A 72,089-nucleotide genomic window follows, 5' to 3' on the forward strand; every position below is an offset into this window, starting at 1 on the left:
GTTATTTTATGACTTACCGGGTTAGTTGGTTCGGATCCGGAAGGAATTCGGAATGAAATGAGACACTTAGTCTCATAATTAGAAATTTAAGTTAGAAAAATAATCCGGATATGGACCTATATTTAAACGACCTCAGATTTGAATTTTGATAATTTCAATAGCTCCGTATGGTGATTTTGGGCTTAGGAGAGTGTCCGGAATATTATTTGGAGGTCTGTAGTCGAATTAGGCTTGAAATACCGAAAGTTGAATTTTTGGGAAGTTTGACCGGGGGGTTGACTTTTTGATATCGGGGTCAAAATCTGATTCTGAAAATTTGAGAACCTCCGTTATATTATTTATAACTTATGTGCAAAATTTGTGGTCAATCAGACGTGATTTGATAGGTTCCGGAGTCATTTGTAGAAATTAGAAATTTTAAAGTTCATTAGGCTTGAATCTATGTGTGATTCGTGTTTTAATGTTGTTGGATGTTATTTGAAGGCTCGACTAAATTCGTATGATGTTTTAGGACTTGTTGGTACATTTGGTTGAGGTCCCGGGCGCCTCGGGTGAGTTTCGGATGGTTAACGGATCAAATTCAGACTTAGAAGAAATAGCTGAAGTTTCTGCCCTCTACTGCAATCGCAGCTGCGGAAATTCTATCGCAGGTGCGAGCTCGCAGAAGGGAGCCTGGCAAGCGCAGATGCGCAAATGGACTATGGGGCAGTGGTCGCAGGTGCAAGGGAAATTCCGCACCTGCGTGAGCGCAGATGCGGAGGGACGCGCGCAGAAGCGACCTGCGCATGAGCGCAAACAGGCGCACAGATACAGACAAAGGCGCAGATGCGGGACTTTTTCCGCACATGCGGTTGGCGCATAAGCGGCCAAGTTGCCGCAGATGCGAAAATCACTAAACAGTACAAAAACAGAGGGGTTCCGAGCTTTTGCCATTTTTGGGCATTTCATGCTCGGGATTGGGCGATTTTGACCAAGGTTTTCACGGGAAAACTTGAGGTAAGTCCCTTGTGATCATTTCTACTCCATAATATTGAATTATCATCGAATAATCCGACTAGATTGCATGTTTTTGAGGTATAAATCGGGGGTTGGAACTTAAGGATTTGAAAATAAGATTTGAAGCTTTGGGGATCGAGTTGAGGTCGGATTTTGGTAAAATTTATATGGTTAGACTCGTGGTTGAATAGGCTTTTGGATTTTGTAACTTTTGTTGGGTTCCGTGATGTGGGCCCCACGGGAAATTTTTGAGCTAAATTTCGGATATTTATAAAAACTTAGTATTTTCTTATGGAATTAATTCCAATAAATTTTATTGTCTGGAACGAATTATTTGTGACTAGATTCGAGGCATTTAGAGGCTGATTTGCGAGGCAAAGGCATAGCAGAGTAAAGAATTTCACGCTCTGAGGTAAGTAACAGTTTTAAATCTGGTCCTGAGGGTATTAAACCTCGGATTTTGGTCTCATGTGATTATTTTGGAGGTGACGCACTTGCTAGGTGACGGGCGTGTGGGCGTGCACCGAGAAAATTGTGACTTGGTCCATCCCGGAAAACTGTAAAGTTGAATAATTTGTTGTTAGGTATATGCTCTCTATGTGTTGATAAAATTTGACTGTAAATCATGTTAGAAATCATGCTTAGGCTATGTGATAGTACTGTTGGGACTGCTTAGATTTGTTAGCTATATGCTCGCGTACTTGTTGAATTGCCTGCTAAATGCTATATGTATTCAGTCTCAGCTTTTACTTGCACATTTTATCTTAGTATATGTTATTATTATTGATACATCATATCATTGTTGTTTGGGCTGATTTCATGATTATTAAGAGCCCGAGAGACTGGAGAGATTTATGACTGAGTGAGGTCAAGGGCCTGATTGTGAGATATTGATACTATAGCACGTGAGTTGGCCGTGCAGATTCTTATATTATACTATAGCACGTGAGTTGACCATGCGGATTTTTATATTATACTATAGCACGTGAGTTGGCCGTGCAAATCCAGATATTTATATTTTGTCACGTGAGTTGTCCGTACAGTTTATAGCGCTTGGGCTGTAGGAGCCCCTCCGGAGTATGTACACCCCCAGTGAGCGCGGGTACCCATTGAGAGTGAATGATGAGGGCTGGGAGCCCAGGGAGTGATGAGGGCTGGGAGCCCAGGGAGTGATGAGGGCTAGGAGCCCAGTGAGTGATTGTTGTCCTAATAGGTTGTACTTGATTTTCATTTGTTGTTGCACTTAGTTGCTATATGTAATTATTGTGAAATCTCTGAAAGATTGTTGATATACGGATTACATGAACATGAACTGTATAAAAATTGATTTGACATTACACTGCCAGATTTGATAGCATGTCTATTCTTTGCTGGAATTACTGGAAATGAACCATAACTGTGTAGCTCGTTACTATCTTCAGTTCCTTATTTATTATTGTTACTTGCTGAGTTGGTTGTACTCATACTACACCCTGCACTTCGTATGCATATCCAGGTGTTCCCGGACATAGCGGGTGTTGATCCTTTCGCGTGGTTGATTTTCAGGAGATTTGAGGTAGCTGCCATGCTTCGCATACCTTGTCTCTCCTTCTCTATCTCTTTGTTTACTGTATTTGGTCTCAGACTATTATAGACCATATTTTTCTAGACTTGTAGTTATATTAGATGCTCATGTACTCAGTGACACCAAGTTTTGGGAGTGGTTGTATTGATAATTGTAAGATTTGTGAATTTAATTGAAATATTATATTTTCAAACTTAAGAGAAATTGTGGTTTATTGAGATTTTCGATTTGCCTAGTACTGAGATAGGCGCCATCACGACGGGTGAGATTTTGGGTCGTGATAAGTTGGTATCAGAGCATAGGTTACGTAGGTCTCACGAGTCATGAGCAGGTTTAGTAGAGTCTTGCGGATCGGTACAGAGACGTCTGTACTTATCTTCGAGAGGTTGTAGACGTCTGGAATAGCACCTGTAGTACCACCAGTTTTTCCAGCTCAGGAGCAGATTCCAGATATAGTTGAGCCAATAGGATCAGCTCAGGTACCAGTTGTGCCCATTGAGATTGCATGCATTCAGGAGACTTTGGCCCAAATATTGGCAGCCTGCACTGATCTTGCTCAGGTGGTTTTGGCTCAGGCCGCACCTGCCACTTCTCAGTCTGGGGGAGGTACTCATACCCTTGTTGCCCATACTCCAGACCAAGTAGTACAGGGACTTCAGATACCGGGGGCACCACCAGCCCAACCGATTGCAGCTGGTCAGGCCCCGGTAGTTCCTGTTATGGCAGATGATGAGCATAGAGGACTTGAGAGATTTGAGAGGCTCCAACCTCCACCATTTAGCGGTACTGAGTCAGAGGATGCTCAGGATTTTCTGGATAGGTGTCAACGGATGCTTCGGACAACGGGTATTATGGAGACCAGTGGGGTCTCATTCACTACTTTTCAGTTTTTTGGGTCTGCACTCAGATGGTGGGAGACTTAAGAGAGACGTAGGCCTGTTGGCGCAACACCCCTTACTTGGCATCATTTCTCCATGGTATTTTTGGAGAAGTTCGTACCTCAGTCCCACAGAGAAGAGCTGCGCATACAGTTTGAGCAGCTTTGCCAGGGTGATATGTCTGTGACGCGGTACCAGATGAGATTTTCTAAGTTGGCTCGTCACGCAGTCTGGTTGGTTCCCACTGATAGGGAAAGGATTAGGAGGTTCATTGATGGCCTCACATATCAGCTGCGGTTACTTATGACTAGGGAGAGAGTATCTGGTGCTACTTTTGATGAGGTAGTGGACATTGCTCGGCAAATAGAGATGGTTCGTAGCCAGGAACATGGAGAGAGAGAGAGGCTAAGAGGCCTCGTGGTCCGGGCGATTACGATGGTGTTCCTTTAAGGGGTCAATTTTACCGTGGTAGGGGCCGTTCTTACAGACACACTCAAATGGGTCATCTAGTTCATCGTTGTGCATCAGCTAGCCATGGTTCTTACAGTGCTCACTCAGGCCAGTCTTCATTCAGTGCACTACCAGCATAGAGTTCTCATCATGCCTCCTCCGCATAGGCTTCTGCAGGTCATTCCTCGGGTTATCAGGAGCAACAGTTCTGTCAGAGGAGGGGTTGTTTTGAGTGCGGAGAATTTGGTCATTTTAAGAGAGAGTGTCCTAGGCTATTGAGTCGGGTTTCACAGTAGAGTTCTCGACCGACGGCACCAAAACCAGCAGTTACACCACCCGCCCTGCCATCTCGGGGTGGGGGTCAGGCAGCTAGGGGTCGCCCAAGAGGGGGAGGCCGATCAGGAGGCGGGCATGCTCGATTCTATGCTTTTCCTACCAGGCCAGATGCTGTTGCCTCAAACGCAGTGATCACATGTATTGTTTCAGTGTGCCACATGGAGGCTTCTATATTATTTAACCCTAGTTCCACTTATTCATATGTATCATCATATTTTGTTCATTATCTGGGTATGCTCTGTGAGTCCTTAGTTTTACATGTTTGTGTATCTACACCGGTGGGCGATATTATTACTGTGGATCGTGTGTATTGGTCATGTGTGGTAACTATTGGGGAACTGGAGATTATAGTTGATCTCTTATTACTCGGTATGGTTGATTTTGATGTAATCCTGGGTATGAATTGGTTATCTCCATGTCATACTATTCTGGACTGTCACACAAAAATTGTGACGTTGACAATGCCGGGGTTGCCAAAGGTTGAATGGAGGGGTTCTCTAGATCTTGTTCCTAGCAGGGTAATTTCTTATTTGAAGGCCCAACGTATGGTTGGAAAGGGATGCTTGTCATATTTGGCCTTTGTGAGAGATGTTGATGCAGATGCTCCTATTATTGATTCAGTACCGGTCGTGCGAGAATTTCCGAATATATTTCCTGCAGACGTGCCGGGTATGCCTCTCGATAGGGATATTGATTTCGGTATTGACTTGGTGCAGGGCACTCAGCCCATTTCTATTCCTCCGTATTGTATGGCACCAGTTGAGTTAAAAGAATTGAAAGAGCAACTTCAGGAACTCCTTGAAAAGGGATTTATTAGGCCTAGTGTGTCACCTTGGGGTGCACCAGTTCTGTTTGTGAAAAAGAAAGATGGTACTATGCGGATGTGCATTGATTATAGGCAATTGAACAAAGTTACAATAAAGAATAAATATCCATTGCCGCGTATTGATGATTTATTTGACCAGCTTCAGGGAGCGAGGGTGTTCTCTAAAATTGATTTGAGGTCTGGGTATCACCAATTAAAAATTCGGGATTCGGATATTCTAAAGACGGCATTCAGGACTCGTTATGGCCACTATGAATTTCCTGTGATATCTTTTGGGCTAACCAATTCCCCAACAACATTTATGCATTTGATGAATATTGTATTTTAGCCATATCTTGATTTATTTGTCATGGTATTCATTGATGATATTCTGGTGTACTCACGTAACCAGGAGGAACATGCACAATACTTGGGTATTGTATTACAGAGGCTGAGAGAAGAGGAACTTTATGCCAACTTCTCTAAGTGTGAGTTCTGGTTTAGTTCGGTGGCATTCTTGGGACATATAGAGTCCAGTTGAGGTATTAAGGTGGATCCGAAGAAAATAGAGGCAGTTCAGAATTGGCCCAGACCATCCTCAGTTACTGAGATTCAGAGTTTTCTCGGCTTGGCCAGTTGTTATTGTCGTTTCGTGGAGGGTTTCTCGTCTATTGCATCGCCTATGACCAAATTGACCCAGAAAGGTGCTCCGTTCAGGTGGTCGGATGAATGTAAAGAGAGTTTTGAGAAGCTCAAGAAAACTTTGACTACAGCTCCAGTATTGGTGTTGCCTACAGGTTCAGAGTCTTATACTGTGTATTATAACGCGTCGCGGATTGGTCTCGGCGCAGTACTTATGCAAGACGGTAGGGTGATTGCCTATGCATCCAGACAATTAAAGGTACATGAGAAGAATTATCCAGTCCATGATATTGAGTTAGCAGCTATTGTTCATGCCTTGAAAATTTGGCGGCATTACTTGTACGGTGTCTAGTGTGAGGTATATACCGATCATCGGAGTTTACAACATTTGTTTAAACAGAAGGATCTTAACTTGCCACAGCGAAGGTTGTTGGAGTTGCTTAAGGATTATGATATCACCATTCTCTATCATCCCGGAAAGGCCAATGTGGTGTCCAATGCCTTGTGTCGTAAGGCAGAGAGTTTGGGCAGCTTAGCATACTTACCAATAGAAGAGAGGCCTTTAGCCTTGGAGGTTCAGGCCTTGGCTAATCAGTTTGTTAGATTGGATATTTTCGAGCCGTGTGTGGTTTCTCGGTCTTCTTTATATGATCGCATTAGAGAGCACCAGTATGATGATCCACATTTGCTTGTCCTTAAGGAAACGGTTCAGCACAGTGATGCCAAGGAAGTCACTATTGTAGATGACGGTGTATTACGGATGTAGGGCAGGCTATGTGTACCTAATGTAGATGGTTTGCGTGAGCTGATTCTCCAAGAAGCTCACAGTTCGCGGTATTCTATTCATCCAGGCGCCGCGAAGATGTATCAGGATTTGAGACAACACTATTGGCGGAGGCGGATGAAGAAAGATATAGTTGGGTTTGTATCTTGGTGTTTTTTTTTTCAACAGGTAAAGTACGAGCATCAGAGACCGAGCGGATTGCTACAGAGACTTAAAATTCCGGAGCGGAAGTGGGAGCGTATTACCATGGACTTCGTAGTGGGACTCCCACGGACTTTGAGAAAGTTTGATGCTTTTAGGTGATAATAGATCGGTTGACCAAATCTGCGCATTTTATTCCAGTCGGTACTAATTATTCTTCGGAGCGGTTGGCTGGGACTTATATTCGCGAGATTATTCGCCTACACGGTGTGCCGGTGTCCATTATTTCAGATCGGGGTACGCAATTTACCTCACAGTTTTGGAGGGTAGTGCAGCGAGAATTGGGCACACAGGTTCAGTTGAGTACAACATTTCACCCTCAGACAGACAGACAGTCTGAGCGCACTATTCAGATATTGGAGGATATGCTACGCGCTTGTGTCATTGATTTTGGGGGTTCTTGGGATCAATTTCTGCCACTCGTAGAGTTTGCTTACAATAATAGCTACCAGTCAAGCATTTAGATGGCTCCGTATGAAGCTTTATATGGGAGACGGTGTCGGTCTCCGGTGGATTGGTTTGAGCCTGGTGAGGTTAGACTATTGGGTACTGACTTAGTTCAGGATGCTTTAGAGAAGGTCAAAGTAATTCAGGAACGGCTTCGCATGGCACAGTCTAGACAGAAGAGTTATGCCGACAGGAAGGTTCGTGATGTTGTTTATATGGTTGGGAAGAAGGTTCTGCTCAAGATTTCACCCATGAAGGGTGTGTTGAGGTTCAGGAAAAAGGGCAAGTTGAGCCCTCGGTATATTGGGCCTTTTGAGATACTTAAGAAAATTGGGGAGGTGGCTTATGAACTTGCTTTGCCACCTAGTCTATCAGATGTTCATCCAGTGTTTCATGTATCCATGCTCCGAAAGTATGTCGGGGATCCGTCTCACATTCTGAATTTCAGTACAGTATAGTTGGACGGTAATTTGACTTATGATGTGGAGCTAGTGGCTATTTTAGACCGGCAGGTTCGAAAGCTGAGATCAAAGAACATAGCTTCGGTGAAGGTGCAGTGGAGCGGCCAGCTAGTCGGACAAGCTACTTGGGAGATTGAGCAGGAGATGCAGAGCAAATGTCCACACTTATTTGAGACTCCAGGTATTGTTCTAAACCCGTTCGAGGATGAATGTTTGTTTAAGAGGGGAGAATGTAACGACCCAGCCGGTCGTTTTGAGTGTTATAACCCTGTTTCCCTATTTACTTCTCAATTTATGCTACATAGTTATTTTATAACTTACCGGGTTAGTTGGTTCGGGTCCGGAAGGAATTCAGAATGAAATGGGACACTTAGTCTCATAATTGATAATTTAAGTTAGAAAAATGGACCGGATATGGACCTATGTGTAAACGACCTCAGATTTGAATTTTGATAATTCCAATAGCTCCGTATGGTAATTTTGGGCTTAAAAAAGTGTCAGGAATATTATTTAGAGGTCCGTAGTAGAATTAGTCTTGAAATGCCGAAAGTTGAATTTTTGGAAAGTTTGACCGGGGGGTTGACTTTTTGATATCGGGGTCGAAATTCGATTCTGAAAATTTGAGTACCTCCGTTATCTCACTTATGACTTGTGTGCAAAATTTGTGGTCAATCGGACGTGATTTGATAGGTTCTGGAGTCATTTGTAGAAATTAGAAATTTCAAAGTTCATTAGGCTTGAATTTATGTGTGATTCGTGTTTTAGTGTTGTTGGATATGATTTGAAGGCTCGACTAAGTTCCTATTATGTTTTAGGACTTGTTGGTACATTTGGTTGAGGTCCCGGGGGACTCAGGTGAGTTTCGGATGGTTAACAGAACAAAGTTAGACTTAGAAGAAATAGCTGAAGTTTCTGCCCTCTGCTGCAATCGCACCTACGGAAATTCTATCGCAGGTGCGAGCTCGCAGAAGCGAGCCTGACAAGCGCAGATGCACAAATGGACTATGGGGCAGTTGTTGCAGGTGCGAGGGAAATTCTGCACCTGCGTTAGCGCAGATGCGGAGGGACGCGCGCAGAAGTGGCCTGCACAGGAGCGTAAACAAGCGCACATATGCAGGCAAAGGCGCAGATGCGGGACTTTTTCCGCACATGCGGTTGGCGCAGAAACGGCCAAGTTGCCGCAGATGAAAAAATCCCTGGATAGTACAAAAACAGAGGGGTTCCGAGCTTTTACCATTTTTGAGCATTTCAAGCTCGGAATTGGGCGATTTTGAGAAGGGTTTTCACGGGAAAACTTGAGGTAAGTCCCTTGTGATCATTTCTACTCCATAATATTGAATTATTATCGAATAATCCGACTAGATTACATGTTTTTGAGGTGTAAATCGGGGGTTGGAACTTAGGGATTTGAAAATAAGATTTGAAGCTTTGGGGGTCGAGTTGAGGTCAAATTTTGGTAAACTTTGTCTGGTTAGACTCGTGGTTGAATAGGCTTTCGGATTTTATAACTTTTGTCGGGTTCCGAGACGTAGGCCCCACGGGCAATTTTTGAGCTAAATTTCGGATATTTATGAAAATTTAATATTTTCTTATGGAATTAATTCCAATGAATTTTATTGTCTGAAACGAATTATTTGTGACTAGATTCAAGGTATTCGGAGGTCGATTTGCAAGACAAAGGCATAGCAGAGTAAAGAATTTCATGCTCTGAGGTAAGTAACAGTTTTAAATCTGGTCCTGAGGGTATTAAATCCCGAATTTTGGTATTATGTGATTATTTTGGAGGTGACGCACATGCTAGGTGATGGGCGTGTGGGCGTGCACCGAGGGGATTGTGACTTGGTCCATCCCGGGAAACTGTAAAGTTGAATAATTTGTTGTTAGCTATATGCTCTCAATGTGTTGATAAAATGTGACTGTAAATCATGTTAGAAATCATGCTTAGGCTATGTGATAGTACTGTTGGGACCCACAGAGGTCGCGTACTTGTTGAATTACCTACTAAATATTATATGTACTCAATCTCAGCTTTTACTTGCACATTTTATCTCAGTCCCTGTTATTATTATTGATACATCATATCATTATTGGGCTGATTTCATGATTATTAAGAGCCCGAGAGACTGGAGAGATTTATGACCGAGTGAGGTCGAGGGCCTAATTGTGAGATATTGATACTATAGCACGTGAGTTGGCCATGCAGATCCTTATATAATACTATAGCACGCGAGTTGGCCGTACAACATGTGTGTTGGCCGTGCGAATCCTTATATTATACTATAGCATGTGAGTTGGCCGTGCAACACGTGAATTGACCGTACAGATCTGGATATTTATATTATGGCACGTGAGTTGTCCGTGCAGTTTATAGCGCTTGTGCTGTAGGAGCCCCTTCGGAGTCTGTACACTCCCAGTGAGCGCGGGTACCTATTGAGAGTGAATGATGAGGGCTGGGAGCCCAGTGAGTGATTGTTGTCCTATGAGGTTATACTTGATTTCCATTTGTTGTTGCACTTAGTTGCTATCTGTCATTATTGTGAAATCTCTGAAAGATTGTTGATATACAGATTACATGAACATGAACTGTATAAAAATTGATTTGATATTAAACTGCCAGATTTGATAGCATGTCTATTCTTTGCTGGAATTACTGAAAATGAACCATAACTGTGTAGCTCGTTACTATCTTCAATTCCTTATTTAGTATTGTTACTTGCTAAGTTGGTTGTACTCATACTACACCCTGTACTTTGTGTGCAGATCCAGGTGTTCCCAGACATAGCGGGTATTGATCCTTTCGCGTGGTTGATTTTCAGGAGATTTGAGGTAGCTTTCGTGCTCCGCAGACCTTGTCTCTCCTTCTCCATCTCTTTGTTTACTGTATTTGGTCTCAGACTATTATAGACCATATTTTTCCAAACTTGTAGTTATATTAGATGCTCATGTACTCATTGACACCAGGTTTTGAGAGTGGTTGTATCGATAATTATAAGATTTGTGGATTTTAATTAAATATTATATTTTCAAACTTAAGAGAAATTATGGTTTATTGAGATTTTTGGCTTGCCTAGTATTGGGATAGGCGCGATCACGACGGGTGAGATTTTGGGTCGTGACAATTTTCTAACAATCCCCCACATATCTCAAAAGGAATAGAAGGATAGAATATTTTGCTGGATTTGTTTTAACATATGAGTACAATGCATAGAAAATGGTGTCTCGTAGACTATGAACCAGACCTAGAAAAAGATAAGATTAAGCTTATAGAACAATTGGTGAAGTTTAGAACTTCTATGAACCAAAAATTCTTTTGTAAGCCTAGAGTCTTATCTATCAAATTATACTCACACAATCTTTGTCATTATCGCGGTTTTGCGCTAAATGTCCATGCGCGCGCCTGGTTTTCATGAATGCTCTTGAAATCTTGCCACAAATTTCATAGGAGTGGCCCCACTCCACACTCATATAGGTCCATCCATCAAGTGTATTCTGCAACATAATTGTAACGAACCGGCCGATCGTTTTAAGAGTATTAGCCCTGAACCCCTATTTATTGCTTCATCTATTTCATTCTATGGTTACGTGACTCACCGGGAGATTCAGTTTTTGGTTTCAGAGTGAAATGGGACACATAGTCCCTAAAATGGAAGTTTAAGTAGTAGAAATTAAATGTAGTTTAATTTGTGTAGAGATGACTCTGGAATGGAGTTTTGACAATTCCTATAGCTCCGTAGGGTGATTTTGTTCTTGGAGCGTGTTCGGATGTTGAATTGGAGGTGCGTAGGTCATTTTAGTGTCAATTGGCGAAAGTTGGAAAATTGGATGATTTTTGGGAAGTTTATCCGGAAGTGGACTTTTTGATATCGGAGTCGGATTCCGATTATGGAAGTTGGAGTAGGTCCGTAATGTCAATTAGGACTTGTGTGCAAAATTTGAGGTCAATCGGATTTGATTTGATAGGTTTCGGCATCGGATGTAGAAGGTTGAAGTTTTAAAGTTCATTAGGCTTGAATCGATGCACAATTTGTGGTTTTAGCATTGTTTGATGTGATTTAAAGGCTCGACTAAGTTTGTATGATGTTTTAGGACTTGTTGGTATGTTTGGTTGAGGTCTCGGGGGCCTCGGGTTGATTTCAGATGGTTAACGGATAAAAAATGGGACTTAGTGCATTGCAGAGGCTGAGACTCTTTTGGTGTGATCGCACCTGAAAGGGGTTGGCCGCAGGTGCGAAGGGAAATCCGCATCTGCAAGCCCGTAGGCGCAGAACCTGAAGCGCAGGTGCAGGCCCTGGAGGACTTAAGTGATTCTGCAGAAGCGGTGGGTTTTACCGCAAAAGTGATTCCGAAAGTGCGGTGAACTGGCCGCAGGTGCGAAAAGCCTGGGCAGATTATATTAAATCGAGAATTTTCCATTTTCTTCATATTTTGAGATAGAACTTGGATTGAGGCAAAATTTCGAGGGTTTTTCAGAGGCAACATTTGGGTAAGGAGTCTTGACTTTTTTTTGATTAATCTCCACTAAGATATCATTTATTCTTCATTTAATTAAGGATTTGGGTCGAGAAATTTGTGAAAAAGGTGGAAAAATCCTTAGGCCGAATTTTGAGGTTTTGATCGAGAATTTTTTATCGGATTTGAGTAATTTTGGCATGGGTGAACTCGATATCGAATGGGTGTTCATATTTTGTGACTTTTAATTGATTCCGAGACGTGGGTCCAGGTTGACTTTTTAGGGCAATTTTCTAAATTCTTGCTATAGTCGTAGTTTCATTATTTAAATTAATTTCTTGTAGTTGTATTTATAGTATGTAATTACTTTTGGCTAGATTTAGGCCATTCCGAGTCAGAAAGTCGCGGGAAAGGCATTCTTATCGACTGATAGAGCGAGATTTGAGGTAAGTAATTTCTCTAACCTTGTGTGGGGAAAATCCCCTTAGGATTTGATACTGTTGTAGCAATTTGTGATAGGTGAGTGCCGTGTACGCGAGGTGACGAGTGCGTACACGGGTTAATTATGGAAATTCCGGTTCTTGCTGAGTAGTCTTCTTCTAAATTCCTTAACCGAGTTGCCTTAGCATGTGTAGCTGTCATGTTTAGCCTAGTATCACATGTCTATGTGCCTTAACCTTTACTTGAAATTCTTGTAACATGCTTAGTTGAATTACCCATTTTCTTGATTATTGTATTCGGTCTTTAATTGTAGGATTCCTTGCCGTAAACTCGTTGTTCCATAATTTATGAGGTCCGTATTTACTTTTGGGACTACGAGAAGATGCCTTGGGAGAACCCTTGTTGCATATTTACTTTTGGGACTATGAGGCGGTACCTCGGAAGATCCCCTTGTTGCATATTTACTTTTGAGACTATGAGACGGTACCTTGGAAGATCCCATGTTGTATTTTTACTTTTGGGAGTACGAGGCGGTACCTCGGGAGATCCCCCTGTTGTGTATTTACATTTGGGACTACAAGGCGGTACCTCAGGAGCGCTCCTGTTATTTGCCTCTATTTGCTGTGTTGATAATCTTTTTTTGTAACTTCTCATTGTTTATATTCTCAGCCATTTCAAAATATTATTATATCTTCTGTCTTATTTTTTTTCTTTTAAACCAGTAGGGCCTTAACCGAACCTCGTCACTACTCTACTAAGGTTAGGCTTGGCACTTACTGGGTACCGTTGTGGTGTACTCATACTACACTTCTGCACATTCTTTTTGTGCAGATCCAGGTTCGTCCTACCAGACCATATACAAGTGAGCTGGATCGCACGTAGAGATTTCAAGGTATATCTGCCAGCGCCCGCAGACCTCAGAGTCCCCCTCTATACTATTATGTTGTTTTTTCTTATTCTCTTTAGACTCTGATGTATAGAGATACTTAGTATTTTTTCTTTGAAGGTTGTGACTTATTTCTACCAAATTTTGGGAATTGTAATTATTTAAATCGTAGTTCTTATTTATATTTCATATGTTGAGAATTTGAGTTCAGTTGTATATTTAGTTATTCAGTAAATTGTTAGGCTTACCTAGTCTTAAAGCCTAGGTGCCATCACGATACCCTACGAAGGGAAATTGTGGTCGTGACTAGTTGGTATTAGAGTTCTAGGTTCATAGGTGTTATGAGTCACAAGCAGGTTTAGTAGAGTCTCGCGGGTCAGTACGGAGACGTCTGTACTTATCTTCGGGAGGCTATGGAACTGTTAGGAAAAGCTTTACTTCTTTGATTCTTTATCGTGCGAGATTTTGGTTTCGGATGCTAAATTTCTGTCTTCTATTCTCTCACAGATGGTGAGGACACGTACATCTGGATTAGACGACCAGACACCCGCGCCCCCTGCTAGAGCCGCAAGAGGCCGAGGCCGGGGTAGAGCCGAGGACGTCCATGTGGTGCAGCCAGAGCACCTGCACCTGAGACGCCTATTACTACACCAACCCTCAAGGAGACTCTGGCCCAGTTTCTGAGCATGTTCAACACCATGGCTCATGCAGGATTTATACCACTTGCTCCAGCCACATCTCAGGTCGGGGGAGAAGCACAGACGCCTGTCGCCCGAACGCAGAGCCACGGATTCAAGTCGACCAGGTTCCAGAGATCATACTGATGCAGCCGGTAGCTCCAGTTTAGCCCAAGGTTAGGGTGGCAGTTTCTGAGGCGGAGCAGCTCAGGCTCGAGAGGTACAAAAAGTACCACCCTCCTACTTTCAGTGGCTTGGCATCAAAGGATGCCCAGGGTTTTCTTGAGGGGTGCCATCGTATCCTCTGTACTATGGGTGTTGCGGAGACTAGTGAGGTTTTTTTCACTACGTTCCAGCTTAGAGGAGCAACCTATCAGTGGTGGCGTGTATACGAGTTGGGTAGTCCAGTAGAGGTAGCTTCACTCACTTGGAATCAGTTCTCAGACATGTTCTTGAGGGAGTATGTTCCCAGAGTCTCAGAGATGCATGGCACGCAGAGTTTGAGCAGTTGCGCCAGAGTTCTATGATCGTGTCAGAGTATGCGGTCCGATTCAGTGATTTGGCTAGGCATGAACCGGACTTGGTTGCTATTGTTCGAGAGCGGGTTCGTCGTTTTATTGAGGGGCTCAACCCCAGTATCAGATTAAGCATGGCCAGAGAGTTGGAGATGGATATTGTGAACCAGCAGGTAGTGGGGATTGCTAGGAGGTTGGAGGGTATGATGACTCGGGATAGAGAGGAGAGAGAGGCCAAGAGGTCTTGAGAGTCTTGCACTTATAGTGGTACTCGTTCCCCAGCTGCAACTCGTCGGGGTAGGGGTTATATGGGTCACCCTATTCATTTAGCACTTCCAGCCGCCAACGGTGCTCCGGCCACTCCTAGGCCCTAGGATCCCTATTATGTACCGCCAATGTCTAGTGTACCTTCTGTACGGGGTGCTTTCAGCAGTCAGTCTAGTCGATCAGGCCCGAGCCAGTCGCAACAGCCATGTCCTCCAAGATCCTGTTTTAAGTGTGGTGTCACTCGTCATATAGTAAGGGATTGCCCTGGACATAATAGGGGTACACCTCCACAGATTTCTGAGGCACCGCATGCTCCACCGGGTCCTCAGGCTATGGTTACACCGCCAGCTACCACTCGACCTACACAACTAGCTTGAGATGGAGGTCAAACAAGTAGAGGTCGCCCTAGAGGGGGAGGCTAGGCCAGATATTATGCCCTTCCTGCTAGGACGAAGGCAGTTGCATCCGATTATGTCATCACAGGTATTATTCCGGTCTGTCATAGAGATGCATTAGTCTTATTTGATCCAGGATCCACTTATTCCTATGCGTCATCTTATTTTGCTCGGTATTTAGGTGTATTCCGTGATTCTCTGAGTTCACCAGTCTATATGTCTACACCCGTAGGTTATTCTATTGTTGTTGACCGTGTGTATCAGTCATGTTTGATTGTTCTTAGTGGTTTTGAGACCAGAGCCGATTTATTGCTGCTCAGTATGGTGGATTTCGATGTTATTTTGGGCATGGACTGGTTGTTTCCCTATCACGCTATCCTTGATTGTCACTCCAATACGGTGACATTGGCTATGCTAGGTCTATCGCAGCTAGAGTGGAGAGGTACCTTAGACCATATTCCTAGCAGGGTTGTCTCATTTATTAAGGCTCATCGAATGGTTGAGAAGGGATGTGATGCGTATCTGGCCTATGTGATTGATGTTAGTTTTGATACTCCTACCGTAGAGTTTGTTCCGGTAGTGAGGGACTATTCAGATGTATTCCCAGCGGATCTTTTGGGCATGCTGCCCGACAGGGATATTGACTTTGGCATTGATTTGTTACCGGGCACTCAGCCCATTTCTATTCCACCTTATCGTGTGGCCCCAGCAGAGTTGAAAGAATTAAAGAAAAAGTTGCAAGAGTTGCTCGATAAGGGCTTCATTCCGCCCAGTATATCGCCTTGGGGTGATCCTGTCTTGTTTGTAAAGAAGAAGGATGGTTCTATGCGAATGTGTATTGATTATCGTCAGTTGAACAAGGTTACAGTGAAGAACATGTATCCATTGCCACATATTGATGACCTATTTGATCAGCTTTAAGGTGCTAGAGTGTTCTCTAAGATCAACTTGCGTTCAACCTATCATCAGTTGAAGATTCGGGAGCCAGATATCCCGAAGACTGCTTTCAGGACTCGGTATGGTCATTACGAGTTCCTTGTGATGTCTTTTAGGCTGACCAACGCCCCAACAACAATCTTCCACTTGATGAATAATGTATTTCAGCCCTATCTTGACTCCTTCGTCATTGTGTTTATTGATGACATTCTGGTGTACTCCCGGAGTCAGGAGGATCATGAGCAGCACTTGAGGATTGTGCTTCAGACCTTGAGAGAAAAGAAGTTATATGCAAAAATTTTGAAGTGTGAGTTTTGGGTAGATTTAGTAGCATTTTTGGGTCATGTGGTATCGAGTGAAGGGGTCAAGGTAGACCGTAAAAAGATTGAAGCAATGTAGAGTTAGCCTAGACCGTCCTCAGCTACAGAGATTCAGAGTTTTCTTGGTTTGGCGGGGTATTACCGTCGATTTGTAGAGGGTTTCTCGTCTATTATTGCACCTATAACTATATTGACCCAGAAGGGTGCTCCGTTCAGGTGGATAGAGGATTGTGAGGAGAACTTTCAAAAGCTTAAGAATTCTTTGACTACAACCCCAATGTTAGTGTTGCCTACCATTCGGGGTCCTATACTATATATTGTGATGCGTCGCGCATTGGTCTCAGCGCGATGTTGATGCAGGACGGTAGGGTGATTGCCTACGCGTCTAGACAACTGAAGGTGCATAAGAAGAACTATCATGTCCATGACCTCGAGTTAGCAGCTATTGTTCATGCCTTGAAGATCTGGCAGCACTATTTTTATGGTGTTCCTTGTGAGGTTTTCACGATCACCAGAGTCTACAAAATCTGTTTAAATAGAAGGATCTTAACTTGCGGTAACGGAGATGGTTAGAGATGCTTAAGGATTATGACATAACCATTCTCTATCATCTCGGGAAGGCCAATGTAGTGGCCGATGCCTTGAGTCGTAAGGCGGAGAGTTTGGGCAGTTTAGCATATCTACCAGTACTAGAGAGGCCTTTAGCCTTGGATGTTCAGTCCTTGGCCATCTAGTTTTTCAGATTGGATGTTTCCGATCCGATCAGAGTTTTGGCTTGTGTGGTTTCTTAGTCTTCTCTTTATGATCGTATTAGAGAGCGTCAGTATGATGACCCCCATCTGCTTGTCCTTAAGGACACGGTTCAGCACGGCGATACCAAGGAGGTCACTATTGGAGATGATGGTGTATTACGGATGCATGACAAGCTATGTGTGCCCAATGTAGATGGTTTGCGTGAGTTGATTCTCCAGGAGGGTCACAGTTTGCGGTACTCCATTCATCCAGGTGCCGCGAAGATGTATCAGGAGTTGAGGCATTACTATTGGTGGAGGCGGATGAAGAAGGACATAGTGGAATATGTAGCTCGTTGCCTAAATTGTCAGCAGGTGAAGTATGAGCATCAACGACCAGGTGGATTGCTTTAGAAGTTAGAGATTCCAGAGTGGAAATGGGAGCGGATCATTATGGATTTCGTTGTTGGGCTCCCACATACTCAGAGGAAGTTTGATTCAGTTTGGGTGATTATGGATAGATTGACCATGTCAGCTCATTTCATTCCTGTGGTTACTACGTACTCTTCGAAGCAGCTGGCTCAGGTTTACATTCGCGAGATTGTCAGGCTTCATGGCGTACCAGTGTCAATCATCTCTGAATGAGGTGTGCAGTTATCATCAATGTTTTGGAGAGCTGTACAACATGAGTTGGGTACTCGGGTGGAGTTGAGTACATCATTTCACCCTCAGACGGACGGGTAGTCCGAGCACAGTATTAAGATATTGGAGGATATACTTCGTGCATGTGTGAGGGATTTTGGGGGGGGGGGGTGCTTGGGATCAGTTCTTGCCTCTCGTGGAGTTTGCCTACAACAACAATTACCATGCGACCATTCAGATGGCCCCGTATGAGGCTTTTTATAGTAGACGATGCCAGTCTCTAGTGGGTTGGTTTGAGAAGGGCAAGGCTAGGCTATTGGGTACAGACTTGGTTCAGGATGCCTTGGAAAAGGTTAAATTGATTCAGGATCAACTTCGTACAACCCAGTCTAAGCAGAATAGTTATGCGGATCGGAAGGTTCGCGACGTTGTATTCATGGTTCGGGAGCGAGTCTTGCTCCCATGAAGGGTGTTATGAGGTTCGGAAAGAAAGGCAAGCTGAGCCCTATATATATTGGGCCTTTTAAGATTCTTGAGAGGGTTGGAGAGGTGGCTTACAGACTTGCACTGCCACCTAGTCTCTCTGCAGTTCATCTAGTGTTCCATGTTTCCATGATCTGGAAGTATCACATCGATCCGTCTCATGTGTTAGACTTCAGCTCAGTCCAATTGAACAATGATCTATCTTATGTTGAGGAGCCGGTGTCCATTTTGGACATGCAGGTTCGAAAGTTGAGGTCAAAGAACATCGCTTCAGTGAAGGTTTAATGGAGGGGTCATTCGATCGAGGAGGCGACTTGGGAGACCGAACATGATATGCGCAGCCGTTATCCTCATCTTTTCACCACTTCAGGTATGTCTCTATACTCGTTCGAGGACGAATGTATGTTTTAAGAGGGGGAGGATATAACGACCCGGGCGGTCGTTTTGGGAGTATTACCCCCGAACCCCTATTTATTGCTCCCTCTAATTCATTCTATGGTTACGTGACTCGTCAGGAGATTTGATTTTTGGTTACGGAGTGAAATGGGACACATAGTTCCTAAAATAGAAGTTTAAGTCATAGGAAATGACTGTAGTTTAATTTATGTGGAGACGACTCCAAAATATAGTTTTGACGGTTCCTATAGATCCATAGGGTGATTTTGGTCTTAGGAGTGTGTTCGAAAGTTGAATTGGAGGTCCGTAGGTCATTTTAGCGTCAATTGGCGAAAGTTAAAAATTGGATGATTTTTGAGAAGCTTGACCGGAAGTGAAATTTTTGATATTGGGGTCGGATTCCAATTCCGAAAGTTGGAGTAGGTCTGTAATGTCAATTATGAGTTGTGTGTAAAATTTGAGGTCAATCGGACTTGATTTTATAGGTTTTGGCATCAGATGTAGAAGGTTGAAGTTTTAAAGTTCATTAGGCTTGAATCGATGCGCAATTCGTGTTTTTATCATTATTTGATGTGATTTAAAGGCTCGACTAAGTTTGTATAATATTTTAGGAATTGTTGGTATGTTTGGTTGACGTCTCGGGGGCCTCGGGTTGATTTCAGATGGTTAACAGATAAAAAATGAGACTTAGTGCATTGCTGAGGCTCAGACTCTTCTAGTGTGATCGTACCTGCGAGAGGTTGGCCGCAGGAGCAATGCTGCATGTGCGGCTGGGATTACGCAGATGCGGAGCTGGAGCTGGCCTAGGGTGGACGCAGGTGCAAAGGGAAATCCGCATCTGCGAGCCCGCAGATGCGGAGTAGTGAGGCGAAGGTTGTTTCCGCAGGAGCGGATCAAGGCCGCAGAAGCGCGTCCGCAGGTGAGGAACCTAGAGCACAGGTGCGGGACCTGGGGGACTTAGGTGATTCCACAGAAGCGGAGGTTTTTACCGCAAAAGCTGTTCCACAGGTGCGGTGAACTGGCCGCAGGTGCGAAAAGCCTGGGCAGATTATATTAAATCGAGGGTTTGCCATTTTCTTCATATTTTGAGATATAGAGCTCGGACTGATGCGAAATTTCGAGGGTTTTTCAGAGGAAACATTTAGGTAAGGATTCTTGACTTGTTTTTGATTAATCTCCACTAAGATATTATTTATTCTTCATTTAACTAAGGATTTGGGTTGAAATATTTGTGAAAAAGGTGGAAAATTCTTAGGCCGAATTTTGAGATTTTGATAGAGAATTTTGTATCGTATTTGAGTAATTTTGGTATGGGTGAACTCGATATCGAATGGATTTTTGTATTTTGTGACTTTTACCCGATTTTCTAAATTTTGTCCGCAGGCGAGGAACCCGATTTTCTAAATTTTTGCTAAAGGCGTAATTTCATTATTTAAATTAATTTCTTGTAGTTGTATTTATAGTATGTAATTACTTTTGGCTATATTTGGTCCATTCAGAGTCAAAAAGTTGAGGGAAAGGCATTCTTATTGGCTGATTGAGCGAGATTTGAGGTAAGTGACTTGTCTAACCTTGTGTGGAGAAAATCCCCTTAGGATTTGGTACTTTGTAGCAATTTGTGATAGGTGAGCGCCGTGTACGCGAGGTGACCAGTGCGTACACAAGCTAATTGTGGAAATTTTGGTTCTTGTTGAGTAGTCTTCTTCTAAATTCCTTAACTGAATTGCCTTAGCATGTGTAACTGTTATGTTTAGCCTAGTATCGCATGTCTACATGTCTTAACCTTTACTTGAAATTCTTGCAACATGCTTAGTTGAATTACCTTCTTCCTTGATTATTTTATTCGTGATTAACTAAAGGATTCCTTGCCGTAAACTTGTTGTTGCATAATTTATGAGTTGCGTATTTACTTTTGGGACTACGAGATGATGCCTCGGGAGATCCCCTGTTGTATATTTACTTTTGGGACTACGAGGCGGTACCTGGGGAGATCCCCCTGTGGCATATTTACTTTTGGGACTACGAGGCGGTACCTCGGGAGATTTCCCAGTTATGTATTTACATTTGGGACTACAAGGCGGTACCTCAGAAGCGCCCCTGTTATTAGCCTCTATTTGTCGTGTTGATTATCTTTTTTTGTAACTTCTCATTATTTAAATTCTCATCCATTTTAAAATATTATTATATTTTCTGTCTTATTGTTTTTTCTTTTAAACTAGTAGGGCCCTGACCGAACCTCGTCACTACTCTACCAATGTTAGGCTTGACACTTACTAGGTACCGTTGTGGTGTACTCATACTATACTTCTGCATATTTATTTTGTGCAGATCCAGGTTTGTCCTACCAGACCAGATACAAGTGAGTTGGATCCTACGTGGAGATTTCAAGGTATATCTGCCAGCGTCCGCATACCTCAGAGTCCCCCTCTATTCTATTATGTTATTTTTCCTTATTCTCTTTAGACTCTGATGTATAGAGACACTTAGTATTTTCTCTTAGAAGTTTGTGACTTATTTCTACTGGGTTTTGGGAGTTGTAATTATTTAAATCGCAGTTCTTGTTTATATTTCATATGTTGAGAATTTGATTTCAGTTGTATATTTAGTTATTACGTAAATTGTTAGGCTTACCTAGTCTTAAAGACTAGGTGCCATCACGATAAACTACGGAGAAAAATTGGGGTCGTGACAGCAATACACCCACCAACTATAAAAGGCTATGGATTATTGGATTAAGAGTTTAATAACTCAACCTCACATTCCTTGCAGTCTTGCACTATATACACACAACATAGGAAGAGACATAATTTAATAGTTTATTTTTTATCAATTAATGACTTGTTATTACCCATATGAACCTATTTCACGGGATCTCCAATCACATAGGTTGGGTTACCATCATTGTTGATATATCTCAAATTAGCAAAAGTCTCAACCCCTTGATGTTTCACTTATAAGTCAAAGGATCGGCCAAATCCTCTTTTGACTTCACATTATATGTATGAAAAAATTCTCATCTCTAAACAATTGCTTTATCACATTATATCTTAAGAAAATGTGTATGCTCTTCCCATTCAAAGATTTATTTTTCTTACAATGGTTATTGCGCCTTGACAATCACAATTCATCGATATAATTATTTTTGGTTTAACTCACCAAGAAGTTGCTTAATCAACCTCACTTTCAGCCAATTTTAATACCACAACACCCACCAAAAGGTGATCACACAATCACTATTGAGCTTTTCTCATATGAATCAGAGATTCAATATCATCATTGTATTCTTCTAATACAGTGAAAAATCCACATACATAATACTATCTCATAGTACTTCTCAAGTAAGGCATAAAATCATCTCAAGTGCCTTTTAAAATATTCAACACATAATATTCAAATACCAAAGTAAAATTTTTTGAACATAGAAGCAACTTTAACTTCTACCGAAATATTTTAATAGGAAACGGGTTATAATTCAACAATTGTCTCACCCAAATATTTAAGAAATCCAAAGTAAAATACTGATACCCCCACATTTTCAAAACTTTTAAGGTAGGGAATAATGTTTTTCATATTTTATAAGAAGTATTACCAAAATAAATAAATTATTTTTCTTGTTCTTCAACTTGGGTGTAGGACATGAAATCAACTTTGTTAGCACAAATACGCTTAGTAGCACACGAGTCTAACACCCAATCTCTTGCATTAGCCATAGGATTCGCTTGAGAAATGTCCACAATAATTATATTATCCACTTAGTCAAATTTATTTTTGACTTTACAGGATTATCATTTCTCTCGAATCCTCTTCTACATTGAAAAATTTATAATGGCTTAGTGTGCCCCAATAAATAATTATTATTTCCAATAAAGTTTGATCTCAAACAAATAACTCATAGTTATATGAAGAAAAATCAGTCATTATTCAATATTCACCCGAATGATCAAGAGATAAGCAAAGATTATTTTTAGAACATAAAGTACTTATACCAAAATACAATATACTTTGGTTCTCCAATATATAATATCAAGAATCAAAAATTTCATAAGGTTGTACCATATTGACATTAAAAAATTATTCTCAGCGATATAAGGGCGAACAAAAGCGATTGACAAAAAAATACATACATGAGTTCTTTTAGATATATGTATAATAACCATTTTGATAAAGTCATATTTAGCAGCACTCAATTATTCATTCACGATCTCTAGGAACATAAGTAAACTGTAAAATATTGATGCATTAAGAAATTAAGTTTTACCACTGCTCAAAACAAATAACATATTGCCTCTTTAAAATGTTAAGAGAGAAAATTTAAAACACTCAGGATAAAGAGAACTACAAAAGCGTCTCTTATAAAACTAAAAAAATAACGTGCATTTTCTTTTACAATACATAATGCACATACATAATAACACGCTACAAATCCACTACAACAATTAACGCATAGCCTGAAACACTAATAAAATTAGAGGAGATTATATTTATCATCTTAAGCCAAAGTTTATGTGCCTATTATATTTTTACGAGAATAAGCATAAAAGAATAAATATTGAAAAGGTATATATTAGTTCAATTATGCATACCTGATACTTAGATATAATGTTACGCAAAAACATATCAAGTGGAAGATATTACCGTATGTCTTTAAAGTCCATCACAATTCCATAAGTAGTATTCTCCAGAAGAACAAAGTGAAATATCCTTAAGATTGTTGTAAATCTTACGGAAAATACTTGATCACGAAACTTGTAGGGAATTCTTCAAAGCTTGAGGCGTGTTAAAGATACTGTCCTTAGGATATTTTACTCGATTTGGGTGTATCCCCCAGGATTTAACAAGCTCTTCTAGTGTGAAACTAGGAGCATAAACTGACAAAGATTTATTATTGGTAGAAATCCAGCAAAAGGAAGGAGAGTATTTTCTGTATACTTAGTCTCACTCAATAAAAGGAATAATCTTGTCCATCTTCACAAGAAGAAAGGAAATGTATATATGGTTAAGGAAAGATAAGAATACTATAATGACTAATTACTGGTCATAATGGGCTAACGGCTAAAATAAAAATAATTATCCATTATGTGAAAATTAAAGACATACTAAATGCCAATAGAAATGAATCTAGACATTTTAAAGCAAGAATTTGAATACTCCCTTTTGAGATACTAACTAATTTTCTAACAGTTGGTGTGTGTCAGAGCGTTCAAATGCATGCAAACTCGAAGATTCTTAATGTAATCTTCAAACAAAGAGTGATTATTTAATTATACCTACAATTACTACTAAAGTTCAACAACAAACACGTAAAGTGCAAATAAGATAATGTGTTTTCTAATAAAGAGAATGGCCGAGGTTGCAACCTCAATAAGGCATAATTAGTTCATGGGTATTTTTAATCTTGCCTAAATACTTTGGACTAGTGATTATGATCCAATTGATATCTATCAACTAGAATTTTCCAACTCTAGCAAGCCTTTTCTCAAGAAGTTTTTCCAAACCCCAAGGACTTCAATAAAATCCATTGATAATGACACACGTAGAAATCTCCATATTCCTAGTTCAATTTCATTATTCAAGCTTTATTAATTCCTTAATAAGCTCAAATCCTTCCTACTTGTTAATTACCCAATACAATTACCAGTTTTCCAAGCAAGAAATAGATAATAAAGGGCTCAATCTAGTGTTTGCAACCATCAAATGAACATTAAAGCATGTAAATAGGTAGATAATTACAACCCAAGTAATAATAAGCAAGATAATCAAACACCCATTAACATTAATTCCATAAGAGTTTACAACGAAATTAGCTACTTATACTAGAAATAGAAAACAAGAGATTAAATTAGAACATAAGCATAGTTAAAGAGTAAAGTTGCAAGAAAATTCAAACAAAAGTGTTGTTGATCTCCCAATCCTTCCCAAAATAGCTCCAAGGCTGCTATAGAGCACAAGAGAGTGAAAGATGCCCCTCAAAACGACCTAAACTTCTATTTATAGTCTTCTAGGACTCTTGACAAAATTTCCCCTGCAGTGCTAAATCGTGGAGCCGAAATAAAATCGTCTCCACATTTTTACTCCGCTTCGGTCAAAGTCTTACTTCAGGTATTTTTCGTGAATTGAAATCATGGAACCCAAAATATTTTATGGATTATGATGACCCAAAATGTCATTTTATATTTTAGAACTCGAATTTGCGCTCTTAAGCCTTTAAAATCTCATTTTTACCCTCCTCGATTTGCATGCGCAGTCCGGAAAAGTTTCCGAAAAGCTTTTATGTTGAAAACTAATGAAAATAAGAATTTTTGCCTTAAAAGTTGATTTTAGTTGATTTCGGTCAACATTTTTGGTAAATGGGTCCGAATCCATATTTTGACGGTCCCAGTGGGTTCGTATCGAATTATGGGACCTGAGCGTATGCCCGAAATCGAATTCGGAGGTCCCTAGCTTGAGTTATGAATTTTTGATAAAAATTAAAAGTCTGAAAATTAATTATTTTTAAGAATTGATTGATGTTTGACATTGTTAGTGTCGGGTCCATATTCTGGTTTCAGAGCCCGATATAGGTTCATTATTATATTTAAGACTTGTCTGTGAATTTTGGTGAGAAACGGAGTTGGTTTGACGTGATTCGGACGTTCAATTGAGAAAATGGAAATTTTAAAGTGTTCTTGAGAATTTCATTCGATTTGGTGCTAAATTCGGAGTTCTAGGTGTTATTTTGGGGATTTGATCGCGCGAGCAAGTTCGTATGATGTTTTTAGACTTGTGTGCATATTTGGTTTGGAGCCCCGAGGGCTCGGGTGAGTTTCGGATAGGCCGCAGGATGTTTTAGACTTTGGAAATCTGGCTTTTACTGCAGAGTCTGTGTTCTGATATGTCCTTCTTCGCGTTCGCGAAGGTACTCTCGCGAACGCGAAGAGTAAACTGGGCAGCTGAGGATTTCTTCTTCGCGAACGCGAAGGCTTGGTCGCGAACGCGAAGCGATGGGGGCGTTACCCTTCGCGAACGCATAGCGTTAGGCACTGGGGAGAGGCAGATAGCTTTTTCTTCATCGCGAACGCGAACAATGACTCACGAACGCGAAGACCAGAGAAGGGTAGCCTACGCGAACACGATCACTGTTTCGCTAACGCGAAGGGTTGACAGCCCATACACTTTGCGAATGCGATAGTGCTCTCGCGAACGCGATGAACATTGTCGCCCAGCACTTAACAGAACCCAAAGACGGGATTTTAGCCAAAAATTTAATTTTCTCAAAAACCAAACGGTGAGGGGCGATTTTTCAAGAGTCATTTCTTCCCCAAGTGTTGTTGGTAAGTGATTCTAAACCATTTTCTTTCAATTACCCATTACATTTCTTGAATTTTCAACCTAAAATCTAGAGTTTTTATGGTAGAATTAGGGGTTAGGTTAGAAACTAAGGATTTCGGGAATTAAGAACCCTGACTTGAGGGAATTAGGAACCTTAGATTACTTGCTAAGTAAAATCCATGTGAGCGGCGTATATGTGAGGTGACGAGTACTTATGCGCCGCCAAATTTACCTGTTTTTCCATGTTTCTCTATTTTTTTTACATTGTCTTTTCCTATGTCAAATTGCTACGTGTTATGCTAGTATTGTTCAATTTATCGTTCTTATCATGTTTACGGATTTTCTAGTGATAATTGATTTTTTATTTCAAAGTTGAGATTGATATTATGGAACCAAATATTGAAGTAAGGTTTGTACTTGTTATTCTATCTCCCTGTTGTTATTTATGCATTGCATTATGGTAAGGGAGAGTGTTAATGCACGAAGGGTGATGTCGTGCCATATTGTGAGTGTTAATGCACGAAGGGTGATGCCGTGCCATATTGTGAGTGTTAATGCACGAAGGGTGATGCCGTGCCATATTGTGAGTGTTAATGCACGAAGGGTGATGTCGTGCCATGATATAAGAGTAAATGCACGAAGGGTGATGCCGTGCCGTTTCTATTAATTTTATGGTGAGATTGAGAGTAAAAGGACTAAGGGTGATGCCGTGCATTTTTTTCCTTCCTGTATTCATTATTCCTGTTGATTCATGGTATATTGACTGCTCTGGTGATCATTCTGTTATAGTTCTTTATCTTGTATTTCCCTCAGTATGTTTTCCCTCCCGACATTTCCTGTTTAGTTCTTCATTTTTGTTATTTGCATATACAATGTTAAATTGTACAGGTTGATTTATAGGTGTCTTGCCTTAGCCTCGTCACTACTTCGTCGAGGTTAGGCTCGACACTTACCAGTACATGGGGTCAGTTGTACTGATGTTGCAGTCTGCACTTTCTGTGCAGATTTTGATACCGGCTCAGGTTGATCGAGATTCGCTACTGGTCCGCTGTCCGGAGACTCAAGGTAGATGTGTCGGCGTTACCAGTCCTTGAAGTCCCCGTCTATCTTTTATGTCCTACTGTTTTCTTTCATTCAGACAGTTATATTTTTTTCAGACTATTACTTGTAGTAAATTCTAGAATGCTTGTGAATTGTGACTCTAGATCCGGGTGGTAGTAATTAATACAGTTTTACGATATTCCGCACTTATTATATTTCATCTTAGCTAGTTATTGTTATTTTTTGAATGGAAATAAGGAATTGGTTTAACGATTTTCTAACGTTGGCTTGCCTAGCAAGTGAAATGTTAGGCGGCATCACGGTCCCGTCATTGAAAAATTTTGGGTCGTGACAATTGTTATCAGAGCACTAGGTTACATAGGTCTCACGCTTCACGATCAAGCTTACTAGAGTTCGGAGGATCGGTACAAAGACATCTGTGCTTATCTTCCAGAGGCTATGAAGTTTAGGAACAAGTTTCACTTATTTTCTTCTCTGTCGTGCGATTTTTCTTTCTCAATGCTGATTGAACTCTTTTACTCTTATTCTCTCGCAGATGGAGAGAACACGTACCGCTTCCTCAGCTAAGCAGCAGCCAGAGCCTCTAGTGGCAGTTCCTACGTGGGGCAGAGGTCGAGGCCGAGGCCGTGCCAGAAGTCGAGGTAGGGGCAGGGTGCAACCTAGAGCCCGAGCAGCAGCCCGAGCAGTGGAGCCTCAGATAGAGCTTGACGAGGAGGTTCCAGCCCAGACTGTTCCTGCTGGACCAGCTCAGGTTCCGAAGGTGTTCATTGCTACCCCAGTACTTCAGGACGCTTTGGTCCGTTTGGTGGGCCTTATGGAGAGTGTGGCCCAGACAGGCGCATTTCCCATGACACCAGCAGTCTCTCAGGCTGGAGGATAATCCCAGACTCCCACCACTCCCGCTCTGGAGCAGATAGCTACCCAGTATCAGGCTCCAGCAGCTCAGCTAGTCGTATTAGTTCAGTCGATTATTGCGGCACCGGTCGGAGATGGGCCAACTATGTCTTTTGAGGCTTTATAGAGATTGGACAGGTTTACCAAGCTCTTTCATGTTCACTTCAGTGTTGCTCCTTCAGAGGACCCCCAGGAGTATCTTGACAGCTATCACGAGGTTCTACGGAACATGGGTATAGTGGAGACCAATAGGGTCAATTTTGCTACATTTCAAATGACTGGTTCCGCCAAAAAATGGTGGAGAGATTACTTGTTGGCCAGACCAGCTGGGTCGCCTGCTCTTACTTGGGACCAGTTCTCTCAGCTCTTCATAGAGAAGTTTCTGCTTATCACATTGAGGGAGGAGCATCGCCATCAGTTTGAGAGTCTCCAGCAGGGCAGTATGACTGTTACTCAGTATGAGACCTGTTTTGTGGATTTGGCCCGTCATGCCATACTTCTGCTTCCCACCGAGAGAGAGTGGGTGAGGAGGTTTATTGATGGACTTGCTCAACCTATCAGATTGTAGATGGATAAGGAGACTAGGAGTGAGATTTCTTTTCAGGTGACTGCTAATGTCGCCAGACGAGTCGAGATGGTTCTTACTCAGGGAGGTCAGGGGTCTGACAAGAGGCCTCGTCATTCCGGTGAGTTCAGCGGTGCCTCATCTAGAGGCAGGAGTACTTTTGGTAGAGGCCATCCTCCTAGGCCGTTTCATTCAGCGCTCCACGCATCCCACGATGACTCAGGTGGTCGTGGCCCTCAGATGCATTATTCCGACCAACTAGCCTACAGTGCACCACCAGCTGCTATTAGTGCACCTCCACTCCAGCGTTATCAGGGTGGTTATTCAGGTCGACAAGGTCAGTTTTAGGGTCAGCGGTCACAGCAGCCGAGGTTATGTTATACTTGTGGTGATTCGAGGCATATTGCTAGATTTTGCCCTCGGGTAACGGGCAACTCACAACATCAGAGTTCTCGTGCTTTGATTTCGGCACCAGTTGCTGCACCACCTGCTCAGCCAGCCAAAGGCAGGGGTCAGGCAGCCAAAGGTAGGGTCCAAACAGTTAGATGTGGAGGTCAGGCCGTTAGAGGTGGAGACCAGTCAGCTAGAGGCCGTCCCAGGGACGTAGTTCAGGGTGGTGGGCCCAGCCCCGGTGTTATGCTTTCCCACCTAGGCCTGAGGCTGAGTCATCTAACGCTATTATCACATGTACTGTTTTAGTTTGCAGTAGAGATGCTTCAGTTCTATTTTATCCGAGATCTACTTACTCCTATGTGTCATCCTATTTTGCTTCCTATTTGGTTATGCCCCGTGATTCTTTGAGTGCTCCTGTGTATGTGTCCACACCAGTGGGAGATGCTATTGTTGTAGATCGTGTTTATCGTTCATGTGTGGTCACCATTGGGAGTCTTGAGACTCGTGTAGATCTTCTACTTCTTGTCATGGTTGATTTTGATGTCATACTGGGTATGGATTGGTTGTCATCTTATCATGCTATATTAGATTGTCACACCAAGATGGTGACCTTAGCCTTGCAGGGGTTGCCTCGATTAGAGTGGAGAGGGAATCTTGGCCATTCTGCCAGCAGGGTTATCTCTTATGTGAAGGCTCGGGATATGGTCGAGAAGGGGTGTCTAGCTTATTTGGCTTATGTTCGCGATTCTAGTGCAGAGGTTCCTTCCATAGATTTGGTGCCGGTTGTTCGTGAGTTTCCAGAGGTGTTTCCTGCAGACCTGTCGGGGATGCCACCCAACAGGGATATTGATTTTTGTATTGATTTGGCTCCGGGCCCTCAACCTATTTTCATTCCGCCATATCGCATGGTCCAGCTAGAGTTGAAAGAATTGAAGGAGCAGTTGCAATATTTGCTGGATAATGGCTTCATTAGACCTAGTGTCTCACCCTGGGGTACACCTGTGTTGTTTGTGAAGAAGAAAGATGGATCGATGAGGATGTGTATAGATTATCGGCAGTTGAACAAAGTCACCACCAAGAACAAATATCCATTGCCGAGGATTGATGATTTATCTGATTAGCTTCAGGGTGCCAGGGTGTTTTCAAAGATTTATTTAAGATGTGGCTACCATCAGTTGAGGATTAGGGCATCCGATGTTCCTAAGATAACTTTTCGGACTCGGTATGGGCATTATGAGTTTCTAGTAATGTCATTTGGGCTGACAAATGCCCCAGCAACATTCATGGATTTGATGAACCGGGTGTTCAAACCCTACTTTGATTCCTTTGTGATTATGTTTATTGATGATATCTTGATCTACTCCCACAGTCGAGAGGAGAATGAGCAGCACCTTCGGATTATTCTTCAGACTCTGAAACACAGCCAGTTATATGCTAAGTTCTCAAAATGCGAGTTTTGGTTGAGTTCAGTTGCTTTCTTGGGTCACGTTGTATCAGTAGAGGGTATTCAGGTGGATCCTAAGAAGATTGAGGCAGTCAAGAACTGGCCTAGACCCATATCAGCAACAGAGATCCGTAGTTTCCTAGGTTTGGCGGGCTATTACCGTCGATTTGTGGAGGACTTTTCATCCATATCAGCTCCGTTGACCAGATTGACCTAGAAGGGTGCCCCGTTCAGGTGGTCAGACGAGTGTGAAGTAAGCTTTCAGAAGCTCAAGACACCTTTGACTACGACTCCGGTATTGGTGTTACCCAGAGGTTCAGGATCTTATACAGTATATTGTGATGCATCTCTTATTGGTCTGGGTGCAGTATTGATGTAGGGTGGCAAGGTTATTGCATATGCTTCACGGTAGTTGAAGGTTCACGAGAAGAATTACCCTGTTCATGATCTAGAGCTGGCAGCCATTGTTCACGTGCTGAAGATTTGGAGGCATTATCTTTACGGCGTGCCATGTGAGGTATTCACTGATCATCGGAGCTTGTAGTATTTGTTCAAGAAGAATGAATTCAATTTGAGGCAGAGGAGGTGCCTGGATCTATTGAAAGACTATGATATCACCATATTGTATCATCCTGGGAAGGCCAATGTGGTGGCCGATGCTTTGAGTAGAAAGTCAGTCAGTATGGGTAGCCTTGCATATATTCCAGTTGGTGAGAAACCGCTTGCATTGGATGTTCAGGCCTTTTGGCCAACTAGTTCGTGAGGTTGGATGTTTCTGAGCCCAACCATATTCTTTATTTGAGCGCATCAGAGATCGACAGGATGACGATCCTCATTTAATTGTCCTTAGAGACACAGTGCGGCACGGTGGTGCCAAGCAGGTTACTGTTGGAGATGAAGGATTTTTGAGGATGCGGGGTCATATTTGTGTACCTAATGTGGATGGACTTCGTGAGTTTATCCTTGAGGAGTCCCACAATTCCCGGTATTCTATTCATCCGGGCGCCACCAAGATGTATCAGGACTTGAGGCAGCATTATTGGTGGAGGCGAATGAAGAAGGACATAGTTTCCTATGTAGCTGGGTGCCTAAATTGCCAGCAGGTAAAGTGTGAGCATCAGAGACCTGGTAGTTTACTTCAGAGGTTTAGATATTCCTGAGTGGAAGTGGGAGCGTATCACTCTGGATTTTATTGTTGGACTCCCACGGACTCAGAGGAAGTTCAATGCAGTTTGGGTTATTGTGGACAGACTGACTAAGTCAGTGCATTTTATTCCTATGGCATTTACCTATTCCTCAGAGCGGTTGGCAGAGATTTACATTCATGAGATCGTCCGCCTTCACGGGGTGCCCGTGTCTATCATTTCTGATCGAGGTACGTAGTTTACCTTGCACTTTTAGAGGGCAGTTCAGCATGAGTTGGGTACGCGGGTTAAGTTGAGCACACTATTTCATCCTCAGACGAACGGGCAGTCCGAGCGTACCATTCAGATCTTGGAAGATATGCTTCGCGCCTGTGTTATTGATTTTGGAGATTCTTGGGATCAGTTTTTGCCGTTAGCGGAGTTTAACTACAATAACAGCTACCAGTCGAGCATTCAGATGGATCCCTTTGAGGCATTGTATGGTAGATGGTGTAGGTCGCCAGTCCAGGCAAAAGAGTTATGCCGACCGTAAAGTTCGTGATATTACATTCATGGTTGGAGAAAGAATATTGCTTCGGATATCGCCCATGAAGGGTGTTATGAGATTTGGGAAGAAGTACAAGTTTAGCCCTAGGTATATCGGGCCATTTGAGATCCTCGAGTGAGTGGGGGAGGTAGCTTATAGACTTGCGTTGCCTCCAGGTTTATCCTCCGTTCATCCAGTATTCCACGTGTCTATGCTTCGGAAATATCATGGTGACCCGTCCCACGTGTTAGATTTCAGCTCTGTCCAGTTGGACAAGGATTTGACTTACGAGGAGGAGCCGATGGCCATTCTAGACCGGCAAGTTAGTCAGTTGAGGTCAAAGAGTTACCCTTCAGTTCGAGTGCAGTGGAGAGGTAAGCCTATTGAGGCAGCTACTTGGGAGTCCGAGTCCGATATGCGGAGTAGATATCCCCACCTTTTCACCAGCCCAGGTACTTTTCTATGTCCGTTCGAGGACGAACGGTTATTTTAGAGGTGGAGAATGTGATGACCCAAAAGGTCATCTTATGTTTTAGAACTTGAATCTGCGCTCTTAAGCCTTAAAAATCTCATTTTTACTCTCCTCGATTTGCGTACGCAGTCCGGGCAGTTTTTCGGAAAACTTTTATGTTGAAAACTAATGAAAATAAGAATTTTTGCCTTAAAAGTTGATTTTAGTTTCCTTCGCTCAGCTTTTTTGGTAAACGATCCCGGATCTATGTTTTCATGGTCCCGGTGGGTCCGTATCGAATTATGGGACCTGGGCGTATGCCCGAAATCGAATTCGGAGGTCCTTAGCTTGAGTTATGAATTTTTGATGAAAATTAAAAGTCAGAAAATTAATTATTTTTAAGAATTGATTGATGTTTGGCATTGTTAGTGCCGGGTCCGTATTCTGGTTCCGGAGTCCGGTACATGTTCATTATGATATTTAAGACTTGTCTGTGAAATTTGATGAGAAACAGAGTTGGTTTGACGTGATTCGGACGTCCAGTTGACAAAATAAAAATTTTAAAGTGTTCTTGCAAATTTCATTCGATTTGGTGCTAAATTCGGAGTTCTAGGTGTTATTTTGGCGATTTGATCGCGCGAGCAAGTTTCTATGATATTTTTAGACTTGTGTGCATGTTTGGTTTGGAGCCCTGAGGGCTCGGGTGAGTTTCGGATAGGCCGCGGGATGTTTTGGACTTTGGAAATCTGGTTTTTTCTGCAGAGTCTGTGTTCTGGCATGTCCTTCTTCGCGTTCACGAAGGTACTCTCGCGAACGCGAAGAGTAAACTGGGCAGCTGAGGATTTCTTCTTCGCAAATGCGAAGGCTTAGTCACGAACGCGAAGCGATGGGGGCGATACCCTTCGTGAACGCGTAGCGTTAGGCACTGGGGAGGGGCAGACAACTTTTTCTTCATCGCAAACGCGAACAATGACTCGCGAACGCGAACAATGACTCGCGAACACGAACAATGACTCGTGAACGCGAAGACCAGGGAAGGGTAGCCTACGCGAACGCGATCACTGTCTCGCGAATGCGAAGGCTTGGCAGCCCATACACTTCACGAACGCGACAGTGCTCTCGCGAACGCGATGAACACTGTCGCCCATCACTTAGCAGAACCCAAAGACGTGATTTTAGCCAAAAATTTATTTTTCTAAAAAACCAAACGGTGAGGGACGATTTTTCAAGAGTCATTTCTTCCCCAAATTATTGGTAAGTGATTCTAAACCATTTTCTTTCAATTACCCATTACATTTCTTGATTTTCAACCTAAATTCTAGAGTTTTCATGGTAGAATTAGGGGCTAAGGTAGAAATTAAGAATTTCGGGAATTTGGGGATTTAGACCTCAATTTGAGGTCGGATTCCAAAACTAATTTCATATTCGGGCTCGAGGGTAAATGGGTAAAAGGATTTTGGTCCAAACCTCGAGTTTTGACCAAATGGACCCGGGATCGATTTTTTGACTTTTTGGAGGAAAATTTGGGAAATTTAAGTTATGCTATATAATTGATTCCTTTAGCAATATTTGATATTATTGAGTCATTTTTGAATAGATACGAGTGGTTTGGAGGTGAATTCCAAAGAAAAAGCTGCGATTGAGAATTAAGTGGCCTTCGGAGCGAGGTAAGTATTGTGTCTAACCCTGACTTGAGGGAATTAGGAACCTTAGATTACTTGCTAAGTGAAATCCATGTGAGCGGCATATATGTGAGGTGACGAGTACTTATGCGGCGCCAAATTTACCTATTTTTTCATGTTTCTCTGTTTTTCTTACATTGTCTTTTCCTATGTCAAATTGCTACATGTTATGCTAGTATTGTTCAATTTATCGTTCTTATCATGTTTACGGATTTTCTAGTGATAATTGAGTTTTTATTTCAAAGTTGAGATTGATATTATGGAACCAAATATTGAAGTAAGGTTTGTACTTGTTATTCTATCTCCCTGTTATTATTTATGCATTGCATTATGGTAAGGGAGAGTGTTAATGCACGAAGGGTGATGCCGTGCCATATTGTGAGTGTTAATGCACGAAGGGTGATGCCGTGCCATATTGTGAGTGTTAATGCACGAAGGGTGATGCCGTGCCATATTGTGAGTGTTAATGCACGAAGGGTGATGCCGTGCCATATTGTGAGTGTAAAAGCACGAAGGGTGATACCGTGCCGTTTCTATTAATTTTATGGTGAGATTGAGAGTAAAAGCACGAAGGGTGATGCCGTGCATTTTTTCCTTCCTGTATTTACTATTCCCGTTGATTTATGGTATATTGACTGCTCCGGTGATCATTCTGTTGTAGTTCTTTATCTTATATTCCCCTTAGTATGTTTTCCCTCCCGACATTTCCTGTTTAGTTCTTCATTTATGTTATTTGCATATACAGTGTTAAATTGTACAGGTTGATTTGTAGGTGCCTTGCCTTAGCCTCGCCACTACTTCGTCGAGGTTAGGCTAGACCCTTACCAGTACATGGGGTCGGTTGTACTGATGTTGCACTCTGCACTTTCTGTGCATATTTTGATACCGGCTCAGGTTGATCGAGATTTGCTACTAGTCCGATGTCCGGAGACTCAAGGTAGATCTGTCGGCGTTCACAAACCTTAAAGTATCCGTCTATCTTTTATGTCCTACTATTTTCTTTCATTCAGAGAATTGTATTTCTTTCAGACTATTACTTGTAGTAAATTCTAGAATGTTCGTGAATTGTGACTCCAGATCCGGGTGGTAGTAATTAATAAAGTTTTACGATATTCCGCACTTATTGTATTTCATCTTAGTTAGTTATTGTTATTTACTGAATGGAAATAAGGAATTGGTTTAACGATTTTCTAACGTTGGCTTGCCTAGCAAGTGAAATGTTAGGCGCCATCACGATCCTGTCGGTGAGAAATTTCTGGTCGTGACATGGACCTAGGCAGACTCTCAACTCTTTTTAAGTGTTCAAATGCTTGGAACCGAAAATATTTCGTCTCCACGTTTTTTCTTCAGTCTTTTAGGCTTCAACACTTAACCAAAATTCTTTATTTTTTGAGCCTCAAAACCGACTCCACGTTTATGATTCGTGGGCAAATTCTTCTACTTCCTTCAGTCTTCCCATTCTTCAACCTTCTATTCCAAAATCCATCTCTTTTCATCCTCTCCACATAAAATCCTTCATCAACTATTCCATTTAGGCTCAAATACCTAAAACCAACCAAATTAACTTAGTTAAGGCTATTAAATCTTACTTAAGACTTTTAAAGCTCAAGAAAAAAGTAGAAATAAGTTGGCAAAATCTTAACTTATCAACTCCTCCAAACTTAAACTTTTTCTTGTCCTCAATCGATATAAAATAACACAAAACCTTAACACATCAAAATACCTGACTTTTATGACTTTGGTTGATACCAACAGTTAATTCAAGACGTACGAAATATCCACAAGAATTTTTAATTTCAAATTTCAAAGTCAAATGTTAAATTATCAATAGAATCAAGAATCAATCAAGTCATGACACCAAAGTTTCAAATCTTGCTTCTTGCAACCCTTGTATAGTCCATTAATCTCCATTGAAAAATGACATACTTAGTCCAATTCTCAAATATCATGTACCCTTACCACAACAAGGGATCCTAAACAGACAAGATTGCTTCCATCACAAAAAATATGATATAATCAAAGAAATATTCGCTCATTCTCACAAAATATTCATTAGTATCATAGACTTATCCGTTATGTAGATTTCTACTAACGTAGGCATACCTAGTCAAAAATCACATAGGACTTAATCAGGTTATAATGTAAGCTTTTTGGTAGAGGGTAGGATATCAATTTGGATACATCGTAACTAAAGACCTCCCTAAACACTACAAATTGTAACAAATCAACGCACATTTCCTTTTCAAAATCTTCTCACCCTTCCCTTTTTTCTCTCTTTCTTTCATCTCTATCACCTTGTCACCCCTTTTATTTCACAAACCCCCCCCCCCCCCCTTTTGCAATGTTTCTCTCTATTTCTCTATTTATTTTTGTCTTTTTTTCTTCTTTTGTTTTTAAAGCAAAGGATTTTTTCTTTAACTTATTCACACAATGCTAATTTTACCTTCACACCAACTTAATTCAACATCTACAATACACTTTTCCCATCTTCTTTCCAAACTTAGGCTAAATGCCTATGTTGTAGCTTAAAGTGGTTAAGTAGGTTGGGGCTTCAAAGAGGTCAACACGAAAAGGGCAAGGCTTATAATGTGATTGTCAAATAAAAGGCTACCGCTATAGGGGATTGAATAGGGTAAATATGCAAAGGGTAGGCATTTTAAGGCATAAACGGTCCATAGGAAATCCTATGATCCTTTTCCAAACTAAGTATAACCTAGGATTTTGCCTCAAAATACATTCGAGGCAAGTTCTAGACAAAATGAGTGCACAAGAACACACCAAAAATGCTCAGCGCTCACTGCACATGAAATTCATGACGGTCATGTATGTTCAAAACCCAATAGAAATGAACGAAATCAAAAAGGGTTACCGTCGCCTCAAAGACTAATTATTAACTAAAAGTCATAACCAACTCATTAACTTGAAGCTTTTCTTTTTTTCAAACACAAACGTAAACATTCACATGCTAAAGCTTAAGTAATGGTGGTACCAAACAAGTCAAAAGCATAGACTTCACAAGGGACTTCATGAGATAAAAAGCTTTTATTCGTTAATAACATACCAAAAAAATCCTAAAAACGCTAGGCTCAAAAGTTTACTTCCTTGGGAAAAAAGCATAGCAAGAAAAATCAAGGAGGTTATTACTAATCTACTAAAGAAGTTAACTATTAACGCTAAAACATAAACAAGGTGGACATAAAAAAAAGCCTAAAATAAAATAAAATATGCATTATGTACAAGTTTTTGAACTCCCTCCCCCAAACTTAAAAACTAGCAGTGTCGTCAATGCGATGAAATAAAGAAAAGCATAGGGAAGGAAGGACTCTGTGGACTCAAGTGGGATGGGAATGCTCCCGAGGAACTGCTTCCTCCATCCAATAATCATTACCCTCTGTTTGTTGCTTCACCCCAGTAACTCCCTCAATTTCTCTAAGTTGTGCATCTATCACTGGGGAAGAAACAATCTCTACCGCACCATCGGAAACATCCCAGGCTGGACAAGAATCCTGTATAAGCACAAGAGGTAGAGTAGTATCATCAGCACTAGGAGTAGGTAAAGCAGAATCGCCAATATGAGCACCATCTGCCTTTGCATCCAACTTAGAAAAAATGGCGGACTGCTTTATAATGGTTGCAAACAACTTCAAAGCAAAATCACTCATTTTTTCAGCTGTAGAGGCCCTAATCTTTTCTCAATTGAAAAATCTCTATAGAAAACTTTGTCACTGCTGCCCGCACCTCTAGTAAGTCAATCTGGATTGTATCTTTAATTTTACTAAGTCTCCCATTCATGTCATGAATTGTCTTTTCAAGTTGTTCAACTCTAATCTTCTCCTTTTCTCTTTGATCTGCCTGATTTTCTAACACTTGGGCCAGCTTTGTTAGAATTGATCTTATTTGTGCAAAAGAGAGCTCTTATCTACCAGGTTCAAGTTTAGTATTCACATTTATCGTATTCTCAACATCCTTTAATTGCTTGTGAATGACTGTAAAAGCCCTAGATACAACTTGATCTGGAGCTTTTCTGGTTGGAGGATAAATATGTGGCAAGGATGTTGTGGGCGGGTCCCCTGCTTCTACGGAAGAAGGGCCTGAAGCTGGTGTAATAACTAGTGGTAAAGTGGGGATTAGCTCATTAGACTGGCTAGCCCCTGAGGTAGATTGCAACATAGACTCAGCCTTCTTCTTCTTCTTGGAAGGTTTCGACTCATTATTTAGTAAAAATAAATCCATATTCTTGGGACCCTGTACCCCAATTTTACCCTTTTCGCCAAGGCACTTGTGTTTTCTTCATCTATTCTGTAAGAGTCCACGAGAAGTACAATGACTAAACTTTTTTATTCTTCTTGCATGCTGATAGAATGTCAGCTCGCATGGCTTTTCCAACGTTAATGGGCAACTTTTTAATGATGGTTGCCGTTAGAGTTGCTAGTAACAATGTAATCTCATCATCATTCTTGCGTGACTTTAGTGTTCCAAGAACAAAACTAACCCAATTTCTAACAAGTGGACTAAAAGTGCTCTTTTGTATTGTTAGGTTGTTGAACTTCCAATCCGGTACTTTCCCTTCTACTCCCAACATATCAGCTGCCCACTCCCATGCTTTTTGGTCTTGGAATGGATAACATCTTGCTATACTCAATATGATATTCATTTGACAGGTCCTAAAGACTGTTGAACTCCTCGGGCTCGATTGAAACAGCAACACCACGCACAACTACATGAGTAAATCCCTCTGGTAATATACAAGCATTAGCATAAAACTCACATACTAGGGTCTCATTTACGTCACTCGGTATTGCTGTCAATTTTATCCTGTATTGCCTTTCTAACTCATGGTAAAAGTCTGGAAATTCTTCCTTGACCCAGAACAAGTCAACACCCCTCTCGAAACAAAGCTTTATCGGTGTTAAGTGTTTGTTGAAAATGTATTGAATCTGTCATAAGAAAGCATCTTTTCTTGCTCTTTTTTTCTTATTGTTTGCTTGAATTTTAAATTTAAAAAAAGAAGAAGAAAGAGGACACACTTTCTTCTTTTGGATTTGAAGATTTGGTATTAATGCTAAGTTTCATCCTTTTGTTTCAGATCACTTCATCATGCCCCACCAACCAAAGAAGAATCCTAAAACGGCTGCACAAGAGAAATTGCAACAAGCCAAAAATGCTACTTTTTCAGGGAAATCGGTTGCACCTAAAGGACAACCCCAATGCAAGAAACAATTACAGGCAACAACTAAGGGAAATCCAAGAAAAAGGCAGCGTGTGGAGGAGCCTACCGAGTCTGAATCTTCTTCTAGAAGCGATTCAAAATTTGGGACTCACTCTGAGGGTTGTTCTGGGAAGAGAACCCTATTGAGTCAGAAATCGAGAAGGAGCAATAAAAGACGTTTTCTTATGACATTCACTATCAAAACTACTAAAAATATATTAAAAAAACACTTGATACCGATGAAGATTTGTGTAATGACCCCACTTGTTATTTTGAATATTTATGCTTCTTTCAACTATTTGAAGTCTTGAATAGCTTCATGTGATATATTATGACGTGTGTGGATCGTCTGTTTATTTTCAGGTGTTTCGCAATATGTTCGGAAGAATGAATTCCATGTTTGAAGCCTTAAGTTGAAAGAGTTGACCAAATTTGACGTATTCGACCTCGGATCAGAGTTTTGATAATTCTGTTAGATCCGGATAGTGATTTTGGACTTGGGCGTATGCCCGAAATTTAATTTGGATATTTCTAGAATGTTTCGACGTCGTTTCTTTAAGTATAAATGGTACAACACTAAGCAAATGAGTTCCAAATTTAGTTTTGATTAAAGCACTAGATCCGTATTGAAATTACAGACCATAACAAAAAGAACCGTCGAATTCGGACATCGTATGAGAGAGTTATGCCCATTTCCGTATCAAAAAAGATTGTTATTTTTCTGGGACAGAGGCAAATCACATGTATCAAATGCGATTTATAAGTTTCAGGTGTCAAATGCAACTTGCTTGGACAGATTTTAAAACGGAGGTTTCAGCCATTTTTAACACATTTGGAGCTAGGGAGCTCGGATTGAAGCGAAATTTAGGCAATTTTCACCATAAGGATTGGGATAAGTGATTCTAACTCGGTTTTGGTTAAATTACACGAATTTATTGTTGTTTTTATCAACAAATTAGTGTTTTGGATTGAAAATGGTAGAAACTTTAATAGACTTTAATTGAGGATTTGAAGGTCGAGTTGTGGTCGAATTTGAGTAATTTTGGTATGGTTGGACTCGTGGTTGAATGGGAGTTCGAATTTTATAATTTTTATCAGATTTCGAGAAGTGGGCCCCACTGTCGAGTTTTGGGTGGATTTTTGGATTTAATGGGGAAATATAGTATTTTCATATGGAATCGATTCCTATAATATGTGTTGATTGTATCGAAATAATTCTGACTAGATTCGAGGCGTTCAGAGGCTAATTCGCGAGGCAAGGGCATATTGGAATAGAGAATTGTACGGTTTGAGGTAAGTAATATTTCTAAACTTGGTGTTGAGGGTATGAACCTTGAATATACGTTTTATGTGATTTGATTGGAGGTGACGCACATGCTAGGTGACGGGCGTGTGGGTGTGCACCATAACAATTATGACGTAATTGAATCCGTAAAATTATGTAGTCAAATAATCTTGGCATTTCCATGTACTTTCATGTGTTAGAGAAATTGAGCTGGGAGTCATGTTAAAAAAAAAATCATGTTGAGGGTATACGCCAGTATTATTGAGACCCACAGAGGTCGTATTGCTATTGAATTATTTGTTTAAATTATAATTTCATACTCAGTCACGTTCATTTATTTCATATCATCTCTCAGTCTCTGTTGCTATTTATTGATTCATCATATCATTATTTTGGGCTAGTTTCATGACATTGTGATCCCGAGAGACTGGAGAGATTGGTGACTGAGTGAGGCCGAGGGTCTGATTGTGAGGATATTTACAGGATCGGGTTGCACGCCGCAGTAGGCCATATTAACTTTATATATATTATTATTATATGGATCGGGACTGCACGCCAAAGCAGGCCTTATAAGATTTATTATTATGGGATCGGGATGCATGTCACAGTAGGCTAGATTGGCTTATTATAGTGCTAGGGCTGAAGGAGCCCCTCCGGAATCTGCACCCCTACAGTGAGCGCAGATGATATTATATTTGGGATGGACTTTCCGGGGCATGGAGTTGCCTTATTTATTTATGTTAGGGATGGACTTCCCAGGACATGGAGTTGCCTTATTTATTTATTTATTTATTTATTTATTTATTTATTTATTTATATTAGTGATGGATCTTTCCTGGGCATGGATCTTGCTCGAATCATTTATATTTTTGGATGGATTTTCCCCTGGCATGGATCTTGCCTAATTATCTATATTGAGGGATGGATATTCTCTACTGGATTGGCCCCATACAGTACTGAGTGACTGAATGTCAGTTATTATGTATATATATTTGGGTTGGATCTTCTTTGGACTGGATTGGTCATATACACTACTGAGTGACTGTGCTCGAGTTGTTATTATATTTGGGCTGGATCTGCCCGGTACAGTGCCGAGTGACTGAATGTGCTGAATAGTGAGCGTGATGGGTGGAAATGCGAGACAATGAGATTGAGTACTCTGAGAGTATGAGTACATGAGCTCATCACTATGATGCATTGCATTAGACATGCATACTTGGTATGTAGGCATAGAGAAATATTTTTCCTCATGCCATCTAATAATAAAATTTCTTATTTGTCGTTAAAGTTTTTTTTTTGAAAAACAAAAATCACAGATTTAGACTTACTCTTATTTTCGGTGATTTTCGACAAAGGATTTGAGTTTTACTTTTATACTTTAAAAGAAAATATTTATTTTCCGAAATTGTATACGGGCTGAGCATTTTATTGTTAAGTTATTACTTGTGCTACTTTAAATTGTATTGTTATGCGATGTTATTGGTTATTGGTGTGGACTCTGACCTTGGTACAAGCTCGTCACTACTTTCAACCTAAGGTTAGGGTTGTTAATTATTGAGTACATGGAGTCGGTTGTACTCACACTATACTTATGCATGTTGCGTGCAGATTTTGGATGCTGATATTGTTGTGTATGGCGGGAGCTGGCATTGGAGATGTATCTTTGTTCTGATCATAGCTGCCCCTTGATCTTGGTAGCTTTAGTTTTAAAAATCTATTCATGTATTTTCAAACAGATGATGCATTTTATTTCACACCAGCTTTGTAAATTCTGAATCTTAAAAGCTCATGATTTATACTACCTGTCCTTGGAAAGTGTATTAGAGTGACTTAAATTAATTGAATTGGATATTTATAAATTGGCTTACCTAACGGGTTGGGTTAGGTGCCATCACGGCTAGTTGGATTTTTGGTCGTGACAAGTTGGTATCAGAGCTCTAGGTTGATAGGTTCTACAAGTCATGAGCAAGTATCTAGTAGAGTCTTGCGGATCGGTATGATGATGTTCATACTTATCCTCGAGAGCCTAGAGGGCATTTAGGATAATCTCTCATCTTTCTTTCCTTATCGTGCGGAATTGATTCATCTTGAAACATAACTCTTTGAATTCCTTCCATACATTCGTGTGCGCATGTGAGCGCTCAGTATCAGTTGTACATCACCGATTTGTGATTCCATGAATGAGGTTCGAGAAGAGTATTCTTTGTTTTGGTGATGGGCCAGTCTGGAGGACTTGAGGCCAGGGTTAGACCGCAGCTTAAGCTCGGTAGTTTTGGTTGTGAGAACTTGTGTGTTTGGACTTTTGCGTCTGGTAGTGTCCCTATGAATGAAATTTGTGGCTCGATGTGCAGTTGAATGACTATGTGATGGTTTGAATGTGACAAGAAGAGTTTCTCGAGATGTAGAAAGGGCCATTGGGTGCTAGATGTTTATCTTGATTTGACGTACAGTCTCAAGTATGAACGTATTGAAGGATCTTTTACGTAGTTAAATTATGGGACAAATTACATTCTCATGTGTTGTTAATGTGTTTGGACTCAGGAAGATTAAGTGATTGCATAGTAATTATGGCTGCGAAAGGGTATAGCAAGATGTCAATTTAAGGCCATGCAGGTGGGTTATCTCATGCGGAGTAATCTACGTAGGCGTGTCCCTTATAATGTTTAGTTAAGAGTTTCTTTTCTACCAGCGGGGCGTATGTGTTGAGATTTGAATTTGAATCTGGTTGAGAAAGTTGACATGACTGTGAAGAGAATAAATGCGAGCTTAGCGGATGATTGAAGTAGTTTATGATTGGTGTTGCATGAGCTTGAGAAGAATTTTTGTTGAACTGACTGTAGTATTATGACAGTAATAGAGTATGAGTATTGTGAGTTATCGAGTTTTTTAATCAATGGCTTTGAGCCAAGTGAGGGAGCTTGCTATTGACAATTCAATTTCATGGTTATATGTTAAATTTTAGTTTTGGTCTGAGACATACTTGTGGATCATTTATCACTGCAGAGATTGAGATCGAGGATGACTCGAGTAAGAAAATTCTTGGATACGGATTATATTGCACATTATACATATATGAAAATCATGGGATAATCGAGTTGTTATTGTGAAGGATGTAGTATGCACGGAGTATGAATTTGATCGGTGGTGTTAAGACAGGGTTACCTCTTTGAGTGTTGTTGTGCTAATGTGGCACATGTCTTCCGGCCCGTTTGGGCGGTACAATTTAGATTTGAGCAGAGTGGATGACTCTCGAGGGGGTTCTAATGGATTCAAAATGTACATGTGGCAATTGAATTGTTTTCAAATTTTTTATATCACTAGAATCGGTTATTTACATTGGATTGTGTTGGGACTTGCGGTAATTTTGTATGACTATGGATTATACATTCCAGTATAAGAAAGGTAAAAGAATAATTTTAAGTTCACATAAGGTCTTTTTAGAGTGGATGTCTCGATTGTGGTATTTATAGGGGTAATTATGATGTGGTGAGGTTGTACAGATGTTTTGGTGACAACATTCTTGAGTTTGGTGACCTGCGTGGCTTGGTCGAGTTGGAAGAATTAAGTTCTGATAGCTTGGTTATGTGCAAATGGATTTCAAAGTTTTCTTGATGATTTTTACTATGATTTGAGCCGGATATTTTTTATCGGTGAGAAGAACATGTTGTGTATTGTGATTTCCTCCTGGATGAGAGCAAATGAAAGATTTTTAACTAACCGGGTATGTAATTTGCTGGTGACTCAGAGTTGATAATGATATTCTCATGCTTTTCACATGATGACATGATAGATGTGGTGTGTTGTGCGGGATTAAGATTTACATGTACAAGTTGGCAGTCCAGTCTTGAATGGAAGGTCACGAATTTTGGACAGCATGGTCAGTTTCAGATATTTAGATGAATGTTATAACTGCTCAGTAATTCCTGAGAAGTGTGCGCATTTCAGAAGGCACATTGTGTTTTGACTTACGGATGTTCATTGGTATTGCGGTACTCACCTGGTTGATAGACTGCTGGTATTCAAATTATTTCTATATGGTACGAAAAAAATTATGAAAGTATTCCTAGTGGGATGATCATGCATGAAGAATGTGTTAGTCATTCGAATCCTCGAGTTGTGATCAGTTACGGCGGTTCATGTGTTCTATAAATCTGGGGACTGGGAGTTCTCATAAGCAAATTGTTTCGGGGCCACGGACTGTGAAGATGTGGCTAAGTTAACTAGATAATAGTACGTGTTATGGTTAAGTCATTGGGGATTTTTAGAGGGCTATTTATCTATGCTTGAATTGCGTTTAGGCTATAATAAGCCTAGAATTGACTGTTAAGCTTTAAGCTATGATGTTTCTCATATCTGTAACATTGCGTGAGCTATTTGAGCCATGTTTGAGACTATATAGGGGTTAAAATCCCTGAACGTACTTGATAAATGCCTTAGTGATGAAAGGTTTTTGATTTGAGCTACGATAACACACTTTGTACATGCCTACACTTTAGCATGTTATTTATACCAGTCCAGGAACATGAAAATCTTAGCTCACTCATCATATACATATATACTTGTTTGATTGCTCTTGTATGAAATGCTTGGACTGGAGGCCTATGACCATGTCAGGCGATTTATATATTGATATCATTGACACGTGAGTTGTCCGTGTCGCACGTGAGTTGTCCGTGCAGTGTGTGGAAACTATATTTACTTGATCATTTATCTGAATTAATTGTCTTTCCTTTCCTATACATGTTATGATATTATTTGAGCAGGGTATTTGAGGAATTGAACACATGCACCTACGATTATTCTCTTCACGAAATTTGAGGTATTGGTTGTAAATATTAGGTTGTGTTGGGGTTGCAAGTCAATAAAGTGATTATGTTTGATGAGATGAGATCATTGGACCTAGAATGAGTACTATCGGATTTAATTACGGTATATTTGGGAGAATAATATTGAAAGTCGGCTTAGAAAGTGATTATGGTTCTAGTTGGGGCGAGAGAGCTCCATGACTAGTTGATCTGATGAGTAGTTATGAGTTTTTGAGTGTTTCTTTCATTATCGGCAGTGTACAGAGGTTTTTGAACGAGGTTTTATTTGATATAAGGTTTATCACCGGTATCGAGTTCGTTTTTAAGCAGCTATGGTGATTAGAAATTATTGCTACGAGTATGCGAGTTGTGTGGTATTTCATGTGATTACATCTTGGGTTATGGATATGGCTTGATACAGATTTTTAGACTTATACAGTGTGTAGATGTGAGATTCGGGTCTTGAAAAGAAATTCTGAATATTGAAAATTGAATTCCAAGGTTTATGGGCTAAGGTTGAATTAATGAACCTCAATTATGTTATGTTGTCAGGCCTATATGAAATAGGGTGGCGTGGGATCACCCCTGGGTACGTGTGTGATAAGATGTAATAGTGATTTGAAGGCTTAGGAACAACTCTTGGCACGTTCGACGACGAATGTATATTTAAGTGGGGGAGAATGTAACGACCCGACTTGTCGTCTTGAACATTTACGCTCCTTTTAACTATTTAAAGTATTGAATAGCTTCATATGGTGTATTATGACGTGTGTGAATTGTCGGTTTTATTTTCAGGTGTTTCGGAATATGCTCGGAAGAATGAATTCCATGTTGGAAGCCTTAAGTTGAAAGAGTTGATCAAATTTGACTTTTTATTATTCGACCTCAGATCGGAGTTTTGATGATTCTGTTAGATCCGGATAGTGATTTTGTACTTGGGCGTATGCCCGAAATTTAATTTAGATATTTTTAGAATGTTTTGACGTCATTTCTTCAAGAATAAATGGTACAATATTAAGCAACTGAGCTCCAAATTCAGTTTTGATTAAAGCACTAGATCCGTATTGAAATTACAGAGTCATAGCAAAAAGAATCGTCAAATTCAGACATCGTATGAGAGAGTTATGCACATTTCTGTGTAGGAAAGGATTGTTGTTTTTCTGGGGCAGAGGAAAATCGCATGTATCAAATGTAATTTATAAGTCTCAGGTGTCAAATGGGACTTTCCTGGACAGATTTTAAAATTGGGGTTTCAGCTATTTTTAACATATTTGGAGCTAGGGAGCTCGGATTGAAGTGCTTTTTAGGAAATTTTCACCATATAGATTGGGATAGGTGATTCTAACTCGGTTTTGGTTAAATTACTCGAATCTATTGTTGTTTTGTCAACAAGTTTGTGTTTTGGGTTGAAAATGGTAGAAACTTTCATAGACTTTAAATTGAGGATTTGAAGGCCGAGTTGTGGTCGAATTTGAGTAATTTTGGTATGGTTGGACTCATGGTTGAATGGGCGTTCGGATTTTATAATTTTTATCGGATTCCGAGACGTGGTCCCCACTGTCGATTTTTGGGGTGGATTTTCGGATTTAATGGTGAAATTTAGTATTTTCATATTGAATCGATTCCTATAATATGTGTTGATTGTATCGAAATAATTCTGACTAGATTCGAGGCGTTCAGAGGCTAATTCGCGAGGCAAGGGCATATTAGAATAGAGAATTGCACGGTTTGAGGTAAGTAACATTTCTAAACTTAGTGTTGAGAGTATGAACCTTGAATATACGTTTTATGTGATTTGATTGGAGGTGACGCACATACTAGGTGACGGGCGTGTGGCCGTGCACCATAGAAATTATGACATAATTGAATTCGTAAAATTGTGTAGTCAAATAATCTTGGCATTTCCATGTACTTTCATGTGTTAGAGAAATTGAGCTGAGAATCATGTTTAAAAAAATCATATTGAGGGTAAATGCTAGTATTATTAAGACCCACAGAGGTCGTATTGATGTTGAATTATTTGTTTAAATTGTAATTTCATACTTAGTCATGTTCATTCATTTCATATCATCTCTCAGTCTCTGTTGCTATTTATTGATTCATCATATTATCATTTTGGGCTAGCTTCATGACATTGTGAGGCCGAGAGACTAGAGAGATTGGTGACTGAGTGAGGCCGAGGACTGATTGTGCAGATATTTATGAGATCGGGTTGCACGCCGCAGCATGCCATATTGGCTTTATATATGTTAATATTATATGGATCGGAGATGCACGCCGCATCATGCCTTATATGATTTATTATTATGGGATGGGATTGCAAACCGCATCAGGACAGATTGGCTTATTAGAGCTTCGGCTGAAGGAGCTCCTCTGGAGTCTGCACCCCCCACAGTGAGCGCAGATGATATTATATTTGAGATGGATTTTCTAGGGCATGAAGTTGCCTTTTTTATTTATGTTTGGGATGGACTTCCAAGGGCATGGAGTTGCCTTATTTATTTATTTATATTAGGGATGGATCTTCCATGGGCATGGATCTTGCCCAAAGCTTTTATATTTTTGGGATGGATTTTCCCTGGCATGGATCTTGCCTAATTATATATATTTGGGGTGATGACCAATAACCGTCCAAAACGCGACCATTAACGTGCGGTCCGTATTTTGAAGGTCGGAAAGGCATACCGACCAAAGTTGATCGGAAATTACCGACCAACTTTGGTCGGTCAATTAAATTAAAAAAATAATTGCCAAAAAAACCGACCAAAATTGGTCGGTTTATGTAATTAAAAAATGCACCATCTGAAAATCGAACCGGGGTTTGTACTATGGCAGGATATTATTCTACCACTAGATCATTGGTACATTTTGTTTTAAGACTATCTTTTATTTGATTTATACTCTTTAATTGTATTTTCGCACGAAAATAACCGACCAAAGTTGGTCGGTTTTTTTAAAAAGTAAAATTACCGACCAAAGTTGGTCAGTTTTTTTTAAATGACCGGCCGAATTAACCGATAAATTTTGGTCGGTTTTTTTAATATTAATTTTTATTTATTTTACTTAAAAAACCGACCAAAGTTGGTCGGTTTCTTGAAATATAAATTTCGCGGGACTCAAATATAGTTTCCCGCATTTTTGAGCCAAAGAAAACCGACCAAAGTTGGTCGGTTTCGTAAAAAAAAAAATTAATTTTTTTTTTGAAAAACCGACCAACTTTGGTCGGCCGACCTTGGTCGGGTTTTGCCGAATTTCTAGTAGTGTTTCCCCTAGAATGGATCTTGCCTAATTATCTATATTGAGGGATGGATATTCTCTAGGCTGGATTGGCCCCATACAGTACTGAGTGATTGAATGTCAATTATTATGTATATATATTTGGGATGGATCTTCCCTTGACTAGATTGGCCATATACAATACTGAGTGACTGTGCGCGAGTTGTTATCATATTTGGGCTGAATCTGCCCGGTACAATACCGAGTGACTGAATGTGCTGGATAGTGAGCGTGATGGGTGGAAATGTGAGACAATGAGATTGAGTACTCTGAGAGTGTAAGTACATAGGCTAATCATTGTGCTGCATTGCATTAGACATGCATACTTGATATGTAGGCATAGAGAAGTATTTTTCCTCATGCCATCTAATAATGAAATTTCTTATCTGTAGTTAAAGTTATTTTTGAAAAGAAAAAACATATTTCAGACTTACTCATATTTTTGGTGATTTTCGGCAAAGGATTTAAGTTTTACTTTTATACTTGAAAAGAAAATATTTATTTTTCGGAATTGTATACGAGCTGAGCATTTTATTGTTGAGTTATTACTTGTGTTGCTTTAAATTGTATTATTATGAGATGTTATTGGTTATTAGCGTGGACTCTAACCTTGGTACAAGCTCGTCACTACTTTTAACCTAAGATTAGGGTTGTTACTTATTGAGTACATGAGGTCGTTTGTATTCATACTACACTTCTGCACATTGCATGCAGATTTTGGATGCTGATGTTGCTGTGTATGGTGGGAGCTGGTATTGGAGATGTACCTGCATTCCGGTTATAGCTGCCTCTTGATCTTGGTAGCTTTAGATTTAAAAATCTGTTCATGTATTTTCAAACAGATGATGTATTTTATTTCATACCAGCTTTGTAAATTCTGAATCTTAGAAGCACCTGATTTACACTACCAGTCCTTGGAGAGTGTATTAGAGTCAGTTAAATATTAATTGAATCGGATATTTATAAATTGGCTTACCTTACGGGTTGGGTTAGGTGCCATCACGACTTGTTGTATTTTGGGTCGTGACACTTTGTTTCGAGAGGGGTGTTGATTTATTGTGGATCAAGGAAGCATTTGCAGACTTTTACCATGAGTTAGAAAGGCGACACTGGATAAAATTGGCAGCAACACCAGGTGACGTGAATGAGACCCTAGTGCGTTAGTATTATGTTAATGCTTGTTTATTGCTACAAGGGTTTACTTATGTAGTTGTGCGTGGTGTTGTTGTTTCAATCGAGCCTGAGTAGTTCAACAGTCTATGGGACCTGCCAAATGAAGATCATATTGAGTATAACAAGATGTTATCCGTTCCAAGATCGAAAAACTGGGAGTGGGCAATTGATGTGTTGGGACAAGAAGGAAAACTGGTTGGAAGTTCAACAACATAACAATAAAAAAGAGCACTTTTAGTCCACTAGCTAGAAATTGGGTGAGCTTTGTTCTTGGAAGACTTAAACGATGCAAGAATAATGATGAGATTGCATTGTCGCGGGAAATTCCAACTGCAACTATCATAAAGAAGTTGCCCATTAATGTTGGGAAAGTCATGCGAGCTGAGATTCTGCTAGCATGCAAAAAGGATAAAAAAAACTTCAGTCATTGTACTTTCCGTTGGCTCTTACAGAGTTGATGAAGAAAGCACAAGCGCCTTGGCGAAAGGGTGAAGTTTGGTATAAGGTCCCAAGAATGTGGATTTATTTTCACGAAAAGATGAACCGAAACCTTCCAAGAAGAAGAATGAGTTTGTGTTGCAATCTACCTCAGGGGCTAGCCAGTATGATGAGCTAGTCCCCACTTTACCAGATGTTATTACACCAGCTTCATGCCCTTCTTCCACAGAAGTAGGGGACCCGCGCCCACAACAGTCTTACCATATATTTGTCCTTCAACCATGAAAGCTCCCGATCAAGCTGTATCTAGGGCATTTACAACCATCCACAAACAATTAAAAAATGTTAAGAACATGGTGAAAGTGATAAATGTGAACACTGAACTTGAACCTGGTAGAAAGGCTCTTTTGCTCAAAAACGACCAAAAAGAAAAAAATCTAGCTAATAAATTATGAAAGCTATCTAAACATACGTAAACAAAACTCTAAAGAAACAAGGAAGAGGTAACAAACAACCAAAAAATAATAGTGAAAACAAAATAAAAAAGTGTGAGTGTGCAAGTGAAAATCATTGAGACGAAATGAAATTGTTTCCACGAAAACAACCAGACATGTTGCGGTTTAGCTCCACGAATTGAAAGCATGGATCCGAAATTATTCCAAGACTGAAAGCTCAGTTGAGCTTCAATTTTTCAAGGGAAAAAGTCTAAATATACTCTTGTACTTTCGAAAATGGTCTAATAATACCCTTCGTTATACTATTGGGCTATCTATACCCCTGCAGTCATACTTTGGGTTCAAATATACCCCTCATTTAAACGGAGGGACACATGTCATCGTCTTATTGACCAATTCTAAATATCTCCTAATTAATTAAAAATATCCATTATCCATACCTGAAAAATAATTTTATAAAGCAATTTGTTTTTTTGTAAAAATTGAAAAAAAAACTAATTTTTGTTTTACTAAAAACTGAAAAAAACTATTTTTCTTCAAACAAAACTGGAAAATATTTTTTAAAACAATGTTTTTGTAAAAACTGGATAACAAAACTGAAAAATAATTTTCTAAAGCAATTAAAAACTGAAAAAAACTGATTTTTTTAAAACTAAAAACTGAAAAAAAAAATATATATTTGTTTTTTCAGTTTTTACAAAAATATTGCTTTAGAAAATTGCTTTTCAGTTTTTACAAAAACAATTGCTTTAGAAATTATTTTTCAGTTTTTTTTAAAGCAATATTTTTCTAAAAACTGGAAAAAAATATTTTCAATTTTTTCAGTTTTTAGTAAAAAAAAATCAGTTTTTTTCGTTTTTAATTGCTTTAGAAAATAATTTTTCAGTTTTTACAAAAAACATTGTTTTAGAAAGTTTTATTCGGTTTTTTTTACGCAGATTATTTTGTAAAAAATAAAAAAAGAAATATTTTCGTTTTTTTTAGTTTTTAGTAAAAAAAAACCCCAGTTTTTTCCAGTTTTTACAAAAAAAAAAGTTACTTTATAAAATTATTTTTGGGGTATGAATAATAGTTATTTTTAATTAATTAGGAGATATTTAGAATTGGCCAATAAGACGATGACACGTGTCCCTCCGTTTAAATGAGGGGTATATTTGAACCCAAAGTATGACTGCATGAGTATAGATAGCCCAATAATATAATGAGTTGTATTCTTAGATCATTTTCGAAAATACAAGAATATATTTGGACCTTCTCTGATTTTACAATTGTTCTGCCTCACTCCACAAAAACAAAATCGTGGAGACTGTTTATATGGCACGATTCTAGGATCATCAGACTAACCCTGGGAATTGACTAACCTCTAACTGCTTCACACAAAATTACAATCCCATTATTCTAAATTTTCAACCTTTAGATATTCCCCAAACTTCATTCATCCATTTCATGTCCATTTTATAAACAAGATATCGCCAACTCATCCCGCAAAAAGATTCAACAACTACACCAAATCAACATCAACCCATAGTCAAGACACATCTCTATATGATAACAAGTGATTACAGATTAATTTCCTAGAAAGAGCATGAGAGTTATAACTTCCAATGAGGACAAACTCGCATTCCGTTCTTATATGAGCAAAGAGAATAATAAATCATATTCAAACAACTCAGGTAAGCATCTCAGAACTGATTTCCTCTTCAATCACATTCTCTCTTTTTACTGAATCCTAGAAAATTTCCAGAAAAGAAAGCCATAGGAATTGCGCCACCCATTTCAAATTTGAACCGTACATTCAGGAACTCACAAGAAAGTGTGATATTCACTGATAATCACTCAAAATCGACTCACCCATTGAGAAGTAACACTAAATTCGAGCAAAACTCTAGAGATTTTAAATCAAAATTCGTACATGAAGGGTCTTGGACAAATAACAAAGTAGAACAAGCACTGAGCACAATTTTGGTCCTTCAAATTTGACGGAAACCCTTGTCTTAATTAGTGATTGATACCAAATTGGTATCAAATTGAGTTAATGGAACAACGATTCAAAAATAAGAGAGCAAGAGAGCACGAGAGAAGAGAGGAGAAGAGAATCAGAAGAAGGGAGATCAAATTTGTATTATGATAATTGCATAAGATCTCTATTACAATCACTCTTACTTATACTAATTGTCAATTGAAAGGAATTCAAAAATAACAAATGTATAAAGTGTGACTCTCTTAACTAACTTTACCGCTAAACTGAAATTAGAAAGAAAATGCCTAGTTGTCACTTGCAGCTGATATTTGTGTATCAATACCCCGATGAGAAACACCCTGGTCCTCAAGGGTGAATGAAGGAAACCTGGTCTTCAAAGCAGCAACAACTTCTCACGTTGCATATGAAATGTCCGGATCCTTCCGCTTGACCAAGCATTGAGCAACAACCTTGTTGCCCTTTTTGATGAGTCTTCTAGCAAGTATAGCTTCAGAGAATGGACATAAGAGATATGAAAGATTAATGACAGGAGGGTGAATGATTTCAGAAGGAAGCTCATAGCAAAATTTAAGTTGGGAAATATGGATGGTGGGTGTATTTGAACTTCTAGAGGTAAGAGTAGTTTGTAGGCAACAGAGCCAACTCTTTTCACAATTGGATAGAGGCCAAAATATCTAGAAGTAAGCTTATGGTATGGAGAAGTAGAGAAGGTGGACTACTTGTTGGGTTATAGTTTAACAAAAAACCAATCACCAATAGTAAATTGTTTATCAGTTCTGTGAGCATTAGCCTGGCTTTGCACCCTCTACTGTGCTCTAGCCAAATGAAACTTTGCTAGCTGTAATTTAAATTCCCCGAGCAAGGCAACTTCTTCAATAGAATCTAAGGAGGAATCACCAGGAAGATAAGGCAGATGTAATGGAGGAGGATAGCCATATAGAAACTCAAAAGGGGAAGTCTGAATGGCAGAGTGAGTGCTAGAATTATACCACCATTCTGCTAAGGGTAGGAAGGATGACCAATCAGAGGGAGTGTCAGCACAGAAGCATCTTAGATAGGTCTCCAAACATCTATTGAGGACCTCCGTTTGCCGATCAGTTTGAGGATGATAAGCAGTGGAAGTTTGCAATGCAACACAATGGACTGACATGAATTCTTGCCAAAAGGAGCTGGTGAAAATGGGATCCCTATCACTGGTGATTGTGGCAGGAAAGCCATGAAGCTATAAAAATGATTTAGGAATATAGGCACCAAGGATTGTGCAGAGTAAGGATGATTGTGGGCAATGAAATAACCATATTTAGTTAGCCTATCCACAATGACCCAAATAATAGTTCTGCCCTTGGACTTGGGTAATTATTTAATGAAATCCATGTTAATATCAGTCCAAGGTCGGGAAGGAATAAGCAAGCATTGCAAAAGGCCAGGATAAGCACTGGTGTGATACTTGTTCGCAAATTGAACATTTGTGGACAAAATCAAGGATATCATTTCTAATCCCTTTCGAATAAAAGTAAGCTAGAACCTTTTTGGTGGTAGCATCAATGCCTGAATGTCCTCCGGCTAGTGTAGAGTGCCATAAGGTCAAGATATTGGTTCTCAAAGTGTTGTCATTACCAATAACTAGCTTGCCCTTTATCCTGAGTTTGTTATGAAGCCAAGTGTAATGTTTTTGAGGTGTATTCTGCAAGGTGTTGATGAGAGCTTGCAACTCAAGATTAGTGTTACAACTGCCATCAATTTTCTTTCATGAATCTTCATGTACTGCAGATATCATCAAGGTCATGAGCTCAGTACCGGGGACCCTAGATAGTGAATCAACTGCCACATTTTCCTTGCCCTCTTTATACTGGATTTCAAAGTCAAATGGCATAAGCTTGGCAAACCATCTGATTTGAGAATTAGTATATAGCTTCTGCTCTAGGAGATAGTCGAGATCTTTTTGATCAGTCCTTACAATAAAATGCTGCCCTAGGAGATAATGTGACCACTTAGTCACTGCAAAGACGAAGGCCAATAACTCTCTTTCATAAACTGAGAGAATGATGTGCCTAGGAGCAAGTCCTTTACTAAGAAAGGCAATTGGATGATCATTATGCATAAGGACAATCCCAATACTTGTACCACTTGCATCTGTCTCTACTACAAATAGAATATCATAGTCAAGTAAAGCCAGTACAAGAGCAGAAGTGAGAGCAATCTTCAGTTCCTTGAAAGCATGTTCTGCAGCTTCAGACCAATGGTAATTATCCTTTTTGAGCAGCTCAGTTAAAGGTCTACTGATGAGTCTATACCCTTTAATAAACTTCCTGCAGTAGCCAGCCAACCCAAGGAAGCCTCTCAATTGTTTAACACTAGTAGGAGTAGGCCATTGCTGCACTGCACCAATCTTTTTAGGATCAGTGGAAACACTTTCAGCAGAGATGAAATGACCTAAGTATTCCACCCTAGAAACTCCAAAAGCACACTTAGGTTGTTTGGTCAATAAGTTGTGTTGCACCATGGTATCAAAGACATGCTGAAGATTCATAATATGATCTTGCAAATTGCCACTGTATATCAGAATATCATCAAAGAACACCAGTATAAATTTTCTTAAGAAATGCTGAAATAGGTGATTCATTAAGCACTAAAAGGTAAAGGGAGCATTGGTTAGCCTAAAAGGCATTACCAAGTATTCATAGTGGCCCATGTGTGTTTTGAAAGCTGTTTTTGGAATGTCCCTTCACCATTCTAATCTGGTGATAGCCAAACCTTAAGTCTATTTTAGAAAAAATTGTTGCACCTGCCAATTTATCTGTGATTGGTATAGGAAATTTGTCTTTGATAGTACACTGATTCAACTCCCTGTAGTTTAAACATAGCCTTCAAAACACATTTTTTTTGCCTACAAAGACGACATGGGAAGAAAAGGGATTGTTGTTGTATTGAATGATCCCTTTTGGTAGCATTTCTTGAACAATCTTTTCTATTATGTCTTTCTTCATAACTGAATATCTATAGGGCCTAAAGTTAACAGTTTTAGCTCCTAGTTGTAAGGGTATCTGATGATTAAATGGGCCCCTGACAGGAGGTAGTGAGGTAGGCTCAGCAAAGATCTGAGAGTACCTTCTAAGTAGGTGCTCGATAGGAGCTGGAATATTATGCTCATTAGCCAAATGAAGAGCATTAAGTTAACTGTTGTTTGTTGATGTATGCTGAGATATGACCACATGTAACATGAAGAGTTGGACCTCCCCACCTTTCAGTTTACATATTCCTTTAGAACTGAGCACCTTACATTCATCAGTGACACCTTTCAATAAATGGAACTTGCCTTGGTAGTTGAATGTCATAGTAAGCTCAGAGTAGTCCATAGTGGCAGGCCCCTAGGTCTTCATCCATAAAGCACCCAATACCAAGTCATACTTACCTACTGGAAACACAATCAAATCAGAATTGAAGGTAGTACCCTGCAGGATCCATTCAAAGTTTCTCACCACTCTTAAGGTAGCTTCCAAAGTATTATTTCCCAGACTCACATATCCTACCTTAGTAGGGTGAACTGTGCAGCCCAATCTCTTAGCAGACTCTTCATCAATGAAGTTGTGGGTACTTCCACCATCCAATAAAATCTGAATTGGTCGCCTATCACTGTATCCAGTCACATGAATGGTCTGAGCACCCTGCAGCCCATTAAGAGCACACAAGGAAATCATAGGAGTGTCACCTTTAGAATTGGACCATTCTTCTTTAGGTGAATCATACTCAGATTTAGACAAGTCTTCCTCCACTAGTTCTTCCTCAGGGAATTCCAAATACATAACAAACATTTGTTTGGGAAGGTTACATTAATGACCTAGAGTATACTTTTCATCACAGAAATAGCAAAGGCCTTTAGCTCTCTTAGCTTGCATCTCAACAGGAGATATGGTTCTTCTAGTTCTAGGAATATTGGTAGTGATTGGTGCTGGTAAGGCTAGCTTGGGCATAGAAGCTGGAATAAGGTGGCTAGGGTTTATGTGGAGGTGGTTCATAGGTTGGTTTCCTCACAGGCAAAGTAGAGTCAGCTGAGGGATAGTGTTTGTGAGCTCTGGAATTAGCTGCTAAGGTTGCCTCAGCCAACCTAGCTAACCTATAGGTCTTAGAGAGTGTTTGAGGTTCATACATCTTCACAGGGTTCACCAATTCCTCCTTTAAACCTCCTAGAAAGAAGGAGATAGCTTGACTGACAAATAGATCACATTAAGCAAACAAACGTGCAAAAGCAAATTGGAATTCCCTCACAAATCTAATTCTAACATCGGATATGCAAATTCTTAACTGATTTTTTCCACCAAAGCAGTCAAATATTCTTCCCAATTAGGTGGAATTACTGAATCTCTATATTTTACATATGATTGGTGCCAAACTAATGCCTCATCATCCAAATTTATTGCAACCAGGTCGACCTTCAGGTTATTAGGTGTATTATCAACAGTGAAGTATTGTTCAGCTCTATACAACCACGTTTTTAGATTTTTCCCATTGAATCGAGGAAATAACAAATTATGCCCACGACCATTGAAATTAGTGCAGTAAGGGTTAGGACCTAAGATACCTTGTCTCATTTGAGCTCCCTGATCTTTGTTATTGGAAGTTGATGCACTCTCTCGAGACTGTTGATGTAACTGCACTCCATCAATGGAGTTTTTGATTGTGATTACCATCTGAATCATTTTTGTGTGCCTGCGCTCTATATCAACCCTTAAATGCGGTGTTTTTTGATCAATTATAGCTCGCAAATCCACCTACTATGCTGCCAGGTCTTCGTATTGCTCTTGTAAATCAGGAATTGGATTCTCAGTGACAACATCTACTGCCTTATGAGGACCCATCGCTTACGCAAGCTCTGATACCCATTGATATCAAATTGGTATCAAGTTGAGTCAATGGAACAATGATTCAAAAATAAGAGAGGAAGAGAGAAGAGAGGATAAGAGAATCATAAGAAGGGAGAGCAGATTTGTATTATGATAATTGCATAAGATCTCTATTAGAATCACTCATACTTATACTAATTGACAATTGAAAGGAATTCAAAAATAACAAATGCATAAAGTGTGACTCTCTTAACTAACTTTCTCCCAAACTAAAATTCAAAAGAAAAGGCCTAGCTGCCATTTAAATTTGTCTAGTCAGCTGCCTAATCAGTGATCCTTGTCATTTGCAGCTGATATTTGTGTGTCAGTGATGATGTCTCTTGTTGGGTAAATTGAGAAGTGGAGGAGAGAAGGCAAATTAAGAGGGAAAAATCGGGGGGAGAGAGAGCATATGAAACAGAAGAATGAAAATAAGTTAAAATGAAGAAGAACTAAACCTGTTTTAATTTATTCTCTTTTTTTCATTTTTTACAACAACAACAACAATAACAAACCCAGTATGTTTCCAACAAGTGGGGTCTGGGGAGGATAGCAGACTTTACCCCTACCTAATGCAGGTAGAGAGGATGTTTAACTTTTTCATTTTTTTCTTTTAATAAATTTCGGGCCCCTTCCAAAAATCTCCATGATTTACCTAAAATTGCCTTACCTGAGTTTGAACTAAAATTGGCTAGACAAATTATTATCGTGGAACCGAATTTTTATAAACTTCTTGAGTGCTCAGATGTAGTAGTTCAACTTGAGTCCACGATTTTAAATCGTGGAGCCGAATTTAAATCCACGAAATTCACTTGTAGCTTGTCAACTCTATGTCTTTAACTACTAAATTCCAATCATCTTTAAGACCTGCACAACTATACCAATACAATCAAACCAACTAAAAATAGAAAAATCTACTCAAAGAACTATCGAAAGTGAAAATAAAAAAATAATGAAAGGATAAAAATTTGGATTACCTCCCAAGAAGCACCTTATTTAACATCGCTATCTAACTGCCAATCGACCAGATATCATGTTCAGTATGCTGATTTTGCAGGAGACAAGATTGATAGAAAAAGTATCAGTGGGACATGTCAATTGTTAGGAAATGCATTAGTATCTTGACACAGCAAGAAATTTAATTGTGTTGCACCATCAACGACTGAGGCAGAATACCTAGCCGTTGGAAGCTGTTGTACACAAGTTCTATGGATTATGTACTAACTTCTTGATTATGATTTATCTCTTACATCCACTCCTATCCTTTGTGACAATACTAGTGCTATCTGTTTATCAAAAAAATTGTGCATCATTCTAGAGCAAAGCATATAGAAATTAAACATCATTTTATATGTGACCTCAAAATTGTCATCCTTTTCTCTCTTGGGCCATATATCCTTGTAATGTTGTCGTCACATATCTTGAACAAATAAGTTTCATCCCAATAATACGAGTCCCTATCCCTCAAGAACTTCTCTTTTTGGTATGAAGGAAACCCTGTAGGTAGTAACCCACTCACCAAGAAAATGGTCATGTCGGCATACCATGACAACTCATTATCCATAACTTTTGTGGCTACAAATACTTGTTCATCGGGAAAGGACTCATTGATCTCCTCGACCTCCAAAGGTCTTCCCCCAACTCAAGATGAGACAAGTGGTCCGCCACTTGATTTTCCGTGCCTTTTCTTTCCTTCATTTCAAAGTCAAATTCTTGCGAGAGTAGAATCCATCAAGGAGTCTCGGTTTTGACTCCTTCTTTGCCAAAAGGTACCGGATTGCAGCATGGTCCAAATGCACCACCACTTTTGAACCTACAAGATAAGAACAAAACTTGTCAAAAGCACAAATAATTACAAGAAGTTCTTTTTCAGTTACCGTATAGTTCATTTGAGTGGAATTTATTATTTTGCTAGCATAGTGAATGGGATGGAAAAGCTTGCCCACTATTTGGCCTAACACCACCTCCACGGTGACATCACTTGTATCACGCATCAACTCAAACGATAACTCCCAATTAGGAGCTTAAATGATAGGAGCGCTTGTCAAATTCCGCTTGAGTTCCTCAAAAGCAAACATACAAGCCTTATCAAAGTGAAACTTGGCATCTTTCTCCAACAATTTACACATTGGGTTCACCACTTTTGAGAAGTCCTTGATGAACCGCGGTAGAATCCCGCATATCCTAGAAACATTCTTACACTTTTCACAGTATTTGGAGGAGGTAACATGGAAATAACATCAACCTTTGCAGATCAACTTCAAAATCTCTTTTGGACACTTTATGCCCAAGCACAATGCCTTTCTCCATCATAAAATAGCAGTTCTCCCAATTCAAAATAAGATTTGTTTCTTCGCATCTTCTCAATACCTTGGCCAAGTTAGCCAAACACATATCAAAAGAATCACACACAACGGAAAAGCCATCCATGAATACATCTAGAAAATCTTCCACCATGTCGGTTAAAATAGCCATCATACACTGTTGGAAGGTATTCGCAGCATTGTAAAGACCAAATGGCACACTCTTAAAGGCAAAGGTGCCATAAGGACATTTAAAAGCCATCTTTTTTTGGTCCTCGGGGACAATTTAAATTTGGTTGTAGATCGAGTAACCACCAAAAGAACAATAGAAGGACTTTCCCGCTAACCGATCCCACATTTGGTCAATAAAATAGAGTGGAAAGTGATCATTTCAGGTAGAATTTCTTAACTCACTACTGTCACGACCCAATTCCCACTATAGGCCACGATGGCGCCCAACGTCGCCGCTAGACAAGTCAACGACGAACTATCCATGTAATTGTTCATTTTAATATTTTTAAAGTAATTGATTTTTATTTAATAAAAGAACTATTAATAGGAAATTATAGTAAAGTGAAGCACAAAATAATGAAAGAGTAAAATGGTGAATTTACTACCCAAAACTATAAAATATCTAATAGAATATTCCCAAAAATACGGTGTCACAAGTGCATGAGCAAATTGAAAGAATATACAAACCTCCTATACTACTGTCTGGTGTAAAATCGACAGAAAATAAATACAATAAGAAGAGACTCTGGGCGCTGCAGAACGAGTATAGAGAACAGCTAACCACTAAGCCTCTGGGTAATGGGGGTACGCTCTTGAATGGCCGCAAGATGCACCTGCCTCAGATCTTGCACGATTAGTACAGAAGTGTAGCGTGAATACATAAACAACATGTACCAAATAAGTATCTAGTCTAACCTTGAAGAAGTAGTGATGAATGGTCGACATCAACACTTACTAAGGGTCAATAAATAAAGTGCACAAATTATAAATAGGCAAGGAGTATATCAATAATAACAAATAAATGAACAATAAATAAGTGGTTCTTTAACTAAATATCGGTTAGAGTCTCCAACTATCACATACTAATTTCAACAAATAAAAGCCATCAAGTATTTATAAATTCTCAAAATATGGAAGAAATATCAAGTATATTCGGACTCCAAGCAATATCACGCACGATTTATGTCGAGGTCGTACGACCCGATCTAGAATAATGTGTACACTGTCGAGGGTCGACCGGCACGGACCATAGATGTATCCATTAGTACTGTCGAAACGTTTGGCCCGATCCACAGGAAGGGAGAATACTCTACAAACTCCAATTAACGGTTACTACATAAGAATAATAATCAGGGAAGGTATAGTTTCCACCAACAATCAAGTAACCCGCCAAAAACTCAAAGTATTGAAGCTCAGTCTTTACAAATCCTTTATCAAATCTTCGAATATAATTTAAGGAGTTAAACTAACAAGTTGAGTACAAATAATACAAGTAATACACGGTAAAGTCCTAAAACTACCAGGACATAAGCATGATTTTTAGTTACATGTGGACTCTCGTCACATCGTGTGCACGTAGCCCCAACAATTATTAGCAAACCAAGCATTTATAGCACCTACGGGGAGAATTCCCTCTTATAAGGTTAGGCAAGAGACTTACCTCGTTTTCAAGTTCTCTTCCCGGTTCACAATTCACACTAAAGCCTCAAATCGGTGCCACACAATCTGAAACAAGCAAAATATTGTATAAATTAATCTATATAGGCTCAAGTGTGTATAATTTAACTATTAGAGTAATTACCCAATCTAAATTGAAAGATTCCTAAAATTCAACCCCGGGTCCACGTGTTTGGATTCCGAAAAGTTTTATAAATAAATATTACTCATAATCTCACGAACACAAATATATAATTTATTCCATTTTCCACAACCAAATCCATGATCAAATCTCAATTTCACCTAAACCCTAGGTTTTTCACAAAATCCCACGAGTTATACTAATTTCCCATGTTTAATCTACCTATAATTCGCGTGTTTAACTTAAAAATGGGTAGAGTTTACTTACTTTGTGATGGTGATGAGAATCCCCCACAAAAGTGTTCTCAAAATCGCCCAATACCAAGTGAAAGTGTGTGGAAAATGTTCTAAGTCTCGAATTAAAAGAACTCCACTGCCTAGCAGTTTTTGCACCTGCGACCAAATAGTCACACCTGCGGAAAACTTTATCGCCTATGCAGTCCTCTCCCAGGCTAGCTCCCCTCGCTTCTGCAGACCAACGCTCACTGAGAGCCCGCTTCTGCGGAAAAATGGATCGCACCTATAATACCACACCAGCCCCTAACACTTCTGCTTCTACGGAAGAACCACGCGCCTGCAGATGCGTACCTGCGCCCAGGCTTCCGCACATGTGAACCTAGGCTTGGGTTGCCCACTTCCGCTTCTGCGATGAGCCACACGCACTTGCTCATCCACACCTGCGGCTAAACCCTCCGCAGGTGCGAAGACACCAGAACAACAACAACTTCAGCCAAAACAACTAAGTCCAAAAATGATTCCATTCTCACTCGGGGCCCCCAGGACCCCGTCCGAACATACCAACAAGTTACAAAACACATAGATAACCTACTCGAGGCCACAAATCAAATCAAACAATATCAATTCCATGAATCGCAACCCAATTCTAGCTTATCGAAACTATGAACCTCCGAATTCCAAAACTAACACCAAATCATACCAAAGCAGCTCCGATTGACCCCAAATTTTGTCATAAATGACACGACGGACCTATTCCCAGGATTAGAATCCTAAACGGACCTCGATAACACCAAAGTATACTCCAAACAAAACTTAAAGAACTTGAAAACCTTCAATGAACCAACTTTTAACATTAAGCACCGAAATGCTCCTGGGTCACCCGAAACCTGATCCAAACATACGCCCAAGTCCAAAATCATCATACTAACCTATTGGAACTGTCAACTCCCGGTTCTAAGATCGTTTACTAAAAGCGTTGACTCAAGCCAAACTTGTCCATCTTAGGTCACTATTAAGTAACCACGTGTTTCGATTTCAACCCGAACCCTTCCAAACCCAAGTTAAACATTCCTGCAAGTCATAAAATAGTAAAGGCACGTACGGGAAGTCTTAATTAGGGGAACGGGGTCCTATAAAGCAAAACAACTGGTTGAGTCATTACATTCTCCACCTCTTAAACAAATGTTCGTTCTCGAACGGGTTTAGAATCATACCTGGGGTGCTGAATAGGTGTGGATATCTACTCTGCATGTCCTCCTTGGTATCCCAAGTCACTCCTCGACTGGGTTACCCCTCCACTGGACCTTTACCACATAAAGTTTCTTAGACCTCAACTGGCAAACCAGCCTATTAGCAATGGCAACCGGGTCCTCCTCACAGCCCAATCTCTCATCTTGTTGGATCGTGTTGTAATCTAACACATGTGATCTGTCGGCATGATACTTTCGGAGCATAGATACATGGAAAACTGGATAAACTCCTGATAGACTGGGAGGCAAAGTAAGCTCATAAGAAACCTTCCTAACTTGCCTCAACACCTCAAATGGGCCAATAAACCTTGGGCTCAGCTTGCCCTTCTTTCCAAACCTCATGATTCCCTTCATCGGCGAGACCTTTAAGAGAACCTTCTCGCCCACCATAAGTGATAAAACACTTGCCTTCTGATCCGCATAACTCTTCTGTCTGGACTATATTGTGCAATGCCACTCCTGAGTCAACTTTACCTTCTCCAAAGTATCAATCACTAAATCAGTGCCATATAACCTAGCCTCGCCGGGCTCAAACAATCCGATGGGGGAACGACATTGCCAACCAAATAAAGACTCAAATTGAGCCATCTCAATGCTGGACTTGTAACTGTTGTTATAAGTAAACTCAGCCAAAATCAAGGATCGATCCCACTACCCTCCGAAATCAATCATATATGCACTGAGCATATCCTCCAGGAGCTGAACTGTCCGCTCCAACTCCCTGTCGGTCTGCGGATGGAAGGCTGTGCTGAGCTCTACCCAGGTACCCAACTCGCTCTGAAATGATGGAAACAGGCACACCATGCAACCGAACAATCTCCTGAATATAAATATGGGCCAACCTCTCTGTTGAGTACGTGGTCATCATTGGAATAAAGTGTGCCGACTTGGTCAGCCTGTCGACAATGACCCAAGCGGAATCAAAATTCCTCAACATCCGCGGCAACACAACTACGAAATCTATAGTGATGCGCTCCCATTTCCACTCTGGTATAACCATCTGCTGAAGTAGGCCACCTGGCCTCTGGTGTTCATACTTAACTTGCTGGCAATTTAGGCATCTTGCTACATATTCAAGTATGTCGTTCTTCATCTGCCGCCACCAATAATGCTGCCTTAGGCCGAGATACATCTTCGTAGTATTTGGATGAATAGAATATCGAGAACTGTGTGCCTTCTCTAGAATCTTCTCCCTCAAACCATCAACATTAGGAACACATAGATGACGCTAGAGTCGCAGAACACCATTCTCACCGTTAGTAACCTCCTTGGCACCACCTTGTAGCACCGTCTCCCTAAGAACCAGCAAGTGCGGATAATCGTACTAAGGAGCCTTGATCCACTCAAATAACAAAGACTGAGCCATAACGCATGCAAGAACTCGACTGGGCTCTAAAATAACCAACCTCACAAGTCTGTTAGCCAAGGACTGAATGTCCAAAGCTAATGGCCTCTCCTCCGCTGAAATGAATGCCAACATACCCATACTCTTGGCCTTTCTGCTCAAGGCATATACAACCACATTCACCTTGCCCGGATGATAAAGGATGGTAATATCATAGTCCTTTAGTAACTCAAGCCACATGTGCTACCTCAAATTGAGAACCCTCTGCTTGAACAAATGTTGCAAGCTGTGATGATTGGTGTAAACCTCACAGGACACCCCATAAAGATAATGCCTCCAGATCTTGAGAGCGTGAACAATCGCGGCCAACTCCAAATCATGTATGGAGTAATTCTTCTCATTGGGCTTCAGCTGACATGAAACATATGCAATAACTCGCCCTTCCTGCATCAATACACAACCCGGGCCAACGGGTGAAGCATCGCAATACACAATATACATCCCTGAACTGAAAGGCAACATTAACACCGGTGTTGTAGTCAATGCAGTCTTGAGCTTCTTAAAGCTCACCTTGTAATCATTGGACAATCGAAATAGAGCACCCTTCTAGGTCAGTCTGGTCAAAGGTGCCGCAATAGAAGAGAAGCCCTCCACGAATCGACGATAATAACCTGCAAACCCCAAGAAGCTCCTGATCTCGGTTGTTGTGGTAGGACGAGGCCAACTCTGGACTGCCTCGATCTTCCTGGGATCTACCCTAATACTCTCACCTGATACAGCATGCCCCAAGAATGCCACAAAATCTAACCAAAACTCGTACTTGGAAAACTTAGCATACAACTTATGTTCCTGCAAGGTCTGAAGCACAACTCTCAAATGCTGCTTGTGCTCCTCCATACTACGTGAGTAGATCAATATGTCATCAATGAAGACAATGAAAAATGAGTCAATATATAGCCTGAACACACAGTTCATCAAACCATAAATGTCGTTGGGGCATTGGTCAAGTCGAAGGACATCACTAGAAACTCATAATGGCCATATCTAATCTGTAAAGTTGTCTTTGGAGCATCCGAAGCACGAATCTTTAGCTGATGATACCCAGATCTCAAGTCGATCTTAGAAAACACCCTGGCACCCTGCAACTAGTCAAACAAATCATCAATACATGGCAACGGGTACTTGTTCTTAATGGTAAATTTGTTCAACTGGCGATAATCAACGCACATCCGCATAGTCCCATCCTTCCTCTTTACAAATAACACTGGTGCACCCCAAGGCGACACACTCGGTCTAATGAATCCCTTCGCTAGAAACTCCTTAAGTTATTCTTTCAACTCTTTCGGAGCCATGCAGTATGGTGGAATAGAGATAGGGTGGGTACCTGGCGCCAAATCAATACAGAAATCGATATCACGATCTGGTGGCATATTTTGTAGATAAGAAGGAAACATATCGGATAACTCCCGCACCACGGACACTGAATCAATCGTGGGAGTCTTTGTAGCAGTATCCCGAACGTAAGCTAGATAAGCCAAACAAACCTTCACGACCATATGTCGATCCTTCAAGAAAGAAATAACTCGGGTGTATGTACTGATAGATGAAACTCTCCACTCCAATCTAGGCAACTCTGGCATTACCAAGGTAACAGTCTTGGCGTGGTAATCAAGAATGACATGGTACAGAGACAACCAGTCCATACCCAGGATGATCTCAAAGTCGGTCATGTCGAGCAACAGAAGATCCGCTCAGGTCTTATAACCACAGAAAGTCACGATACAGGACCGGTAAATCCGATCCACAACAACATAATCACCTACTAGTGTGGATACATATATAGGAGTACCCAAGGACTCACGAGAAACACCAAGAAAATGAGCAAACAGAGATCAAACATATGAATACGTAGATCTTGGATCAAATAGCGCTGAAGCATCCCTACCGCTGACAGAAGTAATACATGTGATCACGACGTCTGAGCCTACTGCATCTAGTCTGGCTGGAAAGGCATAGAACTTAGCTGGAGCGCCACCTGACTGGCCTCTACTTCTAGGGTGACACCTACCCACCTGCCCTCCGGCTCTAACTGGCTGGACGACTAGTGAGATAGCTGGTGCGGTGATCATGGGCTGATAGCCTTGCTGTACTGCCTTGACCTGAAGTCTGGGGCAGAATCTTTTCACATGACCAAGCTCCCCGCACTCATAAAAACTCTCGGTGCAGAAAATAAAAGTCATCGTCTTTTGATCCTCGGGGGCAATTTGAATTTGGTTGTTGCTTGAGTAACGATCAAGAAAATAATAGAAGGACCTTCCCACTAACCGACCTAACATTTGGTCAATAAAAAGGAGTGGAAAGTGATCATTTCAGGTAGAATTGTTTAACTTCCTATTGTCACGACCCAATTCTCACTATAGGTTGTGATGGCGCCCAACGTCGCCGTTAGTCAAGCCAACGGTGAACTATCCATGTAATTGATCATTTTAATATTTTTAAAGTAATTGATTTTTATTTAATAAGAGAACTATTAACATGAAATTATAGAAAAGTGAAGTACAAAATAACGAAGGAGTAAAATGGTGAATTTAATACCCAAAACTATAAAATGTCTATTACAATATTCCCAAAATCCGGTGTCACAAGTGCATGAGCAAACTGGTAGAATATACAAAACCTCCTATACTACTGTCTGGAGTAAGATAAACTGAAAATAAATACAATAAGAAGAAACTCCGAGCGCTACAGAACGGGGATATAGAGCAGCTCACCACTAAGCCTATAGGTAACGGGGGTACGCGGCAGAATGGCCACCAGATGCACCTGCCTCAAATCCCGTACGATTAGTGCAGAAGTGTAGCGTGAGTATATAAACAATATTTAGCCAGTAAATATCTAGTCTATCCTCGAAGAAGTAGTGACGAGGGATCGATATCGACACTTACTAAGGGTCAATAAATAAAGTGCACAAATTATTAAGAGGCAGGGAGTATATCAATAATAACAAATAAGTTAACAATAAATAAGTGGTTCTTTAACTAAATATAGGTTAGAGTCTCCAACTATCACATACTAATTTCAAAACATAAGAGCCATCAAGTATTTATAAATTCTCAAATCATGAAAGAAATATCAAGTATATTCGGACTCCGAGCAATATCACGCACGATTTATGCTGAGGTCGTACAGTCCAATCCAGAATAATGTGCACACTGCCGAGGGTCGACTGGCGCGAACCATAGATGCATCCATTATACTGCCGAGATGTTCGGCCCGATCCACAGGAAGGGAGAATACTCTACGAACTGCGATTAACGACTACTACATAAGAATAATACTCAAGGAAGGTATAGTTTCCACCAACAGTCAAGTAACCCACCAAAAACTCAAAGCAGTGAAGCTCAGTCTTTACAAATCCTTTATCCAATCTTCGAATATAATTTAAGGAGTTAAACTAACAAGTTGAGTACAAATAATACAAGTAACACACGGTAGAGTCCTAAAACTACCAGGACATAAGTATGATTTTTAGCTACATGTGGACTCTCGTCACATCGTGCGCATGTAGCCCCCACAATTATTAGCAAAACAATCATTTATAGCACACTAAGAGGAGAATTCTCTCTTATAAGGTTACACAAGAGACTTACCTCGTTTTCAAGTTCTCTTCCCGGTTCACAATTCACACTAAAGACTCAAATCGATGTCACACAATCTGAAACTAGCCAAATATTATATGAATTAATCAATATATGCTCAAAAGTCTATAATTTATCTATTAGAGTAATTACCCAACCCAAATTGGAAGATTCCTAAAATTTACCCTGGGGCCCACGTGCCCGAATTTCAGAGGTTTTTATATATAAATATTACCCATAACCTCACGAACAAAAATATATAATTTATTCCAATTTTCACAACCTAATCCATGATCAAATCTCAATTTCACCTAAACCCTAGTTTTTTCACAAAATCCCACAAGTTCCATTAATTTTTCATGTTTAATCTACCTCTAATTCGCATGTTTAACTTAGAAATGGGTAGAGTTTACTTACTTTGTGATGTTGATGAGAATCCCCCCACAAAAGTGCTCTCAAAATCGCCTTAGACCAAGTGAAAGTGTGTGGAAAATGGGCTAAGTTTCGAATTAAGAGCAATTCACTGCCCATCGATTTTCGCACTTGCGGCCAAACAGTCACTGCGGAAAAATTCATCGCATGCTTGGTCCTCGCCCAGGCCAGCTCCCCTCACTTCTGCAGATGAAAACTCACTTTTGCGAGCCTGCTTCTGTGGAAAAATGGATCGCACCTGCAATCCCACACCAGCCCCTCACCCTTCCCTTCTGCGGAAAAACCTTGCGCTTGTAGATGTGCACCTGCGCCCAGGCTTCTGCACCTGCGAACCCATGCTTGGGCTAGCCACTTCCGCTTCTACGATGAGCCATGCGCACCTGCATATCTACACCTACGCCCAAACCCTCCGCAAGTGCAAAGACACCAGAACAACAACAACTTTAGCCAAAACAACCAAGTCCAAAAATTATCAGATTCTTACCCGGGTCCCCGTCCGAACATACCAACAAATTCCAAAACACATAGAGAACCTACTCGAGGACACAAATCACATCAAACAACATTGATTCTATGAATCATAACCCAATTCAAGCCTATTGAAACTATGAAACTCCGACTTCCAAAACTAAAGCCGAATCATACCAAAACAACTCTCATTGACCTCAAATTTTACACACAAGTCATAAATGATATGACAAACGTATTCCAAGCTCGGAATCCTAAACAAACCTCGATAATACCAAAGTCTACTCCAAATCAAATTTAAAGAACTTGAAAACCTTCAATGAACCAACTTTTAACATTAAGCGCCGAAATGCTCCTGGGTCACCCCGAAACCCGATCCGAACGTATGCCCAAGTATATAATCATCATACAAACCTATTGGAACCATTAAATCCCGGTTCTGAGGTCGTTTACTAAAAAAGTTGACTCAAGTCAAACTTGGCCATCTTAGGTCACTATTAAAGAACTAAGTGTTCTGATTTCAACTCGAACTCTTCCGAACCCAAGTCAACCATCCCCGTAAGTCATAAAACAGTAAAGACACATACGGGGAGTCTTAATTAGGGGATTGACGGTCTAGAAAGTAAAATGACCGGTCAGATTATTATACCTATAGTCTATGCAAACCCTTCATCTAGTGAATGTCCTTGTTGGAATTAGATAATTCTTATCATTGAGGACCACGGTCATCCATTCTTTTTTTGGCACACATTGTACCCAGCTCACCCAAGTGCTATCCGAGATTGGATACACTACTCCAGTATCTAAGCATTTTATGATTTCCTTATTGACATCTTCTTGCATAGGAGGATTGAGCCTTCTTTGCTGTTCCACACTTGGCTTGCACCTATCCTCCAAGTTTGTTTTGTGCATACAAAAGGACGGACTTATCCCCCAGATATTCGCAATGGTCCATCTTAATGCCAATTTATGCTTTTTGAGCACATCAAGTAATAACGAAACTTGCACACTAGACAAAGAGTATGAGATAATAACGAGCAAAGATACATTAGGGCCAAGAAATTCATTCCTCAAATGTGAAGGCAAAGGTTTCAGCTCAAGCATTGGTGGCCCGTAATGGACGGTTTAGTATGAGGAGTAACTCGGTTCTCCAAATCAAGGGAAAATTTTGTAGGATTGTAAGAATAGGAACCAAGTCCCTCCAAAGCCATCACGGTTTTAATGTAACCCGACATAGCCTCATCCTCCGAATTGAGTATAGCTGCATTCAAAGCTTCATCTATACAAATCTCTTACATATCTTCATTGACCACTTCACCTACCACATCAATCACAGATATCACTCCATGTCATGCGGATGTTTCATTGATTATTGGATATGGAAGACCACTTCTTTATCATTCAATCAGAATTTGATCTCTCCAACTTCAACATCACATATGGCCTTCCCGGTAGAATTGAGCATTTTGATGGATTTGGAGGGACTAACCATCACGACATCAATGTAACCGGCTACATTAAAGCCGGTTATATCCGAATAAGGCATCAAGTTGATACTTCCCCCTAAATCACACAAAGCTTTTGTGAAACTTGTCAACTCAATAGCACAAGGAATAGCGAAACCCCCGGGGTCTTCTATCTTATTAACCATGGTTTGTGAGATGATTTCACTACATGGTGGGTGACCTTGATGGTCTCAAAATTAACATTCTTATTCTTAGTGACTAAGTCCATCATGAATTTAGCATAACCTGACATCTTTTCAAGAGCTTCCACAAAAGGAACATTGATGGTGATTTGATTCAATATATCATAGAACTTTTGTACTAGGCTTTTTGTTGTTGCTTTGTAGATCTTTACAAAAATGGAGGAGGCGGTCTAGGTAACTGCTTGTACACCCTAAGTGATTCCTTTCTTGCCTCATTGATTGGTTCCTTCTCATTTGGATGGGCTTCTTTTGAATTTTAAGAAGTGTGTGGTGCTTGGTGCACCTCTTCAACAATAATTGAACTTACTATTGGTACCTCATACTTGGAAACAACAATCACCTCGGGTGTCTCATTGACCATGAAAGGTACATCTTTTCTAGGAACTTCGTCAACTTTAGGAGGATCATCTACCTTGGTAAGAGAAACATTAGGAACTTTGGGACTCTTGGCCTTAGGAAAGGCATATTTGAGAGGCAACTCCTCTTTTTCATCATCATATTCAACTATAATGGTTATCTTCTTTAGGATCTTGCCCCGCTTTATGGAAATGATAAAAGCTCACTTTATTCATTCATCTCTCTTTGGGTTTAGAATTGTGTCGCTAGGCAATGATTCTTGTGATTTCACATTCATTTGAGAAGTGAGTTGACCCAATTGGGTCTCAATTTTCTTGATTGAAGTGGTATGAGAAGCCACCACTTGATTCATTTCTTGCCTCTCTTTGTCAGATTGCTCTTAATGTTTGAGCATCCTCTCCATCATCCCAAAACGTTTGTTATCACTTGAAGAGTCACCTTGGTTTTTGTATGGAAGAGGTTGGTAGGATCACTATTGATATTGTTGGGAAGATCCGCCACCTCGATTACCTTGATTACCGCCATTCCAACCTTGGTTTTCTTGATTGTTGTTTCCCTAATTTCCTTGATTGTTATTTCTTCAAATGACTTGGTTATTACTAGGTCTCCATTGTCCTTGGCTAGATCATTGAAAGTTACCTCGTTGATTTTGATAGTTGCTCACAAATTGAACTTCCTAATTTTGCTCTTGATAAGAATCATCTTGAGTATAGCACCCATCATCTTATGAGTACATATCATCTTGAGGTTGACGTTGACTACCTTTCACCATTTGCTTAGAATCCAAGACATGAACACCTTCCACGGCATGTACTTGCCGCGATACTTGAGTTTGTTGGAGTTGCTCTTTTACAAGTTAATTCGTAGT

This window comes from Nicotiana tabacum, chromosome 13 (genome assembly GCF_000715075.1).
Source record: "Nicotiana tabacum cultivar K326 chromosome 13, ASM71507v2, whole genome shotgun sequence".
NCBI classification, from domain to species: Eukaryota; Viridiplantae; Streptophyta; class Magnoliopsida; order Solanales; family Solanaceae; genus Nicotiana; species Nicotiana tabacum.